Raw genomic sequence first — 72,089 nt, forward strand, 5'->3', positions numbered from 1 at the left:
CGCAATGGTTATAAATGAGGCCCCAGAGCTTGACATATATTAGGCTGCTGTCACTTTAAGACCTATTGCATGTATACATTATACTGTTACACATGCAATTCTTTCTCAACTGTTTACGTTCACTTAAAACATAACTGACTGTGCTTATGTGAATACTCAACAAGACCTGCATTTTGTCATTATTTTGTGTGTATTTGACTGTTTAAGAGCAATAAGCAGCGAAACAGAACTCAGTTTATCACTGAGAGGCGGCTTTATCTGCACTTTATATGCGCAATCCCAGGTTGAAATTCAAGCCCTTTTACAGCAACAATTATCATCCGGAGCAAATGAAGCAAGTGAGTGAGTGAAGGTGAGTTTGTGTGTCATTCGCTGTCGGAGAGATGAGAGAGAGAGAAAGCGCAGCTGGTATCGTGTATCTATTCTGTAGAAAATTAGTATTTGAAACATTTCAGATATTTCAGTATCGATATGTATCAAAAAATTTATATTTTTGACAACACTACATTGCACTTATAAGCAGTTATAAGCACTTATATGCAGTTTATAATTTCAGATGCCTTTTTAAAAGACTACAATTGAAAAATGTATATATTATATATGAAAATGAACCCCTCCTAAGTGCCTAGTAGGAGTGACTGCGTTACACGCACCGATGAAATACATTGCATTTGGGGAGTTTGAGGGTGTTATTGTCAAGCTGTTTGTAATAATCATAATGAATTGTAATTGAAGTAAAATAAACTCAATAAGATTCTTATGAAATATAAATATCAGTGTCTTGCATGAATTATGTGTTAACTATTTACAAATGTTATTGTTAAAGGGACAGTTCACCCCAAAATGTTAACATTTCCTCTCTAATGTCATTCCAAACCTGTGACTTTTTTTTGTGGAACATAAAAGGTCTTTTTTTAAATGTCAGTTTTTCATTACAATAAACTTCAAAAATTATAATATAAATAATGTGTTAAGTGTTTTCTTCAACAGAGACCACATTTAGATCTTTATACTAAATTATTCAGGAATTACAACCATTCAATTTGGAATTTCCATTTTTTATAAGTCAGTTTTTTTAAACACTATTTCCCAATCATTTTTATTGTGTGTTTGCCACTTTACAAATTAATCTTAAACACTTTCAGCAAAATACATTAATGCAAAACAATACAATATGAAAAAATAATTCCTTATTTGTGTATCACTTATAAACAGGACATTTATTGAACTGGCAGATTTTAATAGTGCAGCGTTTCCTGTGGAGCAGGAGTGAATTGTGTCTTTGTTCACTCATTAGTGAGCGATTTCAATCACTACACAGGCAGCAACTCACACCAATGACCCTTGACATTGAAGACTCGACTTACTTTTTATTTCATTAAAAATCTGTGAAATATTTCATGTTTAATTGCACGGAACCTTTTAGAAATAATTGTTGGTATTGAATTAATTACTTGAACATTTGTATTGCTTCTTTTACTCATACTGACTCATGTATTTCGATTCAGACGTATGAACTCTATAAACTATGAGCATTTATAAACATATGAGCTTTATAAACTCATACACTCTTTTTAATATGTTTGTTTTGTATAAAACGGATTATCTAGACAAAAACAGTAGACAAATATAACATTCCAATGCACCTCTGTGATTGTAGAAGGCAGCTTGTGAACAGGACTTTTATTTTGGAGTGGCGATATACGTCATTATGCTGCGCCGCGCTCCTGCATCTGGCTGAAGAAAGGTTTATTTGAATAAGGCAGTTTAAATCGATAGAAACCGTTCAATGTATTCTCGTTTTTTGAGTGACGTGAAATTAGTTTATTTACTATTAAATGTAATATTGTGATGCTTTATCTAACTTTAATGAATTATATTTTTGTGAGTAAAGCGCATCCACTGATGACAAACAGTACATTTGCGTCTCATTTCGCTCCCTTTATCGTGAATCAGTTTATCATGAACACGAATTCAGTCACTGGTAAGTAGTGCTGGTGAAACCGATCTTTTCGACACTCCGAGTCAATTGAATCAAATACTTTGCAAAACGATTCAGTGATTCAAATCGCGTGAATCACGACACGTGCTGCCCAAACAATGTAAATGAACGAGAACAACAAACAACTTTTACAAACCAACTGCTAATGTTTTCATGAAAAGTGTAATCTGTTAATTGTAATTTATAAACTTTACAAAATATAAATAATAAATTCTTAATTATGAGATATATGTAGGCCTATAGCTTGTGTTAATTTTTTTTTTAATTTGTAGCTAGTTTTGAGTGTTTTTAGTCTAATCAGGTGATTTAAGTCCATTAACTCTCACTCTAACTTACTCTCTTACCAGTGAACTGAACTAGAGCTGATTGAGACACACTCAGAGATTTAGTTTGGATTTATTTTCTTTCTGTTAATTATTTTTCATCTTAAACAGGACAAACACAGAAAAACTCCTGATAAAGCGACTGAGATCCACGTGACGCACTGTAATAAAGATGGCGTTTATTAAAGAGGAGAGTGAAGACATGAGGATTGAAGAAACATTGACAGTGAAACATGAAGATACTGAGGAACAAACAGGTTGGTTTCATTCTCAAAGTTGAACTCAGTCATTTGATCCTTATTAAAATGTCCAGCTCAACAGGGGTGCACACAACTTTTTTGGTGTGGTTTTCAAGGGAGCACCTGGGCCCAGTTTTTCAAAAGTAATCCACTAGGATTTTGGAAAACGGATTGGATCAAATCTTGAAAATGGGTTTTTCAAAAGAAAAAACGGATTACATAATCGGATTAGATCACGTAATCCAATCTTGGTTTTGATCCGGATCAAACCTTTAGTTTGGGTTTTTCCGAACTTTTTTGTAGGATTTGGATCACTTTGATCCAAAAAATCTGGATTAAACTGATCCCATCAGAAGGGTGGATTCAGCGTGGATTTCATGCCCAAAATGTAATGAAAACTTTAAAAATGTCTCAAATTATACTATATTTGGATCATGCAGTATCTTGTAAGATACTTTTAATTTTTAATTTTATTTGTTCATCCGTCAGGCTACAGTGATTAGGTAGGCTTTAACGTATTCAGCCTTTCAGTATAGGCCTACAGCAAAGTAGAAAGAGTTTGGCCTCATAAAATAATCCCCCAAACAGCTGTCAAAATTGACCAAAAACAATAAATTTTATTCTGTCACTAATTGATATATATATATATATATAATTCTTCACAACCGAAAATATTTTTGTTTTTAGAATATTTATTAGTGATACATGCAATGATTACAGAATAACCAAAAAAAATGCAAAGAATGGCAATCACTGATTTTTGAAATCCAAAACAAATCCAAATCAGATATAGTGTCTAACTATTGCGTCCCTTGTTGCACGTCCTGTTTGCTGTTTGAGGTTGGTTAGGGTCTCCAAGGGGCTCAGGTGCATCATTGTCAGCACAGAGAGGGACATTGCGCTTAGGAGCGATGTTATGCAGGGCAATACAGGCAAGGGTTATGTTGCATGTTTTCTGTGGTTCCACTCTCAGGTAGTTAAGGCATGCAAAGCGCCTCTTAAGAACTCCATTTAAACGCTCAATTGCACATCTGGCTCTGCAATGAGCAGTGTTGAAGTGTGCCTGCGCCGGTGTATTTGCTGTTAGAAAAGGTGTCATCAGCCATGGTAGGAGTGGGTAGGCACTGTCTCCTAATATTATGCCATCCGGTCGGTTGGTTTGGAGGTCTCTATATAGAGATATCATGGACAGACCCAGGCCACTTGACAACGCAGTTGGTGATGATGAGGTCAGCCTCCCCTTTCTGTTTATAAACTCCCATTCATTCTCACAAGGTGCTTGTATATGCACATGTGTGCAGTCGATTGCTCCAATAGTATTGGGCATATTCCCCAAAAGAAAAAAGCTGCGCTTGGCCTGGGCAATCTGGTTGTCCTTTGGAAAAGAAACAAATTAATTGACCAGGCTGGCCAGTGCGATTGACACATCTCTCACCACATCACACACAGCTGATTTCACCACTCCCATATAGTCACCAACAACTTGATAGAAAGTCCCACATGCATAAAATCGGAGAGCAATGAGGATCTGGTCTTCCACAGACAGACCGTGACTCCTTTGGGTTCTGTGTTGAAGTTTTGGCCTGAGAAGGTTCACAAGGTACTCTATATCGGCCTTCCCAAAGCGAAACCGGACATACAGCTCCTCAGTGGTGTATTGCTCCAGTGGCTTGGTACGTTCAACATACCCCCTTTGACGGTATCCTTATTTATTTATTTATTTATTTATTTCGAGCAATATGTAATTACACATGACAAGGCAATAAGGAGCATTTTGACTAATCTGTACAAGCCTTTAAATTCATCACACTTTCATCAACTTAAACAAATACTTCAATCTATTGCTCGAAACGGAGTGGGTAGAAGTCAAACTTATTTGAACCCACCCCGGTTACCATTAACAGGAAAAACAAAACAGAACAATGGTAGCTGCTTCCTTACACATTATCCTAACACTCAATTAGTGTAACAAAAAGAGATTTCAGTCTCAAGGGACTTCCTGGTTAAATAAAGGTTAAATAAAATAAAAATTACAATTTTGTGTATAAATACATAAGAAAACATGAGAAAGGAAGAAGGGGAACCCCTTCTCCCTCACCAAAAGCAAAACAATACCAAAAACAAAACAAAACACAAACATATCCTAAATACACACCATATATGATCTTAGGTAACAATTATAATAATACCAACAATGGTAATCAAATACCTACAAGGTAAAATAAGAACGATTATGAATACATGGATACATCTATGATAATACCAACAATGGTACTTCAGAATACCTACAGAGTAATATAAACAAACTATGAATACATAAATACAAAACCACAAAATTAAACCATGCCCGCCATGTATTGTGATAAGACCTTCTGTTTATAGAGTACTTTAAATTAATGACTGTTTTGGCTTTGTTTTGCTTTTTTAGAAATGTCTCCCAAATGGTGTTAAAGTCTAGTTTTTGTAGTTTTTGGTTAGTAACGGTTATTTTTTACGCAACTCGGCGATGACGTCACATGAGGTAGACGCGGTGGAATGTAGCCTCAGCCGTTCTCAGCTACTTGAACTAATTCTAGCAGACTGGCACTGACTACTATGGCATCTAACTGGGATGAGGAAGAGGTAGCAAGACCCACAGTTAACATTTATGATGGCCCACAGCCATAAAATTTCGAACCGTTTAGACGTGAGAGGGCGAATGAGGAAATACCGAGAGCCGATGGCCGTCAAAGACAAATAAATGCATGGTCAGAAGAGAATGACTGGAGAGTTGGTGTAGTGTCCTGGTGAGCTGCTACCATTTAGAAACGCAGCAATGACCGCTGGAGCTAGTAGTCAATGAACAGCAGTGCATACAATAAAAAATTGTTTTTACTGTCAGTGAATAGTATCGAGTGAAAGTCAACGTTTTCTTTTTATCCAGTGACAGTGATTATGTCGTTGGCTTAGAAAAGTAACGTTACCCTAAACTTAGTCAGAATATCTATAAATAGAGCCATATAATGCAAGCTTGACAGTCCCACCTGTGAGTGTTTATTTCTAAACTTTTACCTCTTTCTCCGGTGAAAATGTTGTTTCACCGTAGCCGACACAGAGTAGGCTGGTCATAGTGCCAACTCGTTTTCCTCGCGATTGATTGTCATTGACACAGTCAGGCTTACCAGGATAGGGAGTGAGTAGTAAGCGCCTGTGTCGCTGTGTTTGGCAGGTGTCTGTGTGGGCGGTGTCGTCCCATGGAAACTGTGGTGGAGAGCTTGTGTTGTAGGGAGGTGAGCGCGTTTTGGTCGCTGGTCGAGGATCTCACCCCGCGGCCAGCAGATGTAACGTGCCTAACGCAGCATCCTGGATTTGAGGCATGGTGCCTGAATCCGTTTGTGCTACACATAGCATACTCACACTTCAGGCAGGATCATGGCCCCCTTCAAGCCAGCACGCACGAGTATGTTCATGGTTTATGTTTACTTTACCAATCTTTTTACAGGGAGTCCTTTGAACAACAGCTATAGGTGACAAGAGATGTGTTGCATGCACAAACATGCATAAGAGACAGACTTCAAATGACGTTTCCAACCTACTTACAGAGTTTAAAACTTACGAATCTTTCCTACTTATCCCTAGGCAATACCGGTACACTGCGTACAGGCAGGCTATACGCTGGGCTTATGGAGTTTTAGGGAGGAGTATAAGGAAGCCTCTACCCTCTTCTGTGGTTTCAACCATAAGGCAAAACTTCCAAAGTGGCCTCGTTTGAATGAGAATGAATAAAAATAATTCTGTAAATAAATATTAATAAATAAATATTCTGTTGTGATCGCCCTTAAAATGTTATAAAGTACACAGAACACATGAATTTTAATTAGTAAAAACAGTTTATTGGCATTGCTTGTAAGGGTTACTAAATATTTATTGAACAAGGACAAAGATTACTTAACAAAGACACAGGTTGCAAGTAAACAAATCTATATAAAAAAGCCCACTGATGAAGGGCTAGACCTGATACCTTTCATAAATAATAATAATAATAAACATTTATTTGTATAGCACTTTTCATACATGGAATGCAACGCTTTAATTTCATTAGTACTCTGGCAGAAGCATTATGTATCAATTGTAGCTTCGCTAAAGAACTCTTCGAAAGGCCAGTGTACATAGCATTGCAGTAATCAAGATGGGAGAAAATAAAAATATGTATGAGTTGCTTAGCATCATCCAAGGATAAAAATGGTCGAATCTTGGCTATATTTCTCAGATGCCTGGAAAAGTGTGGTCTTACCTGAGGGTCAACTGATGGTTCTCGTACTCACTTACACACACAGAGTCACACACAGAGTCACACACAGAGTCACACACAGAGTCACACACAGAGTCACACACAGAGTCACACACAGAGTCACACACAGAGTCACACACAGAGTCACACACAGAGTCACACACACACACTCTTTCATGAATGCATATGGAGTGTTACATGCAAAAGCACATCAAGCTGACACACAGTGAGCCCAGACAACACCGCACACAGACGTTGACAAGGCACAGGTAAAATGATTGGTAAATTATTTTGAATTACATACAACAAATTTCATGCAAATAACAGACAGAGGAGCAGACATGCAGCATGCAGGACCCCGTGAATGGGGTACAGCGACAATTATTGCCACTTACAAAGACGAAAAAATGTAATGATTTAGTGCAAAGTAAAACCAAAGCAACAGCACACAAAGAAAAAACAAAACATGCAGAATACAGGAAACCACCACCAAATGAGATGACAGGGACAGAAGGAAAGAAGATAACTAAATAAATACTTACTAAAATAAATTAAAATAAAATAAATACTTACAACTAAATCATTGGAATTGTCTGTGCAAAAAAAAAAATTTAATAATGTGAATTAAGGTTCTCTTGTAGCGTGACTGCCGGGCTAGGAAGAGGCTGACGGCCTTCTCCTTAGGAACCTGTTCAAAGGATTTGGCGATGGGGGCGGGTGCATCGGAGGACAAATTAGCTTACCGTATGAGGCTGCCTCTTTGATGGGACGCACCACATGGGCACCTTTTCTGAAGTGCGGATACCGCACGCAGTACTTCTCCGTCCCATCACTTCTCCGTGCTGTCTCCCGGTTGGCATTGTGATTATAATTCAGCGCCGCTAAGAGAAGCCTACAAAATAACACATTTGAGAAATTTTTTGAAACTTGGTTAATGTATGACAAAATACTACAATAGGCATGATAATAGGTACTATTATTACTATAAAAGGCATAATAATTGGCTGTATTATTCCATTGGATAGCACTGACCTGCTATACATCCCAAGGTATGAAAACCCTGTGTGCTTGGGCGCGAAGTGCAAGATGAGGGAGTGGTAAGCCTCAAGGGAGAAGGTCTGGTGCTGTGGAGACAGCTGTCGAACATCTTTCAGTAAGGCAGTCCTCGCGATTATGTTCTCCAACTTTACTGCTGCCAATGAGCCTGCAAAGACCAAGACAGGCAGGCAGGGAGGCAGACAGACAGACAGACACACACACAGATGGAAAACGTATAAATAGACAAGAAGATAGATTCAGACAAAAAAACAAATTTTTTAATGGAAACACATGAAATGGTCCTGCATATGAATTATAGCAAACATAAACAGTAAACAGAATGTTATGAGATTGCCAGGGAATGAAAAAATAATTTAATCATCATAGGTCACATATCAAAGCACTCAGACAGCAAATACAACAAAACTGTAGAGCGTACATAATACCACATGCTGTGTGTGCTGTACCTGGGTCCAGCCACTCTTTGTTGCGCTGATCCCCGTCTAGAGGGCCATGGGCACAACTGGAGAAGGCAGGGGTGTCATGGTCATGGATGTCCTGGATGTGGTTGACTAAACGTTTCCATTTAGCCTCCATGACTGCTGGGTTGCGGTCTGGGGTTGAGGCTGCAGTCCAATAGAGGTGATTCACTATAGCAGGCCTCCACAGCTGTAGTTGGTCACACTCTTTTGAAGCTGCATCTAAGGCCTTCCCCATACCTGTTTTAGAACAAATGGTATTAATTGATATGCACTAACAAAAACTGCTTCAAGGTTCCAACAATGGATACATACTTTTGGCAATGTGCCACACATCAAAATAATGCTGTGTCCCTTCAGGGCTCAGCTCCTCTCTCACCCATTTGGCAACCTAAGGAGAAATAAACAAGCTTTAGTGGATGATTGACCTGTGTGGCCCTCAGTGCATCAGCAAACCACAAACATCCAGCTTCAGTGCAATTCAGATATTTACATTCTATACTGCATTTTTATTGTAAATACCTGGCAGGTCCTTTCCCCTCAGCAGGCCAACACTGCGCTTGAGCCCTTCAAGCTCACACCATGAGCTGTTGGGGACCTCTGAGCTCTGCAACATGACATAACAGTGTAAGTGTAGAATGCTGGTGTTGTTGAAGGAGGCGTTTGTGAACCGACGCGTTGCTGGTCCAAGCATTACGATACACTATACTGTAGTTAGGCAATACACAAAGCTCTAAGCATCGTTGTACTAGTGGAAAGATGTTATATTAATATACAATCAGTTTACTAAATTGCAGAGTTCCTTTCTTTGTCTAATAACATCAGGTTTACCTGAACAAGCTGAACATCCACCACCTTGTTCACTCTGTCCTCGATCAGAGAGTAGGATCCATACTTTGCGCAGTGCACAGGAGAATCTGACCTGGAATTAATTACAAATTTGAATTAGGTTTCAAGTTTTTAATAACCAAGGTCTGTAAAGACCATCCACCATGTAATCTGAAAATGCCAAATAAAGCCACCCTACAGGATAACAAATAACAAAATCAAAATGTGCAACTGGTCTATGAGCTCTCACACTGGTTTACCTGCAGTCACCAGCAAGAACTAGCCCACCATCCATTGCCCGTAGGTCACTAAAATTCTTCGCTTGATCGTTTTGCCAGGCCTGAACGATTACTGGGATGGTGTAGCGGCGCTGATGGCGAAAGTAACTGCGCGCACTGATGCACTGCAGACCAAACAGAGTCAACATTCTTAATGTCTGGGTGGCCAAACATCCAGTGAAATGAATGGCCCCGCTTAACAGGAGGTTGCTGGTTGGCTTGTTCCTGTGGAGCATTGGCTGGTTTTGCCAGGATCAGAATCATTCAAACTACCAAAGCTACAGTATACAAAAATGAGCATTCAAAATAGTCTATGTTGGTTTTAAATGATCTCACTTGTGGTGGGGGTCACACGTGTAAGGTGGCTCATCAAACAAGTCCTCCTCATGCTCCTCATGCATCGGCTCTTCGGGCACCCATGATAAGTCACTGATGACAGAGGCATTATCACCATCTTCATCTGTCTGTTCAGGACTAGCGAGGGGAGTGGAGGTTTGTGGGCAGAATGATGTCTGTGTGCTCACACTGACCATCTTGGGCTTCAGGTTAACCTGCACAGCTGTGGAGAGGCAGTAAACACCCAAACATGTGACAATCGTGGCAAATCTGTTTTTTGGTGTAGGCTATGTATTAATTTAATCAATGTGTATGGAAATGTTCTGATTGCATAGATACTGGCAATGTTTTAGACTATATGATAATATCTGCCCCTTAAAATACCCAAGTTTTACCGTGAGACCATCGGGGGGGCTTCAAAGAACACTGTGTCCCAGCGTCAGAAATGGAGGAGGGCAAGGGCTGATCCCCAGTATAGACACTCTCCACAGTGTCTACACTGTCCACAGTCTCCTGCTGTGAGGCGTCTATCAACATCTTGCAAAAACAAATATGAAAAAGGGTCAGCAAAATGCAAGGGTGTAGTGGTGAAATAAGAGGTGGGTATACTATGAATACTTAGAAGTGGGTGCACAAGCACATTGCAGGAGCACATTTAATCATTTATTTTCAACTTGGAAGTACTGAGAATTATTTACTTATCTTTGAATAACCTATGGCACAGCCGTACCAAAATCAAAACAGGGCGAGTGGGTGAGAAAAATGCTAAGAGGCTACACAAGAGAAAAAAGGTTGGGAACCACTGACTTAGATTAAAGTACAGTGGACCCAGATATGCGATACTAAATGTTTTACTTGTGTTTAGCCTTCACTACAGCCCTGGCGACACGGTCACGGTCAAATATATGTGAAAGAGAACCGTAGCAGTCAAAAAACAAAACGCGAACACACCATTGCGAAAGCCGCTTGATCTGTTCCAAACACTCATGATGATATGGACTTTTACCTCAGGGCAATTTTGTTATTATTCTAATTTTTATTCGTGAAACACGAAATATGCTCTTCTAATGTCAGAGTGATCGTGCTTGTAAATTAGTGGAGGCTGTGTCAAAGGGAGCACGGTATACAAAATACACACAGAGCTAGCTAACACGCAGCTTGTAAACATTAACGTTAGCATGATGCTTACCGTGGCAATTTCTCGCTTGCGGCAGACGGTGTCTCTCGACCTCGGGACAGGGCAAGCAGAGAGGTTTGCGTTCACAGACGGCACGGCGGTAGGAAGTAATTTAGCACTTTTCTCACTCTTTAAACCAAGTGAGACCATCTTGGCGTCCCCTGAGTTGTAATCCTCCTCTTTGAAATGCGCGCTGCATATTCTCGAGTAGGTGGTGACAGAGCTAGCTGAAAAATCTGCCCGCCTAATCTTCACAAACTGCACCCAGCTTCGGAAGATCCCTTTGTCCTTCGGGAAGGAATGGACCCTATGTCCAGTTTTGCTGGAGTTCTTGCACCCGCCACAAACACAGTAATAAACCATTTTGACTAACGTTATTTATGATCTACTCTTTATCTATCTCTAAGCTATCTGTTATGCTATGCTATCTCTCACTATATATGCTATGCTTATCTATCTATCTATCTATCTATCTATCGTTATCTATCTATCTATCTATCTATCGTTATCTATCTATCTTTACTTATAAATCTGTCACTGTCACTCTTTCACTAGCTAGCTACTCCTCCTATCACTCTCCCTCAATGGTAAGGCGGGCCGTGGGCTTTCGTCTGTCTTCCAACAGTCAACGAGTACCTCATGTGACGTCATGGAATGCATTGTTGGAGAAATAAGAATCATCGCTAAGCTGTAGCTAAATGCTAACATATCACCTACTTTTCCGTATTATATTTTAATTTTTGAGTACCCTACAACATCAAATACAATGGATAACTGTTTAAATGTTTATTACCAACTAGAAAATTGCCAACAAAAAAAAAACCTGCAGCATGGCCTTTAAGTGGGGAGATTACACAGATGTGTTCCTCGACATCATTGGAGGTGAGAAGTCGCAAGCTCTCCATGGTATTCAAGGTTTTGTAGGAGATGGCGAGCCTTGGATTGAGGACGAGGAGGAGAATCTGCCAGTTCCTCCTGAGGTTGATCCAGAGAGCGTATTTATATTGAATCTCAGCTCTGTTCCTGAGGAAGAGGCTGGATCCTCATTGGTTGAGCCAGTGGTAGTTGCCACAGGATCTCAGAGGAAAGGCTTGAAGCGCCCTTCATCAAACAAAGATGATGATTACAAGGCACTTCTGCAAAAAGAGACTGAAAGGGCAGAAGCACAGCTTCGTCTGGCAGAGGAACAACTGACTTTGACCAAACTGCAGCAAACCAAGGCCAGACTTGAGATCCGCCACCTAAAGGCTACGCTTAGACAAGCTGATCTCTCCACATTAGATGAGGAAGTCTGAAATTACTGTGGAGTATTTGACATTAAGTCTTTTTTTAAAAATTCAATACATCTGTATTTGAAACTTGTTATAAATATCCTCAATGCACAGTGTTTGTGTTGTAGGTCTCAGATGAGCGGACTGCTGGAAGAGGATGGGGTGGGGTTTTTCTTGTTTTTAGTTATTTTTTTATGTGTGTTTTCATTTCAAATAAAAATAAACTTATATTGACTTATATTCTACATTGTGATTTTCTATCCTGTTTGAGCACTGGTTATCCAGATTTGGTGATCCTGAAAAGTTCCTATCCGGATCAGATTGATCCAATCCGATGTTGCTTTGAAAAACTGGCACAAAAGTAAGCTGGATTACGTGATCACGGATCGCAAAAAAAAGGATTACTAAATCCGGATCAATTTTATCCGGATTAAACCTTTTGAAAAACCGGGCCCTGGAGATGCTGCTTGGTACTCAAATTTAATGCTGCACACATATCCTAAAAGCTGCCTTAATCACTTTCATTATCTACTTTTCTCTCAAACATGGTAAATGGTATTCAAGATTTAAGTTAGTTCAATCTTATGTCATACAACATGAGTAAAACTGTTTGGTTTTGGTTTCTCAACACTAGCAGAAATAACAGTTGTTATATTAGGCTACTATTGTTATTATCAGTAACATATTCACAAACATTAGCATAATAAGTACTGATCAACTAAAATGATCACAAATAGCATAATAGTTCAATTATATATATATATACAGTGTATATATATATATATATATATATATATATATATATATATATCATTATATCATAATCATTTTGCTCCTCGAAATGAAACCAAAACCAACACTTCTGAGGTAAACTTTTCCAGGATTATTATTACTATTAGGCTATTATTATTCCTCACAGCGTAAAGTACATGAATCTGATGGATCACCTCAGATCATTTGCGTTTGAATAGCACCCGCTCTCCGTGGCCGTATTCACATTAGACTGACATCTCTCTCTTTTCATACAGATTACATAAACAGAGAATACTTGTTTTCATTTTGAATTAGATCATTTAAAAGAAGACACTTACATGTTTATAAAAATATATTGCTCATGCATGTATGACGAGTATTCGCTGAGTTTTGTTTAAGTGTATAGACGTGCTCCAGAAAAAAGTTCACGGAGACGGAGAGGCAGAAAGCACACCCTGTTTACTTTCTTTATTTTAAAAAAGCACAATGTTTTGTTTTGATTGTAAGTAGACACATAAAAAAGTAGACATCTTACAAATTCTAAATTTATGTTTTGTTTTTAAGTGGTTAAAGAGGTTCGTTGTGTTGCTTTGTGGCGCCAACACAACTTTACGGCACTCTTTGCATATGACCTGTTGTTGTTTTGTGTCACTTGCCTTGAACCCAAAATGCTTCCACACAATGGATGACGATCCGATTCTCAGGAAAAGCCCCTTTCCTCGCCTTCTGCTACATTAGACATTTTTTTGTTCTCTTTAAGTTTATAGCCTTATGACCGACTGCTATCTGTTAAGTTTATAGCCTTATGACCAACTGCTATCTGTTAAGTTTATAGCCTTATGACGACTGCTATCTGTTTTGGAATATTCCTCACGTTACTCTGTGACTGTCAACATCTAGAAACTAAGCTGCGCGGTGCAGGGAACAACTCTGATTGGCTCATGGGGGCACGTGATCAGACAGTGGTTTACGGAGCGCTAGATTGGCTTCACAATAAAAAAAACGTTGATACGGAGCGTTCTATGAACGCAATGACGCATTTTAAATATCGCTCGATCACGCGAATTTGATCGTGGGAAGCCAAAATCATGATCGTGATTAAAATGCGATTAATTGTGCAGCCCTATGTTCACTTATGATATAACCGAGAGAATACTTGCTGAGACAGGTATTTTGACACAATTTTGTGTGTATGTGTCCGTTCAAGCTCAAGTAGATGCAAAAGAGGAATCAATTTGGTGTTTGAGTGCTGTCTGAAAGGTGCTTCTCTCTCTCAAATTCAAGTGAGCTTTAATGGCATTACAAATTGTTCATTGTATTGCCAAAGCATTTATAAGAGCATTGGGGGAAAATGAACAAAGTAGCACAAAGACTGCATTGAACAAGTGTGGAAGAAGTGAACAAGTGGATTGGGGTCTTTGTACTTTCAGTGGTGTACACAAACTTTCTTTGCATTTGTGTGTACAAGAGTTTGTGTGAGTTCAATTGTCTTTGTGTGTCTATGTGAGTAAAGGGGCGCTTCACTATTAGGCCAACTCTTGCCTCTTTTGTGGCAGGAATTGAGCTTGTGCATCATTCTTCAATTTTTTTAAGTTCGGACAAATAACTCCAAATTTAGAAAATAAGTGTTTCTCGAATTTCAATATAGTTAGGGCATGTGGTTAAGAAGTGTAGGTCTGTTTGTACTACTACTTGGCTCTGTCTCTCACACACACACACACGACATTCTCGTCGCTTGATAAACTTAAGATTGAGCCACTGTAGTCACTTGGACTATTTTAACGATGTCTTTAATAACTTTTCTTGGCTGGCAAGTTTCAATCCCCTAAGAAGCCTATGGAGGAGTGATCTAGCTCTCAGATTTCATCAAAAATATCTTTATTCATGTTCCAAAGATGAACGAAGGTCTTACGAGTTTGGAACAACATGGGGGTGAGCAATTACTGACAGAATTTTCATTTTTGGGTGAACTAACCCTTTAAGTCATTAAACTCAAGTTCATTTAAGTGCTTACCTCTGCTGCGGCTGTTAGTCATTCTCCATTCAGCGTCAAACAGCGCGTCGTGTCTGTTAGATCACAACACTGGAGTAGAGAACGATTTAATTGGTCTTCACGTGCACATTAACTGAAATTTAAAACTGTTAAAAGGCTCAAACTAATGAATAAATAAAGAAATACATGTATATCTTACTTTTGTGCTTTGAACTTTTCAATGCAAAGTGCTGTGCGCCGTGACTCCATGTTGCTTCAAACACATCATTCTGCGCACGGGATGCGCATAAGTGTTTCGTGCCGCTCTGAATTGGAGCCTTTCATATTACAATACTTTTTGCGCAATGGCAGTTTATTGATAGCCTTAGTTGTTCTGTCCAATCTATGTATCATATGTTGCTGCTTCATTGAAAAGTTGCACTTAAAATTTTAAAAGAAATGTCTTTTAATTATATAGTATATATTTTGTCTGTATGTTGTTTTGCAAAGTAAGGAAAATAATGTTTAAGTCAAGCTTTGATGCCTTTAACAAAAGAATAATCAGTCTCTTCCCCACAGTGAGGCATACAGATACAGTTTATTAGGTAATTCGGCACTGTTTTTTAAATTTTTATTTTAGTATTGGATCGGATCGGTACTCGGTATTGGCCAATACTGAGTCCCAGGTATTGGAATCGGTATCAGAGGCAAAAAAGGCAGATCATGCCACCCCTACTATGGACGAGGCTGGAACAGATCCAGAGGCGTTTGGGGATCTGTGCTGTGGCCTGCAAGCCACTAAGTCAACCGCACAGGCTATCGGCAGGGGCATGGCTAGCCTTATTGTGTTAAAGAGCCATCTTTGGCTGAACTTCACCGAGATTAAGGACGCTGACAGAAGACTTTCCTGGATGCGCCTATCTCCAACACCGGCCTCTTCGAGCCAGCGGTCAAGGGTTTCTCTGAGAGGTTTACTGAGGCGTAGAAGTCATCGCAAGCCATGCGATACTTCTTATGTTTTTACAGCGACCCAAATAAAGCACAAAAAGGACACTTTACTGTCTATACCCCCATTAAGGTCCGCCCAATGTGCCCGCTGTAAAGCGCGCTCCTCTAGAGGTGAAGCCATAGCAACGGCAGCTCAGTTAGAGCGAATAAAGAGTGTCTCAATGACAGCCCCCTTTTCAGTTCAGGTGGCTTGAATTGTTCATACATCAGTCGCAAAGCTACATGGTCCTACCATTCGGCCTGTCGCTAGCACCTCGTGTCTTCACGAAATGCACGGATGCCGAGCTTCTCCCCCTGAGACAACGGGAAATGCACGTTTGAACTACCTCGACGATTGGCGTGTTCTAGCGGTAATCAGAGGGCAAGATGTTAACTCACAGATCATTTATCCTCAGTCATTTGTAATGCCTGGGGCTCAAGCTCAATTTCACGAAGAGCGCACAGTCCCCCGCTGAGGGGACAATCCGTGGGCCTTCAGTGCCCCAAAGGCGTGAGAGCCAATTCAAGCAGAGACATGGCCTCCTCATGGGCCTGGTCTAGCGGTGTACCAATGGAAGACATTTGTGCGGCGGCAGGTTGGTCCTCACCGTCCACTTTTGTTAAATTCTGTAACCTCTAGGGCCCTGCTTTGCAAGCACGTAATCTCTCTGTTTAGGGTTTTCGGGCTAAGGCACGAAAGCTCTGAAGCATTTGCCTATGTCGGGTTCAAGTCTCCCCATAACATACAGGTTTGAGCTTACAGTAAAGTATACTCCATCATAAGGGCCTGTGGGTTCTCTCGCCCAGGGGAGTTCATAGCTTCTATCCGATGCTATTGGCCTTGCGCGTATGCTCAAAGCAATAATATAGGGTGAAGTGATGGTGATAGCATGGTGTTTTACGATGGGTTCCCATAGTTTCTAGCTAGACGCAGCACTCGTTCCCTATTCTCAGGGAACCAAGGTTATGTTAGATACATTTACATTAGATACATTTACACCGATACATTTCTAACAATTGCATCTTAACTGTTGATCTGAATGAGTGTGTATCTCGATCAGGGTGATCCAATCCAATTTTGCTTTGAAAAACCAGCACAAAATTAAAATGGTACCAGATCCTGGATGGCAAAACGTGGGATTTCCAAATTCAGATTTTTCTGATCCAGATTAAACTTTTTGAGCAAAAAGTTGTTGCAAACAAACGCTCCAGATTATTCTGATCCAGATTAAACTTTTTGAGCAAAAAGTTGTTGCAAACAAACGCTGTTTTATTCCTCGTCCCCCGGGAATAAGATCTAGTTGTATGTTGGTTTTGACGCTGTACATGTGTAATTGTTTTGTTGTCTGTTGCTTTGTGCCATTAAACTGATGTTAATTTGCATTTTTCTCTTTTCGCCTTAGACCTGATGGTGCTGAAAAAGGAGAATGAAATACTGAATGAAATGGAAGAGAAAGATCAATATGAGAGTCATGATTTCATAACAAGAGAAAAAACTTATAGTTGCTCACAGACAAAAAAGGCTTCCTCACGAAAAAGGGCTAAAAATACAGAAATTAGAAGTAAATTCACCTGCCCACAGTGTGAAAAATGTTTCAACCAACGTGAAAATCTTCTAGTCCACATGAGAATTCACACTGGAGAGAAGCCATACACCTGCCAACAGTGTGGAATGCGTTTCTCTCAAAAAGTACACCTTGACAGACACCTGAGAGTTCACACTGGAGAGAAGCGTTGTATCTGCAAACACTGTGGAAAGACTTTTGCTGAAAAAGTAAGCCTTAAAAGACACATGAGAGTTCACACTGGAGAGAAGCCTTTCTCCTGCCAACAGTGTGAAAGGAGTTTCAGTTGTAAAGGAAACCTTAAAGTCCACATGAGAACTCACACTGGAGAGAGCCCTTTCACCTGCCAACAGTGTGGAAACAGATTCACCTTAAAAGGAAGTCTTAAAAAGCACATGAGAACTCACACTGGAGAGAAGCCTTACACCTGCCAACAGTGTGAAATAAGTTTTACTCTGAAAGAAAGCCTTAACAGACACATGAGAATTCACACAGGAGAGAAGCCTTACACATGCCTTCACTGTGGAAAGCCTTTTACTGAAAAAGGAAGCCTCGACAGGCACATGAGAGTTCACACTGGAGAGAAGCCTTACACCTGCCAACAGTGTGGAAAGAGTTTTACTCAAATTGGAAACCTTAAGGTCCACGTGAGCGTTCACGCTGGAGAGACGCCTTTCACCTGCCAACAGTGTGGGAGAAGTTTCAATCGAAAAGGAAACCTTAAATGCCACATGAGAATTCACACTGAAGAGAGCCTTTTCACCTGCCAACAGTGTGGAATAAGTTTCACTCAAAAAGGAAGCTTTAACAGACACATTAGAATTCACACTAGAGAGAAGCCTTACACATGCCAACAGTGTGGAAAGTGTTTTGATCAACATGAAAAACTTAAAGTCCATATGAGATTTCACTCTGGAGAGAAACCCTACGTGTGCACTCAGTGTGGAAAGAGTTTCACTCAAAAACGACACTTTAAAGTCCACTTTAGACTTCACACTGGAGAGCAACCCTACACATGCCCTCAGTGTGGAAAGAGTTTCAATTCAAAACAACACTTTAAAGACCACATTAGAATTCACACTGGAGAGACGCCTTTCACCTGCCAACGATGTGGAAAAAGTTTCAACCGAAAAGGAAGCCTTAACAGGCACATGATAGTTCACACTGGAGAGAAGCCGTTTATATGTGGTCACTGTGGGAAAAGTTTTAGGTATAAAATAGCCCTTAAGTACCACATGAGTATTCATGTATAAGATAATTTTTTTTGTATGTCATCAGTATGGAATGAGTTTCACTAACAGGAAACCCCTTATGTTTGAGAGATTGTATAATGTGCTGATTATTGTTATGGTACTAAATCACCTTAGAAGGCCGAATTCCCAATTAATGTCCAGTGACTATGAGAGGAGTAAAGAAGCCAGAGTTAAGAATTTGAATCAATGTATGGATTAGCCAAATGAAGAATGAACCAGTTACAATTTTACATGTTAACAGAAGTATAAATCTGTATCAAATAAAATATATAAAAGTGTGTAGGCCTTTGCAAAATAATAAACACAATATAACAGAAAGAGGCTTTTGATTCAAATATGCAGAGACGTGGAGATCTGGCAATAGCCGCTTTTCCATTGTCGCGCCAGTGCGAGCCTGGGCTTTCAACGGACCAGTCGGGGCTAACAGCCTTTGTCCTGTAGCACTGAGCCCAAAATCACACTGTTTCCGACTTTCCACCGTCGGGCAAGAAGCTCTGCAGTTCTTTACTAAAACCATTGTTTTTACTAAACATCACACAACCCCATCATTTCACCAAAAAAGGGAGGTTTTATCAGACTGGAAACTAGCGAGATATCAAAATTAAAGTGATGAATGTATGTCTTCTTGTTTTTTACTTAAAGATTTAAAATCCAGGCATCGATGTTTTACCACAGTTTTACAATAAAAAATGATACATTGATATAATTAGTTTGTGTCAGGATTGAACAGTAATGATACAGAAATAAAGTGTTTTTTACTAATATTTCACAAAAGAGGAAGGACACGTACTTATTCAGTCGTGTCTATTTCTGTTTATTTGAAGTCACAGGACAGCTTAAAACTATTATGCACATTAAAAAATATAGAGAAAGGTCAATTCTATCATTTTTCCACCATCTGAGAAACTTTGAGCGCTGTTTACTTGGTAACAGTTAACGTTTTGCACCAGATATAAATATATTTCTGTCTTTTGCTGTGATCAGAATCAACATCGGATCACAAATGGAAGTTATTTCAAACACTCACTGCTGTCTGAAAGGGAGTTTTGAGTTAAAATTATTTTAAATGTCTTTCATGCTGATGTTACTGGTAGCTATAAATGAAATGATCCGTGGCGCTGACCCTCTCCAGACTCGGACAAACTCTGCCTTTGTTCATGTCCGCTCCTCAAGCCCGAACTGGCCCGATTTGGACCAGGGTGTTCGGTGGGCCAAAAAACCCTGGCTGTTGCCCCAGAGAAAGCCCCGATGAGGCCTGATCAAGAATTGAGTATTTTAAATGAGCAACTGCATGCCCGAGGTCAGTAATTTACATACATAACATACACCCAAACCCACAAATGATTACTGCAGTTTTTTGTAGAAGTAATGCAGCAGTTTTTGTTACATGTAGAAAACTGCAGTATTATGGCAATACAGCTGAAGTATAAAATACTACTGCAACAGCCAAGGTAGTATTACATTCATTCTCAAACTGCAATGGAACAAAAGCTGAGGCCCTTTTTTTTTACAGACAGGGCATTGATTAAGCCAGTAGTAGGCCTTAATGCATACTAGTTAAACTAGAACATTTAAGTACCTTTCATGAACGTGGCTTAAAATAGGCTTAGATATTCAGAAATATCAGTTAAAGGGGCCCTATTATACTTTTCAACTTTAGTTAGTGTGTAATGTTGCAGTTTGATGCACAGTGGTTTCCTGTCTGCCTGAGTGAATTGCGCTTGTAACTCCATATAGATTTGTTTTTAAACTCTTATTTTCCTCTTGTTTATATTGCATATAATTTAATCATCACAATAGATCTGATATTATCTAACATTGTGTCTCGCTGATCTGACATCACTAGCTTTAAGTGCTATTGCTAGCATAATGTGCTAGCATTTTGCTTGCCTGTTCACCTGCCATCCGTGCTTGCCGTTTTTTTTCTTTTGAGCCTTTTACATGTCCATCAAACAACTGTTGAGTTGGATCAGTCAACAAACCCGGTGAGTCATGTCATCTCCTGTTATTGTCATTTTCATTGCCTGCCACATGTATAGTATAGCCTTCTTGTCAGCAGTGAGGGCTACACAAATGATAAATGCAGGGAGATAGTCAAGTTGACGGAGAAGATTTCAGAGCTAGAGACACATCCAAACTTTAATCGAGAAAAGTAAGAATGCAAGGGCTTTAGATACTGCTTAAGATGCGAGCAGCTGTACATTGTTCAGTTCTGGCTGTAGACCCCTCGCAGCAGGTCACCACTCAGCAAATCAAGCTGAAAGTGCCATAGTGATTAGTGATTCTTTTACACAGATGTGAAAATAGAGACACCAGCCACTATAGTCACATATTTGACAGGAGTCAGAGGGCCTGACATCAAAGCAAATTTAAAAGTGCTAATGCTAACAGTAAATTCTCTAAGATTATTATTCACGTCGACACTAATGCTGCATTCACACCGGATGCGAATAGCGCGTCAGGCGCAAGTGATTTCAATGTTAAGTCAATGCAAAGACGCGTCATGTGCGTAAAAAATTCCTGCGGCGCGAATGAGGCATGGAGCGCGGCACGGTAGACGCGAATACGCCTCATTGGCGCGAATTGAGCATCTGGCAAGTTACGCGCGAATGGTGCATTTTGTGCATTCACGTGTTTGGTCAAAGCAAGACCAGGAAGAAGATTAATAAAGACATTTCACTGACGTAAGAAACATGCTTTATTACATGGCTGCAAGTGTGCCAACATTTCACACAACATAATTTTACACGTGTCGAACTTTAACCTTTAGAAAAACGGCTCAAACATTGGGCAAAATTGAACACGGCTGGTTAAATCTTGTTACTTCTTTCTGTCACCGCCACCCATCCTCTCTGGTGCATATTTCAAGTATTTGGCCATGTATTCGTCTACTTTTGTTGTAGCTGTATCAAATGAGCTCAAGACAGCGTCTGATGAGGGGGAGGGGAGGGGAGGGGGGGGGGCAGATCAGTATTAACAAACACTAACTTCTCAAATTAAAATATTTTGCAAATATCAACTTTTGTGGCATTGCCAATGTTTCAAGTATATAAATTAGTATTTATCAACGTGCAAGGTCATTGATAATCATGTGCTTAGGTGAGCAACAAAAGGCAGTTGGTAGTAACCAGTGCTGCCGTGCCGGTAGAGAAGTTAGTCTAGAGTACGGCTGGGCGATATATCGCATCACATTGTTATGCGCATCTCGTCAGTAAAGCCGGTTCCTTGATTAATAATAAATCGCCTTCACCTGCTTTTAGATGGAGCGGCATTTACTACAAAGAGCCGTAGTTAACTGACAAGCTGAGCCATATCGCATTAATATCACAGACATATCACTAGCGATAATTAATGCGATATCGCTCAGCTTGTCAGTTAACTACGGCTCTTTGTACTGTTGTGAACTTTTTCTTTGTAGAAAAGTTAGAAGCTCAGACCAGGAGACGGTGGAAGTTTTCCAAGCAGAAGTTCTTTATTGCTTGTCGTTGCTGCAGTCATTCCAACATCGTCTGACTTCTTGAGTCAAACATTGTAATATATATACATTATAAGAGGGAGGGATTACATTGTGATTGTGGAAACTCGTATACAAGTTTAGGAACCTGTATTAAAAGAGAGAGGGAAAAACTTATTCAAACCCCAGGAGTGACAGGACTCTCGCTTGCTAAGACAAAAGCTCGCGAGAGTCTCCAAGAGTTTCATTAACATGTTTTATTTAACTTACAATAGAAAGAAAACCCGTCTGACAGCTGTATATTGAGACACAGAATAAGACAGGAGTTTCGTGCTCCACAGCTGAATGCTAAATTCAATTTACAGAACTTTCTCAGTTTATATATGAAACTAAATTAAACATTTGACAAAGTTGTATTCCTTCAGTACACAGCAAAAACTCCAGTGTTAAATTAACACTCCTGGGAGTGTATATGAGTATATGAGTCCACAAGAGTGTTAAAGTTAATGAGATAATTAAGTGATTAATTGAGTGATAATTGAGCATTATTGAAGACACCTAAAGCAGAATCACTGAAGGAGAAAATCTAAAATTGTAAGCCACCGTTATGGCGATCATTGTTTGCTTTAGTTGGACTCTTGACCCTTATATTATTAACTTTAGATTTTGTTTGGCTGTTGTATCCGAGTCAAAACTGCCAGATGAACAAAGAAAAAAAGTGATCTAATGGTGTTGGTTGTATTATGACATTCATCATTTGAACTTTATGTTTGTGATTTATGCTGTTGGAGCATAACTGTGATTCTGCATAAATATCCAGAATTTTAGATTTAATATAAAGGATTTCTTAAAACTTGTTTAAAAAAAAAAAAAACTTTCTTTTAGGCACACACAGACGTCAAGATTCAGTCAATGCATCCCAACAATGGTGACGAGCAGAATATTCAATTAGGAAAAGTAAATTACATAGACAATTCAGATCATAATTTATTCATACCGCAATGCATGATGGGAGCCATTAATGAGTTGTGATTGGTGGCAGCCACTGCAACATGCATTATTATTGTCACCATTGTTGAGATTCTCAGGCTGATTATTGATGTCTGTGTTTCTAAATAAATTCATTTGAAAGTGTTTTGATCAGAACAACATTTATTACATATTTTGGATTATAAGAAAAATACTGATAATCATATGCTGTAGAATCACAAAGCTGTTGCTAACAAGGTAAACCAAACTATCTCAATAAGTTTAATTTTTCGGATCACAGCATGATTATGCCAAAACATAACCAACACTATCAGATCACACTTTTCTTTGTTTATTTGACTGTTAAATCAATAACAGCAGACAAACAAAATTTTAATTGAAAGTATAAGGGTCAAGAGTCCAACTAAAGCAAACACTGATAACCATAACGGTGGCTTACAATTTGTGATTTTCTCCTTCAGTGATTCTGCTTGTTAACATCAGGTGTCTTCAGTAATGCTCAATCATCACTAAATTAATCACTTAATTATCTCATTAACTTTAACACTCTTGAGTGTTAATTTAACACTCATATCTGCATCATATCTTCCATCTGAAATTTCAGGTGAAGGTGATTTACTACTAATCAAGGAACCGGCTTTAGGTGTCAGAGGTGTCTGCGGGGGTACGCCGTCGATTCGACGCAGAAGCATAAAACAGGCTTTACAGTGCATCCACAGGGCTCCAGCAGAGAAAAGGTAGTATCTCAACAGCGTTGCTGTATACTCATGGAACTCAAGCAGAGGGGATGATCAATGTTTCAATGTTACAGTGCATTCACAGGGCTCCAGCAGAGAAAAGGTAGTATCTCACCAGCGTTGCTGTATACTCATGGAACTCAAGCAGAGGGGATGATCAATGTTTCAATGTTACAGTGCATTCACAGGGCTCCAGCAGAGAAAAGGTAGTATCTCACCAGCGTTGCTGTATACTCATGGAAATCAAGCAGAGGGGATGATCAATGTTTCAATGTTACAGTGCATTCACAGGGCTCCAGCAGAGAAAAGGTACGTATCTCACCAGCGTTGCTAAGAAGAAATAGAAAGCACATTCAATACTTCACCCCCAGCAGAGTTTCTCTTCATTGATGGTATACACAAAGATCGACGTGTTGGCGATCCAGGCCCACCACTACCTCAGCCAGCACCCCAAACTCGTGCTCGATTTCAATCTTCACCCAAACAAACGTGGAAGGACATGGAAAGTACTGCACAACACCGCACTCACACAGTTAAGGCCTAGACGGGAGGCTCCGCCCACCGATCATGTTGAAACTCCGTGGGAATCAAAGAGCAACATATTAAACACATCCGAATGCAGCAAACCCATCCATTCCAATATTAATTCGCCCCCGATGTTCACTACAAGCATCAATTGTGCAGAAATTCAGTCCCCAAAGTCACTTATCTCTCTCTTCCAGCCGACTCCAGCCTGTTACAAGTATCCTCTGCCCAGCTTCCAACCGCCGTCACACCTGCTTTGTGAGTCCCGCTAGGCCCCAGCACAACGTGACCAGATCTCACCCGTCCAACGGCTCGACCGGAACTCAAAGTAGAACCCCCCCCCCCCCCCCCCCCATACCAAAGTAAGGTGATACTATTTATCCTCTCTTCCATCGACGCGTGCTCCAAACACAGCTCCCCCTTATGGTCCAGCACCGATTTCTAATTACTGGTGATGAGTTCCGTCATTGCTCGCTACAACCGGAACTTCCTGGATCCCGCACCGGAAGTCTTCCCCTCCGGAAACTCCGGCTCCCATCAGCGTTCCGATCCAGGAATTGGTCACCCGTGACACTTGCAAACATCGAGCGCTTGGACCTGTGCATGTGTGGATACAAACACACACACGCACGCTAAAACACACAAAGTATTTTGAGTATTACACACATTCTTTTTCACAGAGAGAAACTTGATCCTACTCTGAACTGCATCTAATATCCATTCATCCATCTGACATTCACTTGCATGCACGCACACACACTTCGCACCCATAATTCAAAACAATAATCTGATATGATTACAATATTACAGTGAAAGCTAGAGTAAAGTTTTATTCTAAGAACAGTTATTTTTATTTGTGGGTTAGTTGATACTTTGAGGTAAGTTTTATTCAACATGAAACACAAATAGTTCTGTTGTCAACACCCCCCCCCCCCTTTTTTTTAAAGAAAGGTGACCTCTCAAAAATACTAAGTGTATGACATCCCTGACTACAGCATTAATACACTTTGCTGCTAATATAAATGGTACGCTTCAAAAATCAATATATATGTATATATATATATATATGTTAATTTTTTTTATAGATGGAGTACTGTTTTATACTGTTTTTTGTAAGGGAACAGAAAAACAGTTGAAAGTAAAGGTGGTTAGAGGTGCTGCAGAAGCAGACAGCATTTTTAAAGAATTCCATGCCAGTGAGGCAAGTGGGGGCATAGTGGCAAGGAGAAGACAATGCATGCCATTTCTAATAGATATTATTGGCCTGGGATGTCAGTTGACATCAAAAACTGTGTGACTTTGACTGACATTTTGGTAAATTGTATAAACAGTGCCAGTTCCTATAAAAAAAGTATGAAATAATTACTGAATAATGTTTTTTATTCCTCTCTTCAGATTAAACTGTGTTTTGCGTGCTAGGCAAATAGACCTATCAAACGCCAGGAAGAGTACACTCCAATAATTGTGTCTTCTTCTTCTTTTTCTACAAATGTTGTCCAAAAATACATTGCCTGATTTGTTTGTGTAGGTGACTGAACCATGGTCGTTGTTTGGCATGGACTTAATTGGGAAATTGTCGATTACTTCAAGTAGGAATCAGTACATTTGTGTACTTATAGACCACTTTACAAAGTGGGTGGAGGCTTATCCACTTGTCTCCAAAACAGCCGAGGAGGTTACAACGTGCATTGTGAAAATGTTTTATCGTTTCGGGGCGCCGAAAAGAATACTCACAGACCATGGCAGGGAGTTTGTGAATCAGGTTTGTATTTGCACTTGCTAAACTGTTTACTTTATTATTAATGTTTTTATATATTTTTTTATTATACCAATACATTTATTTTCTCCAGGTCAACAAAGAAGTTTGTATATTGTTCGGTATACAATGCAGTCTTTGTTCACCGTACCATCCACAAACCAATGGGTTAGTGAAACGAATGAATGGCACAATACAGAGGTAAGATTAGTAATTGTAAAAGTAAAAGTATTTATTTGTCCATTTCTCGGGTATCATTGAATTGCATTTATGAGCCATAAAAACTTGTATGAAATATAAGGGTTTTCTTTTTTTGTAATATTTGTATTTATTGCGGTGGTGGCTTGACTGAGAGAGTTTTGTGCATACTCAGCCAAGGGTAGGTATTTGTTCCAGCTGTGCTGATGGTTGTGGCTATATGACCTAAGGTAAGTCCAAACTCTTGTATCTTGCACTCAGTTTATCCACTTGATTGTGGATAGTACTCTCGATGGTCGTAGTGGAAACGGCTATCGTTTGTTGAGAAAGTTGGAAGCAGTTCTTAAAACAATGTGGTCCAAGATAAGCTTTCTCCCGTTGACCAGTTGGTCTGAGGTGAGTGGATTAGCATCCATGGGAATCCCAGGATGTTGTCAGTGGTGGAGCCCTCCAGTACCAGAAAGGAAATCTCCACTTGATGTAGTACGCCAACTTTTAGAGTGAGAGTGGGTGTGCAGTGAGTGATCACCCCTGGTCCCAGCGACTTACCCAGGATCTTGTGGATATATAAAACATTCTGGCAGGGGATTTCCTCAAGTTTCCAGCGGAGCCTATGTCAATGAGGGCCTGAGCTGTTATGGAACATCGAGGGCTAGTTACTGATGTAGTTTTTGTGTGAGAGGAAATTATTGGTGGTCGAAGAGGATGAATGTAACAAATCAAGTTGAGATGACCTTCAGCTCCAAATTACAACCACAGATGGTTACTGATGCATCATTGGCATTCAGATTGAGACAGATGGTAATAGTCAATTTGCATGGTGAGGTGTGCGGAGATTGCAGATTAGTAAATTTACTTTGGCAGGCTGTGATACATTGTGCCACCTGGATAGATCATGGCATCATTATATAGGGCAATTTGCAGCCTCAGAGAGGGTTTGAGTCCTTGATGATAGCCGTGATAAGCTTATTCAGCCACAGACAAATTTCCTTGCTTCAGATGAAATAGTTGATCATGTACTGAAGACAGCGTTAGCAGGTGCATCTGGTGCTGATGGCATGGTTGAATTTGTGACAATTATATACATATTACAATTATATTATATTTTTTGAGTTATGAACCAAGGTAATTTATTGTTATTCATGTAATTTTTTCCTTACATAGTTTTAGCAGGCATCAATGCAATTTGGTCAGGTAAAAATGTTTGTGTCCTGATGGCCAAAATTGGGCCATACATAAATTTTGCCATGTAAAATATCAAACCTTGCACCTGGCAGGGAAGTGGAGAGCGAGGTACAGTATTCAGCATTTTCAGTCTGAAGAATACTCTGTGCTATTGGTCTTTTAGGGTTTAGATACTTTTTATTCAACATGAAAAATTTATAAAATTATATATATATATATATTCAGTGATGTGAATAAGTTTGGACACCCATGCTAAAGTTGCCTAAAAATAGGAATAAAAAATCATCTTTTGGAAATTGATCTTAATGCCTTAATTAAAAAAATGTGGAAAAATCCAACCTTTAAGGACACCAATTTTCTTTGTGAGTGAATAATGTATCATAAATAAATAAATGTTCTTCCTCAAAATACAGGGGGCATAAGTCAGGACACCCCTACATTAAACTCCCATAGAGTCAGGCAGATTTTTATTTTTAAAGGCCAGTTATTTCATGGATCCAGGATAATATGCATCCTGATAAAGTTCCCTGTCACAGATGATACAGGAGTCAGACTGGTGGTAAGTGAAGTAGTTTATTTCACAGGTTTTGCAGAAGCAGTCAGAGATATGGTGAGTATGAAGACAGATGATATTTGAATGGTAACTTAACTGAGGATTAACTAGAGTCTCTTTTGTAGATGCAGGTAAAGGATCCCAGGGACGGATGCAGAGGAATGGTTGAAGGCTGGAGTCAAGAACTGAAGGCAAGGATTGCACAAGGTCCAAATGGAAGACGTGTAAGTAGCAGGTAAGTATCGAGGGAGAATCTGTGGGTCATGTGTTGTCACGAGACCAGACAAAGACTGAGTGCAGGGGAGCTGAATATAAAGGAACCAGTGATGATGAGTGCAGGTGACGGTGATTAGAACTCAGGTGAAAGTGAACGAGTGGGCGGAGTGAGTGAATGAGTGGGAGGAGTGGATGAAGCTGGCGGAATCCTGACATTCCCTTGGCCTTTGGAATTAAAATAGACCCACATCATCACACACCCTTCACCATACCTAGAGATTTGCATGGTGTTACTTCAGTTAGGCTAATAGCTGGTTTGATTTGCATTGAGAGATTATCTTATGGAAAGTGCCTCATGCCAATCTCTCTATGGTGAAGGGTATTTGGTGATGTGGGGATATTTTAATTTAGAACATTTATTTATTTATGATACATTATGCATACTCAAAGAAAATTGGTTTGCTTAAAGATTGGATTCCTCATTTTTCTAATTAAGGCATTAAGATCAATTTCCAAAAGATGATTTTTTATTCCTCTTTTTATGCAACTTTAGCATGGGTGTCCTAACTTATTCACATCACTGTATATATATATATGTAGCAGGGTGAAGTGTATCAGTGTTGGTTATTGGCCAGTGTCAGGTAAGAACATTGAACCTATCGGCAGTTAGATGTCAGGGTATAAAATGGGGAGGGTTGTTGTCATTTGGGATGCGTTGTCACCTGTACCGCCCCTTTCCGGAAGTTGCTACTTCTGAATGAGATCGTATCTGGAGTGCCGTCTCTGCGTTGTGCTGCTGTGCATGGGCTGTCCCTGGCTTTGAGGTTGGTGCGTTTACGATGAGGATTTTCTTGTTAATGGGATGGTTGCTTATTATCTCGAGTTTTTGTGTAGCTCATCAACGAACAAACTGCATGCTATGGTCAACGACCACGTATAGTACCACGTTGTCAACATTCGGTACGTACAAGAGGCATTTGCGCGGTTTGTTTCTTTTATTTTTTGTTTGTTAGTAATTCTGTTTTATGTTCGACAGGTTGAGTAACAATCAAGGGTTTCATCTGATTTACGGGACGAGATGCGTGTCTTTCTGTAACGCACTGCTGTCTTGCATGGGCTGTCCCTGGCTTTGAGCTCATCAACGAACAAACTGCATGCTATGGTCAACGACCACGTATAGTACCACGTTGTCAACATTCGGTTGAGTAACAATCAAGGGTTTCATCTGATTTACGGGACGAGATGCGTGTCTTTCTGTAACGCACTGCTGTCTTGCCTGGGCTGATTTGCGTCTTTTTGGTTGGAGCGAACTTGAACTCTCATAACAGCGAGTCGGGACGATTGCTCGCTGAGGCGTGAGCATTTATGTGGAAGCTTGTCCTCTCGCTGGTTTCCTCTGCTCTTTGAGTGTACGGCCGATCGTGGCCTGTTTGTTTCATTTTGATTTGTTTCTTGTTTTGCTCCGAATTGTAATTTATATATTTTTTTGTTATTTGTCTTGTGCTCATTTCTGCGTATTTTGCGATATCATTTATTTTTCTTTTGTTTAGGCTTAAGTTTGGTTGAGTAACAAAACGAGACTGAAATTAATATATTGTTTTGTTTCTTATTTTTATTTTGTTTGTGAACTGAAGATTTCTTTTTTTTGGCGCTGGCTTTTGCCAGTTAATCAATGTTTATTGTTGGAGACTTTTCTTTTTTTTATAAACAGCGTGACGAAGAAAGTTTATATAGAGGAGGGGTTTAGCCGCTGTTTAACGGGGTTCACATTGAGTGCTGTGCATTGAGTGACCTGACTTCACCAGAGTGGGTGTGTAGATCTTAATTGTGTTGCATGAATTGAGGGTTACAGCAGGCCATCTCCCTTCCAATTAAACTTTCTTGTGTAATTGTTTTTTTTGTATTTATTTATTTATTCCGAAGTTTTGTGGAGTATTGTTTGTTTTCTTCTTTCTTTTTGACATGTGAATATTGAGCCATTGATGTTAATCTAAGTGTTGATTTTAACTTTTGTATTTGAATAAAGCTGCTTCATATTTGATACTCCCTGGCCTATGTCTCTCTGCTCACCCATTTCTTTTGGTTACGAACCTGTGTGCTCCCTGTTTCAGGGTGAAGTTCCCGGTATATACCGGGTGGCGTAGTCGACAATTATCTAATTGTTTCATACATTTCCCTCAAGTACCTGATGCTAATTGTTTCATACATTTCCCTCAAGTACCTGATGCAACTGGCCACATATATATATATATATATATATATATATATATATATATATACTACAGGGCTGTTGAATGCTTGATTCTGATTGGTTGAGAACGTTCTAAGGTGTGTAATTATTTTCAGGGAAACGCACGGCTAAAGTAGTTCCAGGCTGGTCTTGACCGCATTACAGTTCCATATCACTTCGCGTAGTCAACTGTAATAACGGAAAAAAGGATACAATTCATAACAAGAAGTGACAGGGACAAATCCACTTCAACTTCAAGAGGGAGAAAAAAAAAGACAGACTATTTAGATTTTCCGGAAGTAAATTTTAATATTTATGGTGAACATAAACATTTTAACAACTGGGCGACCGCAGTGTTGGATAGAGTGTTGGATATGAAAAAACAAATAAACGGAAGAGGACATCAAAGGCAGCCGGCAACAACAAAAGACATAAAACAATCAGCGAAGAACAGCTAGACCGACTCGAGGGCGAAAAACCATTGACGACGGGCCGTTGAATTATTAGAAAAATAATGCACACCCGAGGTGTAACGGCCACTCCGCTTCGCGTTTAGAAAAAGGAGTTGGTCAACATGCTCAGATGTTAAAGTGCTCCTCTGGGCCGTTACTATATCTCCTGCAGTGGAGAACACCCTTTCAGCAGACACACTAGTGGCTGGAATGCTCAGGTATCTTTTAGCGAGTTTGGCTAGGTAAGGATACATTGTCTCATGAGCTTTCCACCAGTTGAGGGGGTTTTCTTCTAGTGGTAGTGGAGAAGCCTCCTGGTATCTCTTCACTTCCTCTTCAGCTTGGGAAAATGCTGACTTTTGTGGAGCTGTGGTAGAAAATGTTTCTCCTAGTAAATGGTAAAAATGGTAAATGGACTGCATTTATATATCGCTTTCACTGACCCAATGGCCACCAAAGCGCTTTACATATTGCCTCACATTCACCCATTCACTCACTCACTCATACACCGACGGCGGTGTCAGCCATGCAAGGCGCCATCCAGCTCGTCGGGAGCAGCTGGGGTTAGGTGTCTTGCTCATGGACACCTCGACACTTGGTCAGTGGGAACCGGGGATAGAACCACCAACCTTTCGGTTTTTTTTCTTCAACAGTGCTATATCTCTTCTGCAGATCTTGACGTATTGCCTGTTTGATGTCCCTTACAATTGGTTTGTCCCTCATTGTCTCTTGTGTGTCATTTAGCAGCTTTGCCTGCACTGGAGCAATGATAGACAAAGTGGGATTCTTCTCCTCTGAAACAATTTTTGTGGCTACTAACATAGGTCGAAGTGCCTGCATTATGTCCTCAGCGTCTGTAATGTCATTTTCGTTGAGGGTGCAGATATCACTGCCTGATCTCCTGACCTTCAGAGGACAACAGAGCAGCACAGATCGCTGGTTGCTGTTCCAAGAAACGTTCAAGCATTTCATACCCACTGTTCCAACGGGTCACAACATCGGTCTTGAGCTTGTGAGGGGGGAGGTCCAGAAGCTTTTGTTTTTGCTCCAACATGAAATTGGCGATTGTTCTGCGGTGGAATAAGTGGTTATGCACCGGACTCTTCCTAGTAACCTAGCGACCGCAGGCAGCTTTAGTGCGCGCTGTGAAGCGAGGTTGAGCGTATGGGCAAAACATTTCACGTGAAGGTAGCCCCCCACCTGCGCAGCCACAACCATGTTGGACGCATTGTCCGTAACCAAAACAATCTGTTTGTTAGCGATCCCCCACTCTTCGCTTGCCGTTTTCAACACCTCAGCCACACTGGCCCCGGTATGGCTCTCATGCATCGCCCTGGTTTGTAGAACGTGAGCTAAAAGCTGCCATTCATTCGTGATGTGATGCGCGGTTATGGTCATGTACGACTCCGTAGCTCTTGACGACCAACCGTCACACGTTATAGCTTCTCCTTCTGCTAAACTCAAAGTTTCATTTACCTCCTCTTTGACTTCGCTGTAGAGTTTGGGGATGGCAGTGTCGGTAAAATATTTACGCGAGGGGATCACATACCTGGGCTCCAGTATGCTAAGCAGATTCTGGAAACCTTCGTTTTCCACCACACTGTAAGGCTGTAAATCTTTGGAGATTAAGTAGCCTATCGCCTCAGTGATTTTCTTAGCTCTTTCGGAGTTTGGAGGTAACTTTATCATTTTTGTTTGGTCCAAGGTGCGTTGATTTGGGGGTAGGACAACAACTTTGGGTCGTTTCACTTCCTCAGTGGCCACTAAATCCAAATGGTACCTTGTGAGATGAGCCCTCAAGTTTGTCGTATTCCCACAGTACTTAATTTTCATAAGGCATTCCTTGCAGATGGCGTGCTGCATGTCTAGGTCTTTACTATTCGCTTTTTGATGAAAACCGAAATTTACCCACACTTTAGATGTAAAAGAAGACGGAGCGTTGTGTACAACCGGTTGTGATGAAGCCATTTTCATTTGAATTTGCTGTTGATGTTGAATGCACGGCAACAATGCACCGCAACAAGCGCCGCCTTGTGGATGTAATATTCAAATGTAAATTATCAGAGTAAACTCCGAGAAAACCAATGGAGAAAACCCGAAAGTAAAACAGATAATTTTATAATTAAATATTGCGATACTTTGCGCTACTGTATCGATATAATTGCGTGCGCAAAATATCGCGATACTGAACAGAATCGATTTTTTCCCCCACCACTAGTAATTAACGTAGATTTCGCATTGTTTGTAATTTCTTGTTGACTCAATAATAAACTGCAATTTCAGAGTTGGATCTGTTTGTTTGTGTTTCATATTAATATAACATTATGTAAAACGTCCAACTGTTTACGAATCAAAATCCGGACATACTGTGATGCATGTATGAATTATCATGTTAGACTCAAGTAGTAATGTAATAGCCTCTATAGAGCCCGAATTTGCTTTTATATAAGTTAACCTTGTTTACGTTACTTTACGACCTGCAACATATCATGACTGCACACATATAACGTTATTTTACTGTAAATCAAAGATTTGACGATGGATTATGTGGGAAGTAGTAACGTTACCTCCGACCGTGGCGATTATATTAAAAAACTTACTCTCAGCAATGGTGAGATCTTGCCGGATCCCTGTGCAATACCTGACGATCTTTGGATTGTGGATGACAAGAAGTGGCCAGCAATTGTATGGCCTGAGATATATAATTATCTAATTCAGACACCAAGTGTGTATACAAGAGAAATAATTAGAGCGTGCAAATCCATTGATGCATACAACTACGTGCTATGTGGTCATGTGCAGCTCGTCAAATACTTTGATGCTGCACCGGATTTTTGCGTGTTGAGGTCAGATGTGCTCCCTAGTCAAAGGCAAGGCATTAAAGCCAAGCCTTGATGCCTGGGTGTATGTCCATAAGGGCCTTGGTTACATCCTTACGGCTAACTGCAAATGCTTGGCAGGGTACGTCTATCAAAATGTATCTGCCATCAGAAACCCTTTACTCCGGTACGAAGACTGCGGGTCTTTTGCCCCCTGGCTGCGTGCGCAAGCAGTGATGACGTAGCCGAGAAATCCATGTATATTTGACATAATTGACGCCGCACCTACTGTCACAGATCGCGCAGCAGGGTATTTTCCTGTCAGGGACACAAGGCGTATACTTTTACATGTTACGTTGGGCGACGTTCCTCTCGTTACTTTATTTTAATGCAATTACATGTTGTTAAATGAGTTTATTCCAAGTGCGCTGTATCTTTGTATGAGCATGAGCGATGCTCAATTTACAAATGAATCACTCTTTTGAGTCGATTCTGTTCAAAGACTTCATCAAACAAGTTGGCAGATCTGTCTAAATCGGTTCGCGAATCAGTCTGAATGATCTGTTCAGTTCCTCACGCACTGAATCGTCTGAAGCGCGTTCAATCACACTCGACTCGGATTCGTAACAGGAAGATTTAAGAACATCAAGAGCGTTGGATGAAGTGGCCGTGGATCTAGTTTAGTCTAGTGAAAGCAAATCTGCAAATGCATCATATTTTTGCCAGCGATGAATATATTTATTGGTTGTACATCTTCATATGCTGTCTGTGAATGAATGATTCCAAAGGACGATAAATTCGATTTCATTTCATTCAGGTAATACATTTTACAGCCAAACAGATTATTACGCCAGCACTACTAAAAAAGTATGACATTATCCGTTTGTTGGAGATATACATTAATTTATAGGCTACAAAAAAACGCTTCAGAGCGCCGGCGCACTGGCAAAGGTTAACAGGTTAAATAAGCTACCATTGTGATTGTGTACAGTTTATGAAATGAACACCCGCCATCCCGCGGTAATGTGCGTGTTTTGCGCAGGGGCATAGTCCCATAAATAGTTTACATTGATTGAAAACTAATTTGTTTAAAAAAGAGGAGGCTATTGCCGGTAAAGGCAGGTTCACATAAAATCATTATGACATATGACATTATTTTTTGATCTAACGAGCATCTGGTTTGGCGATGCAAAAACGGACTCTAGCCTATACATCATGCTTATTGTTTTTTTTTTTTCTTCTTCCAATTAGCCTACTATGTAAAAAAAACGATGAAAACATGTTACTTGTTCAATTAATAAACAGTTTGTTTGATGACAAATCGCTAAAGATGAAATTGGCCTCCCTTTATGTCATTGTGAGTGTGCGTTTTTTTTTTGTTTTGTTTTTAACGATATTCAACTTTTGCTCCTCTATTGTCGAATGGCATTTTTGCCAGAAATTCACATCCCTACGCGAGGCAAACTATTCTCAAAGACTTACTTTTAGTCATTATTTGGGTAGCACACATATTCTGAATTCCTTCAGCAGAATTCAAATGAGCCATTTTAATCTAGATTAATTCCAATATTACAGTGAGATTAATCTAGATTAAAATGTTTTATCTATGCCCACCTCTAATATATATATATATATATATATATATTAGCCTATAAATTCAAAACATGTTACAATCCAAGACTATGTTACCAATGTAACACCAAAATGTTTGTTTCTCTGAAGGTTATTAATGCACACATTTTAATGCTGGTGAGGAAGCATAACCAGGATAACGTGGACCAGGAATAAATGCAGGCCCGGCGCCACGAGGGGGCAAAAGGGGGCATTGCCCCCTCAGATCTGATTTGTGCCCCCTCAGTTTAATTTTTGTATTCATGGATACAAATGAAGTGTTTAACCTTTTGAGTGGTATGGTCCCACATATGGGATTTAAAATGTTCAGTGAAGTGACATCACTGCCAGATTCGCGCATTGGCTGACGCTGAGCCAGAGACGGACGAGCTCAGCGCTGTCATATATCACAACTATGCAGTGTTTTCAACCTCATAATGTTTATTTTAGGTTTCAGACATTTAAATACACATAAGCACTAGTAAAACAATACATTTGGAGTTTGTAAAATACACACTGATGTCTGTGGAAGCAGCAGTAACAATCTATTCAAATATAATTTGCCAACGTGTGTTATTCATATCAGACAAACATAGTGGAATTAACTATAAAGTTTACTCTATTCTTCTCACAGTTCACCGGCCACTTACTTACATGTATTTCGGGAGAAACTGATGACTGACAGGACTCTCTGAACTGCGGCCCATCTCACGTTATAGATCAAGATCAAGATTATTTATAAAGGTTTTTAACAACCAAACACACTCACTTACACATTTTTGAGAATCGGAATATCAGATAGTTGATGACATGGTAAGCAAGTGTGAATATTTTGAATAAAAAAGAAAAAACGAAATAAAAGCGATACATCTGTCATGCATTATTGTGGCTGCGGTATGTCACTAACTTCACATCTGGCTCCACAGCGATTGTTAGCATAGCTTCCAAACAAGATGGAGGATATTGTTTTTAGTTTCAGAAAGTGAAGTCCCACCCACTGATCTGTAATAGGTCCGTAGCGTGAGTGGGTCCCACCCCCTGGAAGAATGAGGAACAAGTGTTTGTAGTTTCAACCCCTCTACAAAGATATGGGACTTCCTGCTTAGAATGACACAAAATGACGATTTTTTACATCATTATAAGCAGGAAGTGCAACATTAAAATCCTTATTTCTCCCGTCTCAGCGGAAAATGAGCGAATAATGCACGCCCATTCAAAAATATGATTTGTTTTCTAACGATACAAAGCTTAATGCTAATGGGTGAAGTGTCCCTTTAAGCAGAGTATTTTATCTAGGACTGAGACTATGTAATACATATTTTACAAAACAATGTCCTTATATAATTTAACAATCTTTTCTAATGATTAATAATTTTCTTCATTGTTTCTTTTCTGTATTGCTTTATTCATTTGAATTAGTAATCTGTTTTTATTATTATTGTTATTTTAGTATGATCCACGCCAGTATAAAGTTCTTCTGGGTGTGATAAATGAGCATAATCACTGGACTATTGCTGTGAGAATCCATGAATACACCTCAAAATGAAGTCCATAGAAAGTTGCAATCAAATCTGATTAAACCTGTATCAAATGTAAGTCTTGCAAATATGTGTAACGTGTAATGCCCAATGATGATGAAGGTAAACAAGGTACTAAACAACAAAACATTTTAGTCAATAAAGCAAAACAGATAATCCAACGGTAGCAAACAGAGACTACTTTTCTCAATCATTTGTGAAATAAAAGCAACAGTTTTGACAGTTATTTTCAATATGTAGCAACTAATATACAGGTTGTGATTTGTTTAATTTTTATGCCATTTATCCATCCCAAAAAAAAAAAAAAATTTGATCCCATGGGAGAATCCAAGCAAACTACACAAGTGCCTGGAAACCACTAAGTAACAAATTCAAAGAATATTTAGTATCTTTACTAAATTAGTATTATGGGTACAATGGAATTGTTACATGAATTTATCAATTTTCTTTGTAGAGCCTTTATGAGGAGTAAAGGCTGCAAAGTGTCGAGGTGGACGTGTGACACAGTTCATCACCCTGTGCAACGTGACGGCACATCTTGTGGTGGTTTTGTATGTAAGGCAAGCATAAAATAGATTGTTAGATTGTAATAAGTGTTTAGTTATGTTTATGTGAAATACTACTTTTTAGTTTGCAGAAAAAAAATCCTGACAGGCCAGCCAATAGCCTTCGCAAAAACAGAAAAGGCAGTAAACCTGTTAAGAAAAAACTTGGCAGTGAACCTTATGCAGGAATCAGGTAAATGCTAGTAAACAGGATTACATTAACAAAATGCAAAAAGGTTCAGTTTTCAATGAGTATTTAAACAGTGCATTACATATTGACAAGTAAAAATATTCTTGTTCTTTAAGCACACTGTGTTTTTAATATTATTATGATTTAATGAAAGTGGGCATGGGGAACTAATGCAGAAACCTATGTAATTTTAGCGTTTCGGTATAGTAAAACACGCACAAATCAGAATAAATTCCAAAAGTCTTTTTAGTAAGAATAGGAGAAATATGCAGGTGACAAATCAACAGAGCAACTGCACAAAGGAACAAGGATACTAATGTCAATGTCACCTTTATTTATATAGCACTATTAAAACAACACAAGTTGATCAATGTGCTTTACATCATCACCGCAAGGTAGAAAAAAATACTACAATATTAATGGAATAAAACAAAATAAAATCATTTAAAAATTCCATCGAAAGGACGAATAGGCCATGGCAAACAAATATGTCTTAAGTTGTACTTTAAAAACATGTACAGAGTCAGCATCCCTAACATAATGGTAAGCTATTCCAAAGTCTTGGCGCTACTACTACAAAAACACAATCCCTTTTCTGGCTTAACTTGGTCCTTGGAATTTTCAGCAACTTTTGAGTTAAGTACTCAACTTTTGAGTACTAAGGGCTTAAATACACAGGTAGAGTAAATTAACTAGAACAGTAACAGGTATGCCATTCAATTTAAAACCAAGGAACACAGGCAAAACTGGACATAAACAGGTAATGCTATTATAATAAGTATACTTTTGAATATAATGTTAGCGTTGTGATACTTACGTTTGCTCATTCTTTTCTGCTTCCAACGCACCAACATTGAGAACTGACTTTTCACCTGCTTACTTATATATATACCCCCCCCCCCCCCCGACATGTGCCACTGTAGAAAGATAATGTTATTCACTTCACCTGTCAGTGGTTTTGATTTAATCCAGTGTCTAAATGTTATTGACACTCTGTACACTTTCAGTCTTGACACCTGCTTGGGTAATTGTGTTTTTTTAATTAATTTTGGGTTTATTTATTTAAAAAATAGTTGTAACAGAGGAATCTAATCTAATGTTGAAATAAAATTATTTTGTGACATTATATTGCATGATCATTCAGATTGCCTGTGATGGATGTGACAGGTGGTACCACCAGTCATGTTTTGGCAACCAAGCTCTTGCAAAAAAAAAAAATAAGGATGCTGGGCAGCCTGTGATGCTAAAAGCAGCTACTGCCACAATATGCAGGTGTACACAGGCAAACCTGCAGGAGCACAACGTGAGCAAAACCTGGGAAAACGTGTGGTGCATGACATGATGCAGGATCTGAAGGGGCACATCGTCACTTGTGACAATTTCTTCACGTCCTATGCTTTCGGCACAGAGCTCATGCAGAAAAAAATAAGGCTGATGGGTACTGTACGCAAAAACAGAACAGAGCTCCCAAGTGCACTGGTGACTACTGGAAACAGGGCTCCTCTATCATCTCTCTTCGCATTCACTGAGACACACACCATCGTGTCCTACTGCCATAAAAAGATGAACGTCATCCTAATGAGCACCACACATTACAACACCACCAAAGGTGGAGTGGACAATCTACACAAGGTATGTGGTACTTTGTATTTGTTCAATGCTAACAATAATTGTACAATAATAACTTAAATTCTAAGCTAAATGATAAATTGAACTTGAAATGTATTTGGGAAAAAATTATTTACTAAAATGTTGTACATGTGTAATATTACAGATTGTTTCAACATACAAATGTGGACGGAAGACAGCTCGCTGGCCCATGGCTCTCTTCTTCAATATTATTGATGTCTCGGCCTACAACTCTTTTGTTCTGTGGAGGGAGATGAATCCCATCTGGGGACAGGCAAAAAGCTACAGGAGGAAGGCTTTTTCTTGAGGAGCTGGGGAAAGCGCTGGTGTACCCCTTTATGCAAAGAAGGCAAAAAATAATAATTCCTCGCACACCAGTCTCTGTGAGCTTCCTGAGAAAGGTGCAGGATTCCAGAGATGACGAAGCTGGTCCCTTATCTACCGGTGCGTCCACAGCTGGTCCCTCATCCACCTGTCCGTCCACAGCTGGTCCCTCATCCACCTGTCCGTCCACAGCTGGTCCCTCATCTACCTGTGCATCCACAGCTGGTCCCTCATCTACCTGTGCAGCCACAGCTGGTCCCTCATCTACCTGTGCGTCAACAGCTGGTCCCTCATCTACCTGTGCGTCCACAGCTGGTCCCTTATCTACCTGTGCGTCCACAGCTGGTCCCTCATCTACCGGTGTGTCCACAGCTGGTCCCTTATCTACCTGTACGTCCACAGCTGGTCCCTCATCTACCGGTGCGTCCACAGCTGGTCCCTCATCTACCGGTGCGTCCACAGCTGGTCCCTCATCTACCTGTGCATCCACAGCTGGTCCCTCATCTACCTGTGCATCCACAGCTGGTCCCTTATCTACCTGTGCATCCACAGCTGGTCCCTCATCTACCTGTGCATCCACAGCTGGTCCCTTATCTACCTGTGCGTCCACAGCTGGTCCCTTATCTACCTGTGCATCCACAGCTGGTCCCTCATCTACCTGTCCGTCCACACCTGGTCCCTTATCTACCTGTGCGTCCACAGCTGGTCCCTTATCTACCTGTGCGTCCACAGCTGGTCCCTCATCTACCTGTGCGTCCACAGCTGGTCCCTTATCTACCTGTGCGTCCACAGCTGGTCCCTCATCTACCTGTGCGTCCACAGCTGGTCCCTTATCTACCTGTGCGTCCACAGCTGGTCCCTTATCTACCTGTGTGTCCACAGCTGGTCCCTCATCTACCGGTGCGTCCACAGCTGGTCCCTCATCTACCGGTGTGTCCACAGCTGGTCCCTTATCTACCTGTGCGTCCACAGCTGGTCCCTCATCTACCTGTGCGTCCACAGCTGGTCCCTCATCTACCGGTGCGTCCACAGCTGGTCCCTCATCTACCGGTGCGTCCACAGCTGGTCCCTCATCTACCGGTGCGTCCACAGCTGGTCCCACATCTACCGGTGCGTCCACAGCTGGTCCCTCATCTACCTGTGCGTCCACAGCTGGTCCCTCATCTACCGGTGCGTCCACAGCTGGTCCCTTATCTACCTGTGCGTCCACAGCTGGTCCCTCATCTACCGGTGCGTCCACAGCTGGTCCCTCATCTACCGGTGCATCCACAGCTGGTCCCTCATCTACCTGTCCGTCCACACCTGATCCCTCATCTACCTGTGCGTCCACAGCTGGTCCCTTATCTACCTGTGCGTCCACAGCTGGTCCCTCATCTACCTGTACGTCCACAGCTGGTCCCTCATCTACCTGTGCGTCCACAGCTGGTCCCTCATCTACCTGTGCGTCCACAGCTGGTCCCTTATCTACCTGTGTGTCCACAGCTGGTCCCTCATCTACCTGTGCGTCCACAGCTGGTCCCTTATCTACCTGTGTGTCCACAGCTGGTCCCTCATCTACCTGTGCGTCCACAGCTGGTCCCTTATCTACCGGTGTGTCCACAGCTGGTCCCTTATCTACCTGTACGTCCACAGCTGGTCCCTCATCTACCGGTGTGTCCACAGCTGGTCCCTCGTCTACCAGTGCGTCCACAGCTGGTCCCTTATCTACCGGTGCGTCCACAGCTGGTCCCTCATCTACCGGTGCGTCCACAGCTGGTCCCTCATCTACCGGTGTGTCCACAGCTGGTCCCTCGTCTACCGATGCGTCCACAGCTGGTCCCTTATCTACCTGTGTGTCCACAGCTGGTCCCTCATCTACCTGTGCGTCCACAGCTGGTCCCTTATCTACCGGTGTGTCCACAGCTGGTCCCTTATCTACCTGTACGTCCACAGCTGGTCCCTCATCTACCGGTGTGTCCACAGCTGGTCCCTCGTCTACCGGTGCGTCCACAGCTGGTCCCTTATCTACCGGTGCGTCCACAGCTGGTCCCTCATCTACCGGTGCGTCCACAGCTGGTCCCTCATCTACCGGTGTGTCCACAGCTGGTCCCTCGTCTACCGGTGCGTCCACAGCTGGTCCCTTATCTACCTGTACGTCCACAGCTGGTCCCTCATCTACCGGTGTGTCCACAGCTGGTCCCTTATCTACCTGTACGTCCACAGCTGGTCCCTCATCTACCGGTGTGTCCACAGCTGGTCCCTCGTTTACCGGTGCGTCCACAGCTGGTCCCTTATCTACCGGTGCGTCCACAGCTGGTCCCTTATCTACCTGTGTGTCCACAGCTGGTCCCTCATCTACCTGTGCGTCCACAGCTGGTCCCTTATCTACCGGTGTGTCCACAGCTGGTCCCTTATCTACCTGTACGTCCACAGCTGGTCCCTCATCTACCGGTGTGTCCACAGCTGGTCCCTCGTCTACCAGTGCGTCCACAGCTGGTCCCTTATCTACCGGTGCGTCCACAGCTGGTCCCTCATCTACCGGTGCGTCCACAGCTGGTCCCTCATCTACCGGTGTGTCCACAGCTGGTCCCTCGTCTACCGATGCGTCAACAGCTGGTCCCTTATCTACCTGTGTGTCCACAGCTGGTCCCTCATCTACCTGTGCGTCCACAGCTGGTCCCTTATCTACCGGTGTGTCCACAGCTGGTCCCTTATCTACCTGTACGTCCACAGCTGGTCCCTCATCTACCGGTGTGTCCACAGCTGGTCCCTCGTCTACCGGTGCGTCCACAGCTGGTCCCTTATCTACCGGTGCGTCCACAGCTGGTCCCTCATCTACCGGTGCGTCCACAGCTGGTCCCTCATCTACCGGTGTGTCCACAGCTGGTCCCTCGTCTACCGGTGCGTCCACAGCTGGTCCCTTATCTACCTGTACGTCCACAGCTGGTCCCTCATCTACCGGTGTGTCCACAGCTGGTCCCTTATCTACCTGTACGTCCACAGCTGGTCCCTCATCTACCGGTGTGTCCACAGCTGGTCCCTCGTCTACCGGTGCGTCCACAGCTGGTCCCTTATCTACCGGTGCGTCCACAGCTGGTCCCTTATCTACCTGTGTGTCCACAGCTGGTCCCTCATCTACCTGTGCGTCCACAGCTGGTCCCTTATCTACCGGTGTGTCCACAGCTGGTCCCTTATCTACCTGTGCGTCCACAGCTGGTCCCTCATCTACCGGTGCGTCCACAGCTGGTCCCTCGTCTACCGGTGCGTCCACAGCTGGTCCCTCATCTACCGGTGCGTCCACAGCTGGTACCTCCACAACCTCCCCAAAAGAGAAAAAGGTGCCAAATGTGCTGGCCTAAGGATGTAAAAACCAGCAATATCTGCCAAAATTGCAAACTTCATGTGTGCAAGAGACACTCTGTCACTATATGTTGCATCTGCAGTAATGAGAAAAATAATTAGGCTACAGTTTGTATGTATATAGTTCAAATAATATTTATTATTATTATTATTATTAAATTTGTATTATATTATTTTTTAAATATATAATTTTCATATTTAGGATCATGTTTTTTCCATTTTTTTTAAATACTCTAAATCCCTGATAATCACCAATTAAGTTTTCACTATATGACTTGCCATATGTGGCAAAACATGAAACGACTTTTTAGGGGAATTTAACATTTTATTTATAATATTTTATTTCCGTTAAGCTAGTCATTAATAGTCTATAGTAGGCCTAAGTACAATTTTATAAGGATAATTAGTGGTGTTTCATTGAGGAATGAATTAGTGTTTATAAACTAATAATTTCGTTCGTGTCCACGGTTTCATTTGTAGACGAGTTGGGTATTTTAAAGTGCCCCATGATGGTTTTTCGAATATTCCCTATCATGCAGTGTATATTATAGCTTTTTGTGAATGTAAAAATTGTATTCAATTTACAGGTCAATTTGCTGTTTGATAATTATTGTTTGTTCTTATTTTAGCATAATATGAGTTCCTGATATCTATTCAATATGCAACAATAAATAAAATAATTACAGTTTGTATGTATATAGTTAAAATAATGTTTATTATTAGACTTAGACAGACTTTATTGTCATTCAACAGTACATTCACAATATACGGTTATTATTATTATTATATTTTTATTCCTATTTTTTAGCCTACAGTTTGATAATGATTGTTTGCTGTTATGTTATTTTATGTTTTTGCTGTTCGATCATAATTGCTGTTCCCTTCTGAAGTTTTTATTACCATTTATAGAATTAAAATGAATAAAATACCAATTAATTGCAAAATATCTGTATAAAGTGTTTTGAATGATCACTATCCAACCCTTATATTGTTCGATTTTTTTAAACTTGCATTGTGTTCCCTTTCAAACCAAATGTTATTGTTTGATTGTAAACATAATGCAAAACCTGATACTTATCTAAAAATAAATGTCTTATATATTTAGATATTCTAAATCCAAATAAAAAAAAAACGAGTAAGATAGAGAAATCATGTCTAAAACAACAATAGGAATCAAAAAGCCTTTCTATGTATTTATATAGGAAGCTATAAGCAGCCTACAGGTGGTTACAGGACATTTCACACATTTATATATATTTTTAAAGCTACTAGATGGCGCTCTTCTCACTTGAACATTTTTTTAGGCCGACACTCTATTTTTATGTGAAATGTTGCATTTATTGAAAAAAAAAAATACATATATTAATTCTAATGGAAAAAATAGCTCCTAAAAATTATATAATTAATGCAAAGTATCATAAAAATCTTTAAAAATTCTAAATAATAAAAAATATTACTGAACAAAAATATATTTCATTGGTTTTCCTGGGGGAAAAAAAAGTTAAATTTTAAGCGCTTCTGTCTTTTTTGACCGAAAGGAAGCAAAGTGTAACCCCAAAACGAAAAAGCCGTGAGGGTTAAATGAAAATGTACTATTCAGAGGGTACTTTTGTTTGTTATTTGGGTTATTCCGCCTCCTGAAGTTACTTTGTTTCCTTTTGAGTTACTTTGTTATTTATAATTTATTGTAAATTAAACTTGTGAAACTTGAACCTAACGTGTCTGTCATGTGGTGCAGGGGACCGGCACACTCACTCACCCAAAACTGTATTACTTTTTACTCTCTGGGTTGTAACAACAGCATAATTTTATTTCACTTTCATTTTGCCTGTCTCAACTCTTCTGGAGTGAGTTGCAGCCATCAAAATCAAAATGTGTTTACATTTTCAAAATACAATTAAGTTGGTCACTGAAAACATTGGAAATCTTCTCGATTCTTGATTTTATTGTATTTTACAATATGTTTAAACTTTCCTGGAAATGGGGTTGTACAATTAATTATACAATTTGATTGGCTTCTTTGTTCATATTTTGTGAACATATTTTGTATTTAACACAAGTAAAATAGCAAACATAATTATATCAGGGTGTAATTACGAAAGTTGTATTCCTTGAATTAAGATTCTGGTCATATCGCCCACTCCAAAATGTCACTTAATATTAAACTCTTTTTATTCAATATTTTAACCTATAAACTACATTTGTTACTACTTGCATATTAATACTGTAATATATTGCATAAATGGTTTCCATATAGACAGAATATATTAATTATTATTAATGATATATATATATATTTCTATGCACATTTGTGATTGTGAAAGTTCACAGGAGCTTGTGAACAGGACTTTTATTTTAGTCAGAAGGTCTGGCGTGACGTCATAAGACGGCGCCGCCTTCCTTCATTTGTTATGAATCGGCTGAAGAAAGGTTTGTGGTGTTGTGCGTTGAAAATGTTTAAAGCAATGCAATCTTTCCAATCAATTTAATCTGTTTACAAGCTTGTAATTTCAATTGATTGTTTTGACCGAAACATTGGAATGCTTTATTTAGCCATAACGAACGTTGTTTTTAAGGAGTAAAGCGCATTCTCACACGAGTAACAGAAAAGGTGCGTCTCTTTTCGTCCCTCTATCGTGAATCAGTTCACTCAATTCAGTCACTGGTAAGTAGAGATGACCGAAACTGAGCTTTTTTTGTGTGAATTTAACTGAATCCTTTGCAAAGCTATTCAGTGATTAGAGTAACGGCATCACCATCGAGTTAGTGTTTGTTGTTCTCTTTGCATTTACACTGTGTATTGACAACTTTTACAGTTTTACAAACCAACTGAAAATGTTTTCATGAAAGTGTAATATGTAAGGTGTGTTCTTTTTTTAAATTGGTATAATTGGTTGTGAGTGTTTTTAGTCTAATCGGGTGATTTAAGTCAATTAACTCTCATTCTGACTGACTCACTTACCAGTGACCTGAACTACTGAACTAGAGCTGATTGAGACACACTCAGAGATTTAGTGTGGATTTATTTTTCTTTCTGTTAATTATTCTCCTCTTAAACAGGAAAAACACATTGAAAACCCCCTGGTGAAGTGACTGAGATCCACGTGACTATTATAAAGATGGCATTTATTAAAGAGGAGATTGACGACATAAAGATTGTGTTTATTAAAGAGGAGAGTGAAGACATGAAGTTTGAAGAAACACTCAGTGTGAAGCAAGATGATACTGAGGAACAAACAGGTTGGTTTCATTCTAACAGCTAAACTTAGTCATTTGATTTCTTCAAATCAAACCGTTAATGTTTGTGAGCGATACAAACATTTTAATCATAGACACAAAATGAGGATTCAATAAAATATCTCATGTGTCTTTCACATCTTCTATCGACCAGAAGTGGGATCAAGTCATTGTTTTGCAAGTCACAAATCTAGAGAGAAAAGGCCAAAGTCAAGTTGCTTGTCCAAAGTTTCTTAGTGTTAATTACTATATAGGCCTAGTAAATATATATTTATTTTATTTTTCCCTTCATTTTATGTTTCTCTTTACCCCATTAACTTTCTGTATTGTATATTTTCATATTTAAGATCATGTTTTTTTTAAAATACTCTAAATCCCTGATAATCACCAATTAAGTTTTGACTATATGACTTGCCACGGGTATTTAACATGTTATTTATAATATTTTATTTCCGTTAAGCTAGTCATTATCTAGTTAAATCTTTGAGAGACGTCCTGCTAAAGTTGTGCTTGCGATGGAGGTTCCGGATGAATATCTAGTTCTTCCAATGTTTCATCATCGGACTCGCGCTCGGATTGATATAGTAAAATCGATACAGTGTGTACAATCGCTGAGGACTGAGGAAGCCTTGTGAGCTGTGGTACAGTTATAGTAATGGGTGTGAGGTTTTGACAGGCTCTGTAAGCTGGAGACCAATCACAAGACAGGGTCATCCTGCCAATCAGAGCAGGCTCATGGAAAGGAGGGATTTCGAGAGACTTATGGTGCTTTTTCCACTACACAGTACCAGCTTAGCTCGACTCGCCTTTGTTTTGGTTTTCCACTGTGTAAAAGTTGTACCTGTACTTGCTTTCGGGTACTTTTTTCGTATCACCTCCGGCGAGGTTCTGAGTGAGCTGAGGCGATACTAAAATGTGACGTGAAAACACTGCAGACTGCTGATTGGTCAGAGAGAATCATTACTATTCACCGTGTCATCATTGCACGCGCCACACGGATTTTTTTCAGCAGTTTTTCGTTTTGCTGCCCTCAGCCTCTCCTGAAACAACGTTTGTCTTCTTTCTGTGAGAAACAGCCACATCCCGAGGATCAAAAACAGCATACACTTGATTTTCTCCTGTGTGTGTGTGTGTGTGGTTAGCAGGTGTGTGTCACGTATAATATTACATCACGGCAGTTTCCTGTGACGTCGCTATGACGACTAGGTATTATTGTGGAGGTACTATCTGCAATGGAAAACGGAGCGAAAAGCGAGTCGAGTTGAGCTGGTACTGGTAATGGAAAAGCGCCATATAACTTGAATATAAAAAGATTAGAAACATCTTTTGCCATAAAAAAATAAACTTATAACTTTTGTTTCTTTCAAAAAGGGAAATTAACTGAAAAAATGAATAGGCTAAATAAATGAACACCAAACTCCAAAACTTAGGAACATTACATTTGTACAAAAAATAACAGGCATAGTACAGACGAATAATAATACATTTATTTGTAATGCGCTTTTTTTAAACCCAAAGCGCTACAGTAAAATAAACAGAAAAAATGGCAATACAACAATTAAAGAAAAACAGCCTTAAATAAATGTCTTAATCAGCTTTCCCAAGTGTCCCAGTGTTGGTGCATTTCTGATGGTAGGAGGAAGCACATTCCATAGCTTGGGGGCTTTGTATGAAAAGGCTCTTTCCGCCATGGTCTTGAGCTTACACGAAGGCTAATGTAGTAAAAGAGAATTGGAAGAACGGAGAGAACGTGGTGGAGTATAAGGGCTAATGAGATCACAAAGGTACTCTGGTGCAGTCGTGTGTCGTGCCTTGTATGTTAATATAAGAATTTTAAAATCAATTCTCGCATTTATGGGAAGCCAGTGCAAATGAAAGCACCGATGTAAGGTGTGCACACGGGGAAAAACGCGCGAGCACACGGGCGGCAGAATTTTGAATATATTGTAGCCTGCTCAGAGATTTAGCTGGAAGGCAAGTCAAAATCTGCCTAGGAAATCACCTAGTCTTAATCTGCATTGATATTTGTACTCGTTGTGAATACACAGGCCACAAGAAGTGATTTTGTTTATCACTTTTACTCACGACATGTTATCCGGCAACAAAGGATTCCATTCATTATGCTAAGCTAAGCTGGTGTTGGCGCTGCCAGACTGAGACAATGCATTCACTAAGACAAAAATACGTTTGCCAACTCATCTAAATGTAGGGGAGACGGTGAATAACCCCTATTTCAAAAAACGGTGGCGTATTCCTTTAATTTAACCGAAACTAAACCGCGTCTCTGCGCATTGAAAGGCTGTCACTCCGCGCACAGTTTCATTGTTACGGCAACGGACTGTATTTGAGGGAGTAATTTAACCGTTAATTCAACGATATGATCATTAAAAGATAGATGTAAACAAGGTGTTAATTATTTTTAACTTTGAACTCCACTTTTCAAGGTTCTGCTGACCAGCAATGTGTCGCATGGGTAATGCAGAAGCTGATGTTTTACTTAGTAGACTCCTTCGATGTTTGTAAACTTCGAAAGCCTAGGTTGGGTGCGCGCGCAGCATGGGGTCAGAAAAATGGCGCGGCTAATAGACCGGCATATTGTGTCTTTGCCAACACAGGAATGGGAACAGTACCATAATAAACTTGTTTTAGCTAATGGCGATTGTCTGCCTGATCCCGAGCTCCTAACAGAATGGGTAGACAACGTAAGCAAGTAGCCATATATTCACTGGCCTGCCATATACAGCTATCTGGTGGACAAGCCGAGTGTTTACACATGAGAAAAACTAAGAGCCTACAAATCGCTAGACGCTTATAATTATGTAGTCTGTGGGCATGTCCAGACGGTGTTATATAGCTGTATAGGCGATGACTTGTGTGTGTTAAAAGCCAAGCCTGGGTTGTGATCAACCAGCGGGAAGGGTACATCCTTACTGCAAATTGCACCTGCATGACGGGATAAGTATTTATCATTGGAGACGGATGCACTGTAGACTGATTTCCCTGTTGCACTAATACATTCCATATACACCAACTATTAAACTTCAATTGCATTACAAACACGAGCCTCTTTGATCGTAGCATTGTCTCAGTCTGCCCGTTTAATAGCTTGCAGCCACAAATGTCATCTATTTTTTTTAAACTGATGAGATCCTGCAGGAATCCTGAAAAACTTGACTCCAAAACAGGTGCGATTTTTGTTTTTCCCAGTCCACGACGCAACAAGTAGGCATTTTTTTCTTGACAAGAAATTCTCTGGTTAAAGGTTCACCTCAAAATTAAAATTTCCTAATATTTTACTCGCCCCAATGCCATCCAAGATATCCATGTCTTTATTTCCTCAGTGGAAGAGAAAATACGATTTTTGAGGATCTGCAACGCGCCGGGAACTACGTCATCACGTTGAAAGGTCATGTCCATGTCGCCGGCGCCAGCGGAAGTACCGCCCCACTGTTTACAAAGCGACCAATACAATTTGAACTATCCTCCTTAGCACGGTCGAGTGGGGCGGTACTTCCGCCGGCGCCCGCAACATGGACATGACCTTTCAACGTGATGACATAGTTCCCGGCGCGTTGCAGATCAGCTCAATCCGCACAATTGTAGTTAAAGTGTGTGTATATATATATATATATATTTATTTATATAATTTTTTTTGAAAATCGTTTCACTAGAAAAGACCCTCTTCATCAGCTGCGATCGTACACAGCATTTTCAAGCACTTCAAGGACCTTTGAAACTGCATTGATTTGGACTTCAAAACAGTGGTTTATTTAAGTCCATTATTTGAAGAAAAATCCAGAAAATTTTTCCTCAAACTTAATTTCTCTTCCACTGAGGAAAGAAAGACATGGATATCTTGGATGGCATTGGGGTGAGTAAATTATTAGGAAATTTTAATTTTGAGGTGAACTAATTCTTTAACACATAATTCAATGGGATAGAATGAACTTTTTCTGACCCCGACCTGCATACTGCGAATTTTCCTGTGACGTCAACCGTGAAAGGGTCTATAGAGACCAATGGCATCGATTCAATGCGTGACTCGCTGGAATGCTGACCAGTGCTGACGCTATTAATGGTAAATACCCTTAAACTTTAAAAGACAGATACGACAAATGTTTCGCTTTCCTTCGACACGGCAACTTTTTCACGAATATACATGATTTGACTTGACCTCAAAGACAGACGCATGTAATCGCGCGCACTCAGTCGATCTCACATTCACTGTCTGTTTAGGCTTAAATGCAAATCTACTAAGCCTCTGTACAAATCACCATAACACAGTCTTGTTTTCATTATTAACTTATTTAACATTCAATACAAATGCACGCAGTTCAAAACAAAGGATAGCGATTATGAAAAAAGAAAACTCGCAAATATCACAGTTGCTGCAGTTACTTGCATTCCTCTGCGGTTGGCTTGTCAGTAGCGCGGTACTATAATATTGCGGTTATCGCGACTAATTACATGAGCGCTGTTTCTCATTACATTTCTCATAAGAATGTTTATCAGTAAATTCAATATAGTAGATTTATCAGTAATATTTTACTAGGAAACTGCTGTATTTCATTTTGAAAAACTAAGTACACACAGTGATTCAACAGCTTGAAGAATGTCTAGGTTACTAATGATGTATGTAATCTACTGATGTAATGTAACACCTATACTGACATAATGGGGTCTCATCTGGGAGCCCAATGAACTCCAAGTGGTAACAAACGAGGCAATGGACATTGGCCAGTGAGATTTGCATGCGAGTCACACCCAACTGGACATAGGGGTATAAATATGACCGGCATTACTCACGTAATTCATGTTTTGCTTTAGAGCCGAGACAGGATCTGGCCATTCAGCGGTGGTTTTGGGCTGTGGCAATTGGGACGTAAAGGCTCTCTTCCCTCCCAATGGGGGTTACATTACTAACCTAGACGTTCCCATTCAGTCAGTCACATTCAACATTACATCAATATTGATGTAACAGGGTCCTTATGAAAAGCGCCACAACCATTGAACTGTTACCAGCAGTGGCGTGCCCTTTTGGAGTGCTTCGGATCTCAATTCCCATTGCTTTTCAGCCACTGTTAATGCTGTTAACACTGTTAAAGCGTGCCTAGTCAGATGGATAGGGACGCTACAGAGGCCTCACCCTGCTGAAGGGGAGGTTTGGTTTTGGGCGCAGGGTTTTACTGCGCGATCAATATAAGCAGCACGGCAAAATGGTTCATATGCTCATTGTCTCCAAATCATGACCAGAGACGGATAAATATTAAGTCTGCTGTTTAAAACAAATAAAGAACCAACAGAGTAGAATAGTTATTCGCGAACAGCGGCAGTATTTGTGCAGTGTGCGCATGTCAAAAAATCAATTCCTATAGGATCTAGCGCATATCAAGTCATCTTTATTTATATTTTTTTTCTTTTTTCTCTTGCCAATGAACGAACAGTGTATGATTATGATTCAGGCAGCATTACAGATCAGAAGTCAGATTGGATCGGAACATTCAGAATATGTATCCATTTCCAACGTTTTGTGGGCATTCTTGTTTTACTGCAGCCTTTTGCAGTCTGTTGCTTTATGCCATTAAATGAGTGTTAATTTTGTATGTTTTCTTTCAAATTAGACCTGATGGCACTGAAAGAAGAGAGTCAAGAACCGAATCAAATGGAAGAGAAAGATCATGATTTCATGATGGGGGAAAAATCCACACAGACTGAAAAGACTTCCTCACAAAAAAGAGTTCCGGAAACCATATCTAATGGTTATTTTACCTGCCAACAGTGTGGACAGAGTTTCACTCAAAAACAAAACCTTAAAGTCCACATGAGAAATCACACTGGAGAGAAGCCTTACACCTGCCAACAGTGTGGACAGAGTTTTTCACGTAAAGGAAACCTTAATGCCCACATGAGAACTCACACTGGAGAGAAGCCTTACACCTGCCAACAGTGTGGAAAGAGCTTTTCACGAAACGAATGTCTTGAGAGTCACATGAAAATTCACACTGGAGATAAACCTATCACTTGCCAACAGTGTGGACAGAGTTTTACACGTAAAGGTAACCTTTATGACCACATGAGAAATCACACTGGAGAGAAGCCTTACACCTGCAAACTGTGTGGACAGAGTTTTGCACGTAATGGAAACCTTAATCAGCACATGAGAACTCACACTGGAGAGAAGCCTTACAACTGCAAACTGTGTGGGAAGAGCTTCTCACGAAAAGAATGTCTTAAGACTCACATGAGAATTCACACTGGAGAGAAGCCGTTTGCATGTGATCAGTGTGGAAAAAGTTTCAGATGTAAAGAGAACCTTAATCAGCACATGAGGATTCACACTGGAAAGAAGCAGTTTGTATGTCATTATTGTGGAAGGAGTTTCCGAAATGGCAATCACCTTAAGAATCATGTAATAACTCACACTGTAGAGAAGCCTTTCACCTGCCATCACTGTGGAAAGAGTTTCAAACATAAAGGAAACCTTACTATTCACATGAGAATTCACACTGGAGAGACGCCTTACACCTGCCATCACTGTGGAAAGAGTTTTAATCATAAAGGAAACCTTTATGTCCACTTGAGAAATCACTCTGGAGAGAAACCTTTTACGTGTCCTCAGTGTGAGAAGAGTTTCACGTATCGAAGAGAACTGAAATGTCATTTGCAAACTCATTTTGAAATGCAACTGTAGTTCTGTTTGTGGTAAAAGGTTGAGAAAATACAGCAGTTTCAGAAATGACTTGCATATTCACAATGGACAATGACCATTCAATTATGATTAAAAAAAAAAACATGCAGATTCTGTCATCACACGTACAGACTCACCTGAAAAGTCACGCAGATGTGAGACCCTTGAATGTACTACATTTTTGGTGCTTTTCGAATACTGTAACAAGTATAACTTTATTGGATATTTTTTACAATATATTTGTTGTTACAGGTAATAAGTACCTTTTATGTTTTATAAATATACCAACATCATGTAGTGCAAAAGTTTAATTGTAAGGACATATTGCGCAGGTTTTTGGAATTGACGAATATGTGGTCAATCGTTCATGTCCGGGAAAGAAGTCACATCAGTTAAACTGCAACACCAGCCAAACTTACCGGCGGAAGATCTAAATCGTTTGCTACTGATCACATAGAATCACATTGATAAGAATCAATGTGCAGTTGCAGCGTGGCAAGTGGTTTTAACGGCTATCCTTATGTTCACTGTTATTCTGACAGAGTACAGAACCTCTGGATCAAAGCATAGGTGAAGAAGCAGAGATCAGGTAATGTAAAAGCTAACGTGATCAAACTTTAAGGGATAGTTCAAACAAAAATGAATTTGTCGTTTACTCCACTCACGTTGTTCCAAATCTTAATGAGTTTCTTCTGTTGAACACAAAAGATATTTTTAAGAATGTTGTTAACCAGACAGTTGACTGTAGCCATTGACTTCTATAGCAGGAAAGAAAATACTATGACAGTCAATGGCTACCGTCAACTGTCTGGTGGTTTTGATTATCATTTTGAATCTGCCTGATAAAAAAGCCATTATTCTTAGCTTTTTGTTCAAAATGTGCTTTTTTTATGAAACATTCACACATTCAAGTGTTGTTAAAAAAGAAATACATGATGTTAGAATAAAGTTGTTGCCTGGTGGTGGATGGCAACCTTTTTATAAAAAACACTGGAAGGGAAACCGTTAATCGGATAAGATAGTTCCCCACATTGTTACAACTGTGCTAGTAATATATTATACCTCTAATCAGAAATCATGGGATTCACTCATGTTCCTTTTATACCAGATTAGGTTACACAATAACAATTCTGGTTCCATTAAAATGATTAAGCTAATAAACAATATAAGTAAAAAAGAAAAAGTGCAATACTTTTTATGTTTATTACTAATATTTGAAGTAGTAGAATGCGCACATCCAGAAAACTTTAAGCAGGTGCGCGATAAGCACTTCACTAGAGAATAAACAAAAGTCGACACAGTGCCACTGTTGCTTCCAAAGAATTGATTTATTGAATAACTTTTTGACCTGAAGGTCGTCTTTAGGCATAAAAACAAGTACATATCAAGATACGAATTATATCAACATGATCCGTCACACCTGATCTAATTAAACAAGTCACCCGATCATCCAATAAACGTTGAGAAAAAATACAAAATAGCCACCCATATATGAAATAAAGTAAACAGAAAAATACAAAATTGTAACCAACATAAAATAATTATAAACAATTTATTTGAGAATACATTCCAAAAAAATGTCACATCCCCAGCTAAGCCAGGCTGGGAGACCAACTAAAACCAGCTACTTCCAGCTTAAACCAGCAAAGACCAGCCAACCAGCCTAGGCTGGTTTTAGCTAGATTTTTCAGCAGAGATACAGAAAATAATTGAAATGTATACTGAATTGACACAAATAATGAGAAAACTCCAAATCAAAGACCCTTGAGGAATTGACAATATATAAATTATATATATATAGATATAAATAATAGAATTTTTTTTTACCAGTATATACAGAAAATAATGGAAATTAACACAAATATTGAGAACGAGATCTAAATCAAAAACCCTTAGGGCAGGGGTGTCAAACTCAGTTCCTGGAGGGCCACAGCCCTGCAGAGTTTAGCTTCAACTCTAATTAAATACACCTGATCCAACTAATCAAGTCCTTATGGCTTATTTAAAAACTACAGGTATGTGTGTTGGAGCTGGTTGGAACTAAACTCTGCCGGGCTGTGGCCCTCCAGGAACTGAGTTTGACACATGGCTCCCTAAAAGTAGTCCCTTCCAGACTTCTACACCGAACTAACTAAGCATCAGGTGGCAAAATGCTAAAATTTTATTAAAATTACAGAAATGAGTTATTAATCTTACCTTTTTTTTGTGCTGTCGCTCCACATGACAATGAAAATTGGAAGTTGTTCCCTTTGTCTCGGTAATTGTAAAAGTACCGCAGAATTTACATGTCGCAGAGTGTTTGCTTTTTATATGTGTTGGCTCTTATATGCAAACGGAATAATGGATGATTTAGCAGACATTTTCAACACATAGTTGAGCTAGAGGCTTATGACATCCTGACCTGACCTAGTCCTGCTGCCTTTGCGCTAATGTTAGTCTCAAGTCATGCGCAGTTGCACACAAGAAAATCACCAATCATTGGACGGGTCAATTAAACATCCATTTAAAGAAATATTAACATACAGTAATAATCCTGAAAAATATTTTGAATTGGACTCGGGAATAAGTCCGAGTGAGTAGAATGACTAGAATAAAGAATGAGTAGAGCAGGCGATCTGAATAAGAGTGATGATGCAAAAAAGAGATCTATTCGGTACGGTTTTCTGTGCGCACACACCCAACCCGAAGCGTGCAGCCATGCACAATAGACACCTATACAGCACGCGAGTACTGAATTGAGCTTTCTTTCGGGTCTAAATAGACAAATACACACAACATTATGTCTAAATGTCCGTTTTGGAAAGTATTCACGTAAACTATGTCGGCTATGTCTTAAACAGTTGTGAGTGTATATCGGATGTGCATCAGTGCAATTGGATCCGCATGTCATTGGACATGATCCGACGTCTTAAAGTGACAGTGGGTAATAAACCTAATGCGATCCGTGTCAAGCAACAAAAGAAAAAGAGAAAAGCATTCACTGTTTGTTAATAGCTTTAAGGATTAATTATATTTAATTCATACAAATAAATATGTCTGCTTGAAAGAATAAATGTAGTATGCAAGTAGTTATAAAGAATACTTTAGGAAAAGTGGTTTTAATGTCATTGTGTTGGCTTTCTGTCAGGCACATATCGTTGTTTCAATGTTTCTGTCTCCCTGCAGCATGTCTGCATTTAATCTTTAATTTAATATTCATCAATCCTACCTTGTAACTGTTACCTTCATGTTACTGTTATTTTTGGTCTGAGATTTGTTGAAGGTTTGGCTGAATTTTGGAGAATTTTGAATGCACTTTGCTGAATATATTAAGAGTTTAAATAAAAAAGCTGAATTGTGAGTTTGTGTAACTGAATTTAACGGTCAATACTGTTTAGAAGTGAAAAGAAAACAAGCAAATCCGAAAAATCCGAAAGGGCTAAAAATAAATCCCACGGAAAAAACGGAATTTGAAAAAAAATAAAACGGAATTTGAGAAAAAATAAAACTGATTTCATAGGGCCCTAATTATACACCTAGCTGTCTCACTTTGCCTTTAGCTCCAAATTCTGTTTGATCGCGCATTAGTCTCTTGCCCTTACTCTCACCATAAGTGTGCCAAAATGTTGCAGATGGCAGACCAAAAGGACTGGCTAGGTGTTTTGAGGAAAACCCTTTTATCCATGGCTGCTGATGTTTTCCAACTGGAAAACAAGGGCAAAGAGCTAATGACAGATGACTCAAACCAGAGATATGACCACAAATATCTGACTGAGGTTATCTTCTTACTGGCCCACAACCTCACAGGTTTGAAACAGGAGGTAAACAACCTCAAACACCAGATCACAGAGCCCGCGCTTGTTTTCTATAGCAAGGACAACAACGTTCAAAAGGGGGGATTTGTAGCATCTGGACCAATCAGACACACACAAATAATTCATTACATTTAATGAGTAATCCAGCAAACTCACTCTCCCAACAAGGGTCTATGAAACTTCCCCCAAAACTAACATCCCAAATGAAGCTAACACACTGGCAGAACCCGGTGTCCTGTTACAGAACATATTAAGACTGATAAGACTTTTTGTGTCCCCAAAAGGAATTTGCAGAGAGTTGTGACTCTCACTTAATTCTTGCTGAGAAGGGAAAAATAACCCTTTTAATCCTATATATTCTATATATAACCACTTGAGAAATGTATAAACATGTATCTAATTTTCCTATCTCATGATTTTCATTTTATGTGGTTTGGCCTATGTATCCATTCTCTCTTTTAAACTCTAGCAACTTTAGTCTCTGTAAACTCCAATCTTCGTCCCCCATTTGTTAATTTACATTACATTTTGCTAACTTTGTGACGCATTAGTTTTATAAGAATCTTGAAGATTCTTTTGTTAAACACCCAATCAAATTACATGTTCAAAGGCCTGCTTGAACAAATAGGTCATAAAGATATTCCCTCCAAAGGGAACAACTTCTTATTGGCTCACACACGTCCAGAGGGTGTGACCTCTTCATGCTTTAAATGTCACTGATCACAAGATCACGCCTGTTAGTCCCTTTCTGAAATCCTAATGTGAAGATAATGCTGAACGATCCGGGTTACTTGGCTGTAACCCTGTTCCCTGAAAAAGCGGAACGAGATGCTGTGCTGCTTAGCGGATTGGGAACGTCTTTAATCGCAACCAATGCGCTAAGCAGCGCAGCATCGACTGTAGCTTTTGAAAGGGAACGATCTGGGATACTTGGCTGTAAACCTGTTCCCTGAAAAAGCTGGAACGAGATGCTGCGCTGCTTAGCGTATTGGTCACGATTAAAGACGTTCCCAATGTGCTAAGCAGCGCAGCATCGATTGTAGCTTTTGAAAGGGAAAAATAAGTTTTCCCCCAAGGACCCCCAAGCTTGTGCCAGGCTGCAGACTTATCTTTCCATTCACCAGTCACACGTAAAGTTGTCCGTTTCTCAAGCTCATATACTGGAGTCCTTAATCATAGATTTTGACTACAGGTTCTGAATAGTACTGTGCAGTAAGACATTTCCCATACCCCGGAAATATACATTCACAGCACATACAGGTTCATTGATTGTAATATAATTTTACTACATTAAGTTAATTCTATTAACTGATCCAGATATTCATAATCAATTATAACAAATTATGATTGATTATTAATATTTCTTTAGAGCTAATTTGCTACAAATGCAATATTAGAATACTGTTACTGCAGATGTTTACAGTCATGGGAAAATATTATTCTTTGTGGAGGGCGGTTTGAAGGCTCTTTTTGTGTGTGTGTGTGTGTGTATGTGTGTGTGCATATGCGTGTGTGTGTTTATGTCTGTGTGTGAACTTAGTGTAGTGTGAACTTAGGAGTCTTAAAATGAAAAATAGCTCTAAATTTAAAAACGCAGTAGAAAGCGTCTTGGTTACTTATGTAACCCTCGTTCCCTAAAGGAGGGAACAGGAGACGTTATGTCGATGTGCCAAAGTAATTGGGATCGCCTTGAGAGACCAATCTACTTCGAGAGTATTCAAATGAGTCAATGCACATTGCGATGCAATAATTGCATCAGCTGCTCTGCTTGCAGCAGGAGCATACAACGAGCAGCAGGTGCGTCGCATATTTGTTTTACTCTGAGGGGCCGTACAGCTATGGTCAGCAACTGTGGCGATGGGACATAACATCTCCCGTTCCCTCCTTGAGGGAACAAGGGTTACATAAGTAACCGAGACGTTCCCTTTCAGTTGGTCACGTACGACGATGTGCCGATGTAATTGGGATCCCTATGGAAAATGCCACAGTTGCTGCCACATTCAGTGCCCTGCGCAAGACTTTCAGACCCCCAACTGACTGGGGCGGAAGGCCTGCGTAGAGGGAGTTGAGTTCAAACTGCTGTTCCGTTATAACCCACACAGTGGAACTCTTGGATAACACTGGGAAAGTGTGCCTTTCCAGGGGAGTTTGATTTGATTTGATTTATTCAACAATGATAACAAACACATATACAAACTTGCCGGAGGCGATTCATATACATTTCCATACAATTGTTGAGGATAAAAAACACAATAAAGCCACAGGCTTATTTCCATTGTGGTCCTCTACATGCATAAAATGAGCGAACAGTTCCAGTGGGAATAAAACCAAAACAAGCAACTCATACCCTACAAATTCATATGGCATCTCAAATGGAAAGCCATTTTTTAACTTCTCTTTTAAAGGGCCCTGCTTCTTGTATTTGCTTTAAATTATCTGGCAATCCATTCCAAGCAATTGCACTCGAATACAAAAACGAATTCCTCCCAACTACACTTTTAAACCGGTACAGATATATATTATTCATCCTTGCCCTTGTAGAAATACAGTGAACATCTCTCACAAATTCATAATAGTCAAGCAAGTATTTAGGAACAGCCCTCTGAATTATTTTATGCACCATCTTGATTTTAATAAAAATTACTCTTTTATCCACTTTTAAAATTCCCAATTCTTTGAAATGGTTATCATTTAGATGCATACGAGGATGTGATCCCAAAATAATTCTACACAACCTATTCTGAGCAGTCTGTAATTTATTTTTGACATGTTTTTTAGAGCCACTATACCAAAAAGTTGCTGCATAGTCGAAATGTGGCTGCACTAATGCAACAGCTAACTTTGTCATTGTTTGTTTATCTAAATAAGCAGCCTGTCGAGCTAAAAATTTTATTCGATTATTTATTTTCGATAAAGCAGCAGCCGCCATGCTATCCCCAGTCATTTTGTTATCAAAAATACATCCTAAAAGTTTCACTTCTTGTTTAAAAGAAAAATGCTCATCTCCCACCCTTATTTCTAAATTTGGACATTTCTTCAATTTTGCAGTTGAACCGAATAAGATAGCCTCAGTTTTCCCTAAATGTAAAAATAGCTTATTTTTAAAGCACCAATTAGACACTTCTACTATTTCTCTTTTTAACTTGTTTTCTATTGTTTCTTTATTTTCATCAGTAACTATTATTACGGCATCGTCAGCATATAATGATAAGTGGCTCGAACAGGCCATCTTTAAATCATTTATATAAATTAAAAAAAGTAAGGGCCCCAATACACTACCTTGTGGTACTCCACAAGAGATCGGCAAAAAAGAGGAGAGGAACGCTGCGGAAGCCATATCCTGCCCGAAGGGAGGTAACGTGGAGAATACACATATGGACTGGCCGGTTAGGAACAGTAGAACATATGGAATGTCACTGGGGTGGCTCCAGCTTGAGAAGGGGGAGACTACACCGGGCAGTGATCACAGGCTCACCGCAGGGAGCTGATCGTGGAAGAATACACATATGGGGTCACCGCACGGATCACAACATATGGAACCCAGCTTAGCACAAGTTACACAAGTATACGATAACTAGGCCTGGCATCGGACGCTACGCTACTTCCGACTACCGAAGGGGTGCGGAGGAACCCAACAGGTTTCGCCTAAGTGGGGAACTCGACTGGAGCCTGTGTGCCAGCGCCCAGGAAGAAGCGACACTGCTAGTGGAGCGGGCTCTCAACCTGGGCGGGCAAGGCACGCCTTGGCCTTTTGTAAGCCAAGGCAATGGCATCCACGATCCAGTGGGCTATCCTCTGATTGGAGACAGCCTTTCCCTTTTGCTGGCCGGATGAGGCGGATTTAGTCTCCTCGCCCCCCTAATGAACCAGACGATCAGGTCGTGCTTTCCCAGCGACTTACCTCAACTGCATTGTGATGTGCAGCGATAGTGGCATTATGCACTTTAAGGGTGGAGGGAGACAGTCTTCGCTCCAACCCAGCTTGCAGGATGGAAAACACTGCCCTGATCGAGGAAGAACACCATTTAACGAACAGGTTCCACTACAACGCATAGAGGCTCCTCGTAGATTTGCGTAGGCCCCAGGGCCAGCTGTGTGTCAGTGCGTCCTTGCCGAGGGCTCCCTGGCAGTGGGACGTGTCGGGGGAGGCAAACAGATATACCTGTGTGGTCCTGAAGCGCCTTCAAATCAGCTGGGCCACCTGAGCCAGAGAGATGGGCTGAGAAGCGCTAGCCAGGCTCCCAGGAACCAAGCAGGACCAACGGCACCTGAGACGAACCTGCTGTGGGGCAGCGCGGCAGAATGCAGGAACCCGACTCGGAAAGCATATCAGCAGGGGATGAGTGAGGTGGCATAGACGCGGCCTCTAGCGCATCAGGCTGCCGCTGGCGAAGCAAAAGGGGGCAGAGGGTGGCGCTTCTTCCTGGGCACTGGCACACGGGCTCCAGTCGAGCGTCGCACACCACCAACCTCGCTCTCTTGGGACCCAGACATAGAGAAGCTGCTATTGCTGAGAATTTGGTACCGCTGGCTAAGACGCCAATGGTGGAACATAATGATTCAACAAAAGTTCTCCGCCCAGCTAGGGCTGGGCGATATGGACCAAAAGTCATATCCCAATATATTTAGGCTGAATATCGATATACGATATATATCCCGATATTTTTTCCGCAAAGTGAGAGCAAATGTTCAGTCAAAGTCAAAGTCAAATATGACATGTCACAAGTAGTTTTATTGAAACTGGCTATTTCAGTGAACAGTTGCAAAATCAAATGAATAAATAATAAACGGGTTTCTTCACCTGGTTCACAATTAAATGCTTTGTTCAAATAACAATAAAATGTAAACATAAACAGTATACTGTATAACAACAGGAGTACCTTTTTTAAAAAATCAAAGCTCCATAAGGTGCACATTTAAATAAATAAAAAATTCTTAAATAAAAATAGCCTATAAAATAAAATAGGCCAATCTTTTTCTGAAAAAATATATTTTTTATGAGAAAAGTACAATATCAAACATTTCTTAGTTTGACAACTATAAATGACTTATTAAAATCAAATTACTGATTGTCTTCTCCTTTCTAACAAATCCACAGATGCAAATAACGAACAAACATTTCAAAATAATAAAATATGACAAACCCTAGTATGAGCAGCATTTATATATAAAGAAAGAACAAAATAAAGTGCTCAGTTTAAGATTTTTTTTTTAAACATCAGCTTGAGATAACCTTTTCCTTTTTGTTAACTCAATTTCTAATCTGAACAGTCTCAACCATTTGCAGAAACAGACTATCAACTCAAACATTTCCCCCCTCTTTTTTACTTTGATAAACAGTAATGCTGTCTTGAGGTAGACATTTGAAGAAAGACAAGTGTGTCCTTCTTCATTTAAAGATTTTGTGCGAGAAACACCAGCCTGTCAACGGCATCCGGCTTCAGAGATGCTCTGTGGCCTCAGCTATATGCTCACCGGTGTGATCCTCCGGGAAATAACTTGTTTGGAGACACGCTGTTTTCATCTCCCAGTCTTGAATGAAGTGAACTGTCACGCTCATGTAAGGCTCACACGTCCTGCTCGACCACATATCGCTGGTCAACGCAAAATGGGTCACTTTAGCGAGCCGGTCAGCAAGGCTCTGCCTGACTTCAGTGTACATTTGTGGCAGTGCTTCTCGTGCAAAGTAGTTGCGACTGGGAAGCTCATATCTCGGGTCCATAGTTTTCAGTAGCTTTTTGAATCCGACTTGTTCCACAGTTGCAACAGGGACCATATCTTTAGCAATGTGATAGGACACCGCTTTAGTTATAGTACACCACTTGTCATTTTTCTTTTCATAAGGCACACTGCGGGAAAATGAAATTTGCAGTGAGCTTTGTTTCGGGGCCGGAGCTTTTTCGGGTTGTCGATGGCTTGCGGCTGGGGCTTCTGCAGCGCGCAGTTTAACAGACTCTTCGAATTGCAGTTTGTGCCACTGTTTTAGGTGGTGAAAAAGATTTGTAGTGCTTCCACCCTTGGCTGTAACATGTTTATAGAACTCCCTACATATAACGTGATTTTGTTGCTCATCTGACACTTTAAATCCGAACCATCTCCAAATGACTGAGCCACTGCTTTTTCTTTTACTAACCAATTCCTCCGCACGCTCCGCAGACGTTGTTGCTTCCTCCATGTTTGTTGAAGAGTGGCTGAGCGTCTGTTCCTGCCCCTCCCCCCTCGAAAGAGGAGGAGCAGTGGCGGGTGAGCGGGAAGCAGTGCAGAGAGCAATGATCACAGCGCAAATTTGAACTATATCGCGATATATGCGATATGGTCTAATTCCATATCGCATCTAAAAATATATCGATATATTTTTTATATCGATATATCGCCCAGCCCTACGCCCAGCCCTCCTCCGGGGAAAAGCAGCTATACTAAACTGGGTCACTGCTGAGATGGGTGGTGCCATCTTCATGCGAAAGCTCAATGACACAGTAGAGTTGGCTGTGGCAGAGTTTTCTTTTTTTTTTTTGCAGGGGACTGACACCCTTGGCGACTAACAGACTGAGGGGCAGCCCACCAGTGACTCAGGGAGCACATTGTGGCAAGCTTTTGGTTACCTCAGCCTGCTTCTGAACTGCGGAGAACCGCTGGGCACAGTCTCCAACAGTGCCGCCGAAAGGCCACCTCGTGAGATGGGAGCATTGAGAAAGCGAACTTTGGCGATGTCTCACACCTCTGCAAGGTTAAGCCAGGGGGCGCTTCTGGAACACTAGGATGGACATCATCTGCCAGTCACCACGTGCAGCTCAACCCAGACTCAGAACTACCCTCATGCATTATTACTGTTTGGCCTTCCACAGTTTTTTTTTTTTTTTTGCAGGGTGTCTGTCACATGCAGGGAAGCGGTGGTCTCCAGTAGCACTGCCGCCCCACCAGTGAGAGGAAAAACCTTTTCTGTTGCTTTTGGCACTTTTGGCTTGCCATACTGGCGCCAAAATGCATCCATACTACAAAAGATCTTCACACACATCCTGGAAGGCACGAGGGCGGGGCAAGGCAATTTTGCATCGTACTGCCCCCCCAGCGTAACCCGGGAAAGCATGGCTGTCAAGTCTGAATCTGATTCAGCATGAGCACGCACACCATTATAGCGGGAGCTCAGCATCATCTTCATTTCCAGAGCAGCCCTCTCTCTGATGCAGCGATCGACATCTAATCCTCCCCTGGAGCCCTGAATGAAATGCTAGGTCCATCATGAGAATGACCAGAAATCCCATCTAGAAGCTGTCAGGCATGCAAAACAGTGAATGTGGTCGTCAACTCGACGGCACACAGCATGCTGATCGCTTAACCTTAATGAAAAAGGCAAGACGGACAACGTGCTGACGTGGTCATGGTCTCATAAGAGAATATAACCACCCACAAACACAGTTTCAACATGTTTGCGATGCGATAGAGGAGCGAGGAGCCCACACGGATTGTTTACCGGGTAGAGAAGCCCTCACTATAATCCTCCGCAGCCCTTTTCTGGTGCACCAGAAAAAGAACAAGATAGGGGCATAGTGAGGGGACTCTACCTCGTTTAAGGCACTTGAGTCTCGACCGCGCTTCTCAAGTGCCGAACGATGTGCGCTGGGTTGCCATGACAACCTGTGCTGTCAGCCGGCAGCTCGAAGGCACACTGATTGCTTTAACCTTAATGAGAAAGGCAAGACGAACAACGTGCCGACGTGGTCATGCTCTCAGAGAGAACATAAACCACCCACGAGCACAGTTTCAGCATGTTTAAGCCCAGGCAGGTAAAAACGGTGATCGTGGCCGTCATATGAGGATAGGAAACGACCGCATCCAGAAACACAGGGTTTGAATGACGTCCTGAAAAAGACTCAGTGTCAAACCGTGTATGCTCTTTCAGGATAAAAATGCTCTCCCAGTGATGACCCCGGCTACACAAACTGGACGAAAGCGCAAGCCTGATGTGAGCACTCACATTCTCATTGAAGGCGCAACATTCAGGGCTGCTCTCTGTGAGATCGCGGCCAGCACTGTCTGCGCTGTAATGCCAACACCAGCTTTGAAGAGGCGTTCTCCTGTAGAAGCAGACTCGTTTTCTTCTTTTGAAGTTTAACACTGTCAGAAGATTGTAGAGCAGGAACAGTAGAACTGCTCGGCTCCAAAGCGAAAGACAAATATGAGACGCACCTGCTGCTCGTTATATGCTCGCGCTGAAAGCAGAGCAGCTGATGCAATTATCTCATGCCAATGTGCATTGGCTCGTTTTAATACTCTCGAAGTAGATTGGTCTCTCAAGGCGATCCCAATTAGGTCGGCAAATCGACTTAACGTCTAGCGTGACCACCTGAAAAAGAACCAATAAAGCATCTGATTAATTAAATGAAATATATTTCAGATCACGATGGCAAAGGTGAGAAAGACGGAGAGATTGTCAAACGCAGAGAGAGATCAGGGAAAGGATAATAGAAAGAAACTAAATCAATGGAGGCAGGACAGGATGAAAGGAGCCATAGAGGACAATATGCAAATCGTTGAGGGTCCCTCTGCAGAGACTGTTGGCCAGGGAATGAAATGTTCCTAAGTTTACTCTCCAGAGCAGTATAAATGTCACGGTTTATGAATTCATTGTTTCCTTCTCGTCTCGTGCTATTGTTGTTATATGTGTGTGGGTGTGTGTGAGTGGGCGTCACCACTCAGTCGCGCGGATTAGCGATCCAGCTGATCGCAATCCTCTCACCAGCTGCAGCCTATTACTTCACCTTCAAATACTCAGCGCATTCTCCTCTCCTTGGCAGATCGTTGTTTGATGTCCCTCGTGTTGTTGATCCTGTTCAAGGCGGCGTTCGTCCTGTTCCTGTCCTTTGTCTCCTTGTTCACGCTCCGGTTCTGGATTATCTCATCATCTCAACACTTCTCTTCTGGACTATTGACCATCTTGTCCCTGCGTCACCAGTTGTTTTGTGTGTTCTGACCGTGTCAACTATCAGCTAGTAATAAAGAGTTACTTGCATCTTTGCTTCCGCATCTTCTATCGTGATAATAAAAGGCAATGGCCACTTTTAACATACAAAAAAATACTGATTTACAGGGAGGCTGAAGCTGAACTGGGGCAAGTTGAATGCACATTAGAAAAACGCAGATTCTCCCTAAGAATGCCGGACATACAGAAACTGGCCTAACAGTTTGCAGAGAAGAAAGGAATTAAGAGATTCAGCAAAGAAAAAGGAAAGGCTGGCTACAAATGGTTTTAGTTTTTTTTTAAACGAAACAAGAACCTGAGCATCCAAAAACCAGAGACGCTCTCAGCCTCGAGTCAAGTCAAGTCACCTTTATTTATATAGCGCTTTTACAATACAAATTGTTTCAAAGCAGCTTTACAGAGATAACAGGAAAGTAAATTGTAATAGTATTGTTAAATTCAAATTTAAATGTTAAATGTCCCCAACTAAGCAAGCCAAAAGCCAATGGCGAATGAAGGCGGAAAAAAAAAAGGCGACAGTGGCAAGGAACCAAAACTCCATCAGGTGACAGAATGGAGAAAAAAACCTTGGGAGAACCCAGGCTCAGTCAGGGGGCCAGTCCTCCTTTGGCCAACAAACGAACAGTGCATGATTATGATTTAGGCGGCATAATAGATCAGAAGTCGGATTGGATCAGAACTTTCACAATATTTATCCAGTTCATCTGGTTAGGGGTCGGAGTCATCACACCGGTATGGAGATGAGTTTGTTGAGGTGTCCATGAGGCCTTCACAGTGTTGATGAGACTGGCACTTCAGGGATGCGTTGTCGTCGTGTCCATGTGATGGTCCTTCCTCAGATCTGGACACTGCCTGGATCCGGCGGTTTGCGGTAAACCTCGGGATAAACAGAGAGACTAATATTAGCTTAGACGCCATCCTTCTTATGATGTACAAAGTACATCAGGATTTATGGGAAGTGTTCCCGGTTCCGTCTGATCTAAACTATGCAGCCTAACATTGAATTATAGCAATCTATAATGTGTTATGTGTATGCTAAGCCAAAGAGATGTGTTTTTAGTCTAGATTTGAACTGACAGACTGTGTCTGCTTCCCGGACAATGTTAGGAAGATTGTTCCAAAGTTTTGCTGCCAAGTAGGAAAAGGATCTACCGCCAGCAGTTGATTTTGATATTCTAGGTATTATCAACTGGCCAGAACTTTGAGATCGCAATAGACGTGAAGGACTATAATGGGTTAAGAGCTCGCTCAAGTACTGCGGAGCTAAACCATTTAGTGCTTTGTAAGTAATCAGCAATATTTTAAAATGTATACGATGTTTAATAGGGAGCCAATGCAGTGTTGACAGAACCGGGCTAATATGGTCGTACTTCCTGGTTCTGGTAAGAACTCTAGCGGCTGCATTTTGGACCAGCTGTAGTTTGTTTATTAAGCGTACAGGGCAACCACCCAGTAGAGCATTACAATAATCAAGCCTTGAGGTCATGAACGCATGAACTAATTGTTCCGCATTGGTCAATGAGAGCATATGACGTAATTTAGATATATTTTTAAGATGGAAAAATGCGCTTTTACAGATACTAGACACGTGACTTTCAAATGAGAGATTGGAATCAAATAAAAAGCACACCCAGGTTCCTAACTGATGACGAAGACTTGACAGAGCAGCCATCAAGTGTTAAACAGTATTCTAGGTTATTACGTGTGGAAGTTTTTTGTCCAATAATTAGAATCTCTGTTTTTTCAGAATTTAGTAGTAGGAAATTACTAGTCATCCAGTTTTTTATATCAGCTATGCATTCCGTTAATTTAGTGAATTGGTAAGTTTCGTTAGATTTTGAGGAAATATAGAGCTGAGTATCATCAGCATAACAGTGAAAACTAATTCCATGTTTCCTAATGATATCTCCTAACGGTAGCATGTACAGAGTGAACAGCAGCGGTCCTAGTACTGAGCCTTGTGGTACGCCATACTGAACTTTTGACCGATAAGACATCTCTTCATTTACTGCTACAAACTGATAACGGTCAGATAAGTATGATTTAAACCATGCTAGTGCAATTCCACTGATGCCAACATAGTTTTCTAGTCTATTTAATAGAATGTTGTGGTCAATGGTGTCAAATGCAGCACTAAGATCAAGTAACACTAATAGAGAGATACAACCACGATCGAATGATAAAAACAAATCATTTATGACTTTAATGAGAGCAGTCTCAGTACTATGGTATGGTCTAAATCCGGACTGAAAATCCTCGCAGATAGCATTTCCTTCAAGAAAGGAACACAGTTGTGAGTATACTACCTTTTCTAATATCTTTGACAGAAAAGGTAGATTCGAGATCGGCCTGTAATTGACTAATTCTGTAGGATCAAGTTGCGTTTTTTTAACAAGCGGTTTAATCATAGCCAGCTTAAAGAGTTTTGGTACGTATCCTAGAGACAAAGACGAATTAATGATATTGAGAAGAGGATCTATGACTTCTGGAAGCATCTCTTTCAATAGTTTAGTCGGTATAGGGTCTAACATACAAGTTGTTGATTTAGATGAGTTAACGATTTTGCAAAATTCTTCTCCTATAGCAACAAATGAATCAAATTTTTCCTCAGGGAGACTACAATGCACTCCCTGATGCGATACTGTAGTAGACGGTTGCATAGTTATAATTTTGTCCCTGATATTATCAATCTTATAAGTGAAGTAGTTCATAAAGTCATTACTGCTGTGTTTCTTGGAAACTTCTGGGCTTGAAGCTTTCTTTTTTGTTAGTTTAGCCACTGTTTCAAATAAATACCTAGGATTATGTTTATTTTCTTCTAATAGGGTTGAAAAATAAGCAGATCTAGCAGCTTTTAAAGCCTCTCGGTAAGCAATCGAGCTCTCCTTCCATGCAATCCGAAATACCTATAGTTTTGTTTTCTTCCAGTTGCGCTCCATTTTTCTGGCTGCCCTCTTAAGGGCCCGGGTGTGCTCATTGTACCACAGCGTTGGACTATTTTCTTTAATCTTCTTTAAGCGCAGCGGAGCAACTGTGTCTAAAGTACTGGAAAAGAGAGAGTTAAAAGTTTCTGTTGCAATATCGAGTTCTTCTAAGCTATCTGGGATGCTGAGACGATGAAACTGATCAGGAAGATTATTGATAAAGCAATCTTTCGTGGCAGTAGTGATAGGTCTAATATATTTATAACACTGAGTCGGCTTTGCAGCCTTGGCTAAATGTAATTTACATGTGACTAGATAATGATCTGAGATGTCGTCGCTCTGCTGCAGTATTTCAATGGCATCAACATCTATTCCATGTGATAATATTAGATCTAGAGTATGATTACGACAATGAGTAGGTCCTGACACGTGTTGTCTAACTCCAATTGAGTTTACAATGTCTTTAAATGCCAATCCCAATGCATCTTTTTCATTATCTACATGTATATTAAAATCACCAACAATTAGTACTTTATCTGCAGCCAATACTAATTCTGATAGAAAGTCAGCAAATTCTTTGATAAGGTCTTTATGGTGGCCTGTATACAGTAGCCAGCAGAATTCTCAAACGTGATTTATCGTTTACACTATATATTTTTACATTAAGCACCAACACTTCAAAAGAATTATATTTAAAACTAGATTTCTTAGTGGTTTTGAAAATATTACTATAAATTACAGCAACACCTCCCCCTTTGCCTTTCGGACGAGGTTCATGTTTATAACAGTAATCTTGCGGGGTGGACTCATTTAATGTAATGTAATCGTTTGGTTTTAGCCAGGTTTCTGTCAAACACAGCACATCTAGGTTATAATCTGAAATCATATCATTGACAATAAGGTCTTTTGAAGTAAGGGATCGAATATTCAGCAACTCAAGCTTTATCGTTTGCTCATCTATATTATATCTGTTTTTATTTGTTGAACATCAATAAAATTTTTAACCTTAGATATGTTTGGAAGTTTTTTGTATTTCCAAATTCGGGGAACAGACACAGTATCTATATGATGATATCTAGGTGAAAGAGCCTCTATGTGATGGGATTTATCTGACCTTGGTGACGCGAGGCCGCTAGCAGACGGTCGGTTTAGCCAGTTTGTCTGCTTCCTGACCTGAGCCCCAGATTGTCATGTTTTATCTCTAAGACTATGAGCCAAATTACTAGAGAGGAGAGCAGCACCATCCCAGGAGGGATGAATACCATCTCTTTTCAACAGGCCAGGTTTGCCCCAAAAACTTTTCCAATTGTCTAGGAATTCTATATTATTTTGCGGACACCATTTAGACAGCCAGCCATTGAGTGAACACAATCTACTAACTATCTCATCACTCCTTCGGACAGGAAGGGGGCCAGAGCAAATTACAGTGCCTGACATCGTACTTGCGAGTTGAAACACCTCATTAATGTTAATTTTGGTGATCTCTGACTGGCGAAGTCGAACATCATTAGTGCCGACGTGAATAATAATCTTAGAGAATTTACGATTAGCATTAGCCAGCACTTTTAAATTTGCTTTGATGTCAGGCGCTCTGGCTCCCGGCAAACATGTGACTATGCTGGCTGGTGTCTCTATGTTCACGTTCCGTGTAATAGAATCGCCAATTACCAGGGCACAATCAACAGAATTCTCAGTCGGTGTTTCACTGAGTGGGGCAAATCGATTTGTTGTGGTAATCGGAACGGAAGAGTGTTTTTTTGATCCGCGACTGGAGCGATCCCTCTCTGTCACCCATTTGCCTGGCTGCACAGGCAATAATTCAGCCGGAACCGAATCATGTAAAGGGTTCACTATGCTAGGCGCATCCAAAATAGTAGCTAAAGCTCTTGCACACTTACTATCCTCAATTACTATTCCGTCAGCCTGACTGTTTCCTTGCATTTATCACATATATATCCTATACTGCCGACGGGGAAGGCTATACTAAACATGTGGCATGAAGTGCAGGTGACAATAACAGGAGAAGACATTACTCACCGTGTTTGTTGACTGATTCTTACTCACCTGGGCTTTTATTAACTCAGAGGCGCGGGCGCGCGAGAGAAAAATAAATAAATAAACTGAGCACACGGGTGGCGCGTTAACAGACTAGCGAGTTACTAGTGTGTCGTGCTAAGAATAACGGAAGCTAGCGAATGATAAGTAAGCTGTAATTAGTAGTATACACAATTAGAAATGATAGTAAATGATGGTTCAAAACAGAAAGAAATACGGAGCTAATACGAGGCTTAGACGGAGCTTACAGCCTCGAAGCAGACAAAACTCACAGCACAGCAGGCAGCGAGGCAGACAGGGGCAATCGATCCAGACTCCATTGTCTGGATATTCAGCAGAGAGCTGCAGGGTTCAACCCCACTGTGGTGAAAGGTAGGTTTGAAAAATATACGAATACGATTGAGAGTCTAGGTTTGGAGAATGCTTCTGATCATATATGGATCTGTGACAGGCTCCAGGACCACTTCCTGTCAACTAGGGTGGTTGCTGAGGTTGGGTCACCTTGTTTTGAGGTTACCAGTGGTGAGAAGGTCGAGACTACGACCGGTCTTGCCAGCATCAATGCTGCTGATGGGTATGGATCAACACTCATCATATTCAAAGGCAAGAGGCTAAGGGCAGACTGGCTTTTTGGAGCCCCCAACAACACGTACCTAAGGATGTCTGATAATGGGTGGATAAATGCGGAGTTATTCACAGAATGGGGAAGTGGTATGTAAAAAGCCTGCCACAAAATGATACACGCCCCCACCTGCTCTTTGTTGATGGTCATATCTCTCATGTTTACAACATCGACTTTTTAAATATTATGAGGCAGAACAACGTCTGTGTGTTTGCCCTGCCTCCTCACACTACTCAGACAGAGCGCTGTTCAGGAGCTTAAACACATTACTGGAGGCTTGAGGGACGAAGGATTACGACGGAGAGTGGAGAGAAACGACTTGACGGGATTGTTCATGCCACTGTTTTCTACGGCCTGGAAGGAAGCTGCTGTCTCCTTTTAAGTCACTGATCACCCTTCCTGTCTGAAAACGCCCAACTACCAGACGCCAGAGGACAAAGCCTCCTTCTTATGATTTGACTAGCGATGCCCATTCTTACGGTAACACAAAGGACCCCAAGGCCACAGAGGACTGTCTTTCTTGTGCAGTCTGTTAATGTTGGTTCCATGAAAGCTGTGAAGAGAACAATGGGGATATAGATGATAATGGTGTCTTGACATGCAAGGACTGCGTGTTTCCAGAAATGTAGGAGTCCAAAGTTAACCTCTGCAGTTTGTTTTTATTAAGGCAGTTCAGGCTGGAGAAAAAGACTGTTATGATTAAACGTTTTTAACTGCAGTTCACAGC

The 72,089-nt window shown here is 40.6% G+C and overlaps 2 protein-coding genes across 4 annotated transcripts; both read left to right on the forward strand.

Moving 5' to 3' along the window:
* Window positions 1-1,685: 1,685 nt before the first annotated feature.
* On the forward strand, window positions 1,686-19,089 carry LOC143718608 (uncharacterized). 2 transcript variants are annotated; one of them, XM_077209628.1, is made up of 3 exons: window positions 1,686-1,984; window positions 2,437-2,582; window positions 17,357-19,089. In XM_077209628.1, exons 2-3 carry the CDS (start codon window positions 2,498-2,500, stop codon window positions 18,769-18,771), a joined length of 1,500 nt encoding a protein of 499 aa, XP_077065743.1. In that variant the 5' UTR covers window positions 1,686-1,984; window positions 2,437-2,497; the 3' UTR covers window positions 18,772-19,089. The 2 variants fall into 2 exon arrangements, with proteins under 2 accessions (XP_077065743.1, XP_077065744.1); XM_077209629.1 differs by lacking the exon at window positions 1,686-1,984 and adding an exon at window positions 2,089-2,102.
* On the forward strand, window positions 2,437-54,713 carry LOC143718614 (uncharacterized). 2 transcript variants are annotated; one of them, XM_077209635.1, is made up of 3 exons: window positions 2,437-2,452; window positions 46,141-46,302; window positions 51,921-54,713. In XM_077209635.1, the coding sequence occupies exons 2-3, from the start codon at window positions 46,182-46,184 to the stop codon at window positions 52,988-52,990; spliced, it is 1,191 nt and encodes a 396-aa protein (XP_077065750.1). In that variant the 5' UTR covers window positions 2,437-2,452; window positions 46,141-46,181; the 3' UTR covers window positions 52,991-54,713. The 2 variants fall into 2 exon arrangements, with proteins under 2 accessions (XP_077065750.1, XP_077065751.1); XM_077209636.1 differs by lacking the exon at window positions 2,437-2,452 and adding an exon at window positions 45,449-45,492 and having other exon boundaries at window positions 46,123-46,302.
* Window positions 54,714-72,089: the final 17,376 nt, after the last annotated feature.

The sequence above is a fragment of the Siphateles boraxobius genome, unplaced genomic scaffold (genome assembly GCF_051911475.1).
Source record: "Siphateles boraxobius isolate OS27281-9 unplaced genomic scaffold, OSU_SipBor_1 61, whole genome shotgun sequence".
Lineage (NCBI taxonomy): Eukaryota > Metazoa > Chordata > Actinopteri > Cypriniformes > Leuciscidae > Siphateles > Siphateles boraxobius.

What these genes read in the sequence shown, in the direction of transcription:
- LOC143718608 (XM_077209628.1), top strand. Translation starts at nt 2,498, where the DNA reads ATGGCGTTTATTAAAGAGGAGAGTGAAGACATGAGGATTGAAGAAACA. An exon ending in AGATACTGAGGAACAAACAG is followed by an intron (nt 2,583 to 17,356) that starts GTTGGTTTCATT and finishes TTTTCGCCTTAG; the next exon opens with ACCTGATGGTGCTGAAAAAG.
- LOC143718614 (XM_077209635.1), top strand. Translation starts at nt 46,182, where the DNA reads ATGGCATTTATTAAAGAGGAGATTGACGACATAAAGATTGTGTTTATT. An exon ending in TGATACTGAGGAACAAACAG is followed by an intron (nt 46,303 to 51,920) that starts GTTGGTTTCATT and finishes CTTTCAAATTAG; the next exon opens with ACCTGATGGCACTGAAAGAA.